The 72,089-nt window shown below is 37.8% G+C and overlaps 2 protein-coding genes across 2 annotated transcripts in view; one reads left to right on the top strand and one right to left on the bottom strand.

Moving 5' to 3' along the window:
* The first annotated feature begins 27,104 nt into the window (after positions 1-27,104).
* On the top strand, positions 27,105-65,779 carry NSMAF (neutral sphingomyelinase activation associated factor). The gene is made up of 31 exons (XM_058020304.1): positions 27,105-27,174; positions 36,795-36,884; positions 36,983-37,061; positions 37,153-37,220; positions 37,306-37,342; positions 40,048-40,098; positions 42,542-42,613; positions 42,973-43,020; positions 43,146-43,198; positions 43,705-43,834; positions 45,623-45,694; positions 46,506-46,614; positions 48,693-48,869; positions 49,832-49,911; positions 51,278-51,368; positions 51,458-51,521; positions 51,639-51,690; positions 52,648-52,768; positions 53,036-53,167; positions 54,935-54,977; positions 55,434-55,597; positions 56,915-57,023; positions 58,383-58,441; positions 58,892-58,959; positions 60,572-60,639; positions 60,874-60,997; positions 61,712-61,795; positions 62,813-62,963; positions 63,349-63,451; positions 64,378-64,487; positions 65,433-65,779. The coding sequence occupies exons 1-31, from the start codon at positions 27,122-27,124 to the stop codon at positions 65,525-65,527; spliced, it is 2,757 nt and encodes a 918-aa protein (XP_057876287.1). The 5' UTR covers positions 27,105-27,121; the 3' UTR covers positions 65,528-65,779.
* Positions 65,780-69,656: 3,877 nt separating this feature from the next.
* The window catches only part of SDCBP (syndecan binding protein), a 15,409-nt gene continuing 12,976 nt past the window's right edge, over positions 69,657-72,089 (bottom strand). The window contains exons 7-9 of the mRNA XM_058032551.1: positions 71,866-72,037; positions 71,219-71,310; positions 69,657-70,369 (exon numbers count right to left, since the gene is read on the bottom strand). Coding sequence (XP_057888534.1) covers positions 70,315-70,369; positions 71,219-71,310; positions 71,866-72,037 — 319 coding nt within the window. The 3' untranslated portion in view covers positions 69,657-70,314. The remainder of the gene's footprint in view (positions 70,370-71,218; positions 71,311-71,865; positions 72,038-72,089) is intronic.

Below are 72,089 nucleotides of genomic sequence, written 5' to 3'. Positions count from 1 at the left end.
AAAAAATACAATGGTAGTATAAAGATAAAAGTGAAAAGATTTAAAAGCAGGAGTTATTTTTTCCCAGAAATGGTTTGCCCACTGACTCTAAATCATGTCCCAAGATATGGTCAGGTTAGGGAAAAGTTATCAGGAAAAATGTTTTTGAGTCACTAAGCCTAGCAAGGGCACCTAAGACCCACTGGTACACTCAGATAAATATGAAGTGTTTTGTTGTGTGTAAGGTTATTTTGCTGTTAGACTGTCCAAATAAGGCTGCCTCTGGTGCTACTGACCCAATGGACCTTAACTCGCTATCCACAGTCCTTCTAAAGAGTTATACTAAAGAAAGCCACACAGTCTCATTTAACTAGACTGAAAGATTATATAAGGAGAAGAGAGCACTATGATCACTTAACCTGCTTTCCTGCCTGTGTGGTACAAGCCTGTTTGATCTACGCTCCAATGCAGGCACAGTGTGCCTGGGTGCTGAGCCATCAGCAGATGGCACAGGAGACAACTCCAGTACTAACTGCTTATCCTGTACAAACATAACAGCTCCTGGCTCTGAGAGGCTCTCTGTGTGCAGGAGAAGGCACTGAAATGGCTGGTGTTCCTCTTCTGCCAAACATGAACTAAATATGCTTGATTGGAAGAGTCTTGGGGTAGGATTTGACTCAGAGATCAGCATTCAGACATTGACCATTGGGCTTCACACAGCTGGTTCCTGCTTGTAGTGAAAAACACTTTAAAGAGCATGTGATCTCAACTTAGATATTTCCAAATTACTTCACCATGGATTTTGGTAAACAACTAAAGTCTCCAACTACCATGGTGTGTTTGTGTCCTCAATTTCTCGAAGCTGGATATTTTCATGCATCTACATCCAAACCAAAGAACCCTCTATTCTAACCTATTTTCCTCCTGCAGTCAGCTGTACACTGTGACCAAAGGCATTCTCCTAACTGCTCCTTGTTGAGCTAAATAGACAGAGCTCTTGCATTCTCTCTCTCTCTCTAAGGTATGTTTACTTGTCCTTCTGGATCTGTCATGACTCTTCCCAGAATGCTCTCCAAATTGCAAACATTTTCCTCAGGCTGCAGAGAAAACATTAGCACAGGATTGCAGTAACAGTCAGATTCATGCCAAATGAAGAGGGAATATATTTTTCCAGCTCTTAATATCACTCTGTTTACAGTCTAAGGATCACATCAGCACTGCAGCCCACTGCCATACAAAAAGCACGTCTATTGAGCTGACCTATTTCTTCACTACTTGGATTTCATTTGCACAAAGAAGGCTAACTTGAGAGACATTATATGTGACTGTCTGAAAAATAAAATTTGTTTACAATGAGCAGCTCACCCCTTTCTCTTCATCACTCACCTTTTCCCACAGCATTCCTTACTTCTGCAAACCCAATCAGCAATGAGAGACACAGGAAAGGTTCCAGATCTGCTCCCATTGGGAAGTACTGCCCAACATGTTTCCCACATTTGCAAGGACTAGTTAGGAAATTTTCTATTCAGTTATATATGCCATGTTACTTTCTATCATTCCAGCTTTCACCCCTAAGGTTGCTCTGAACTCTGTTAAAAACTTCTAAAAGTCAAGCACCACTACACTTATCACCCAGCTTCCCTTAAAAAGCTATCAGGCTGGTCAGACCAGATCTGTTTTCCATGTGTGCCTGTGAATTGCTGTTAACTTCATTAGTATCACATTAAAACTTTAAAGGAACTATAGCAGAGAACTCTATTAGCACTCAAGTTTACTTATTCTGTGGTTATTATTTGAACAGGAAGGGGCTGATAGATCCATAATTGCCTGGAGTGTTACCTCTTGCCTATTAAAATGCAATGGGAACTGTTATAAATGTCTAATGGAATTTTTTTAGTGCTTCAATGCTGACTCAATTTCAGCATTTGTGTTCATTGACTACTTTTGCCAGCTCTTTTAAACTCATGCGTACAGGATGACCAAACTGCTGATTTGAAATCACCTTCTTCCCCCTTCTTCCACAGCTGTTCTCAGACATGTTCTCCAGTTACAATTGGAGAGTTCATATTAGACATTGATACATTCTACACTATGTACTGTACATACATATAAATAGAAATGTTTCCCTTTGTTTACAGTGCTATAGTACTGTCATAACTTGACATTTTTGCATTATTAAGTTTCAGAAGGAAACACGTTGTTCTTTAAATTTTTGATCATTTCAGAAATCAACATTTAAGAGTATTTATTACTAGCAATATCTCCTTTTTCACAAAATATATAGGGATAATTATAATCTTTTCTTTAAGAAAGTTTAACTGATTTAGTCTTTTCTTTTTCAGTTGGAAAATATGGTTTCCAGACTACTGGATACAATATTCATAATCATTTGCAATTAATAATTCACATCAATTACTTATTACCAGCTTTTTTGCAAATATTTGGAAATTACTTAGTTCTGTATGTCTGGCTTCCTCAAACTGTACATTTACACAGCTGCATAATATAATAAAGAGGAAATGTGCAATATAATAAAGTATTTGTATCAGTTTATTATTGATGGCCTAAAAATCAAGAGAATTTGGAGAGTCATGAAGGCAAATACAAGTACCTTATGTTCAACATAATAAACAAAAGTGGAGCCAGTGCAGCTATGTGAGAGATGAGTATATTTGAAATAATATAAATCTGAAAGCAGTTTTTGCATTCTGACTAGATATTTCTTAATCAGAATTAGCTTCTGGGGCATAACTTCTGAATAAAGCTAAATGTTTCTTCAGAACTGAAAATGATCTTCAGCAAAACTCTTTAAAATAACTCACAACTCAACATCAAGATTTTCTCTGGGAAGAGGTCACAGCCAATACATGATCACACCATTAATGTCAAAAATTTGCTTACTGTAGAGAAGGCATTAAGATTATCAGCATTTGCAGTGATCAACCTACAGAATATAGAAATGCAAAAGGAAGTACTTATGAGCGAGACAATATTGACATTGTATCAACAACATGTTTAATAGCTCTTCTCATGCTGTTTATATGATTTTGTTCAGTCCCGTTTTAACCACATAACCTGCATTTTTAGCTTACATACCTCTTCTGCAATCTCCTTGACATCAGGAGAAGGTCATTTTTTTCTTTGTGCTATTCAAAGTACAGCAATGAAATTTATTTCAAAGTTTATCTGGTTCAACATTTGCAGCTTGGGCATATGTTTGCGGTTTTTTCTGTGCTTTTGTGTACAGAGCAACAATTTTAATTTTTTTCTGATGAAAGGGAGAAAGCAGTAAAATTGGGTTTGACAATATTTTTCACATGTACACAAAGCAAATGTCTTTTATATTCATATATACAAATGTGCATGTGGATATGGATATGTGTACACACATATAAACATTATTATATAATATGTTTATTAACACATTCCTTATTCCTCTGCTATAACTTTACATGAAAACAAAGAAAAATAAGCAAATTCTTCTTAAAACAGAAACTTCAAGATCTACAGCTGACATCACGGGTTCCACAACCATTCACAAACATTTTATCATATTAAAAATAACAATAAACCATAATAAATGAAATCTATGCTAACATATTTTTTCTGTTGCATAAATGTTTAGATTTTTGCATCCAGATGCCTCATAGACTATCAGATTCTGAATGGGATCTCTCTTTCTCGAAGATAGGAGAGCAGAGCAGAGAGAAGACATTTAAAACCCATCTGGGCATGGTCTTAGGCAGTTTGTTCTAATCAACACTACTTGAACATGGGAGTTTAGCCTTGACAGTCTTCAGAAGCGCCTTCTGAGAACCCTGCCTCACCGAAGGATGAGATGACAAGGAGTCTGCCTGCTGACATGTACAAATGTAGGAAAGAGGAGGCAAGGTAATTGTACTTATTACGAGTGGAGAGCAGGGATGGCATTCACAGGCTGCAAAAACAATGATCTCAGGCAGCATGCAGACTTCCCTGCTCTCCTTGGTGCAGGTCCCTGTACTGCTAATTTAAAAAAAAAAAAGAGACCCTGCAGTGGGCTTTATGGTAAGGGTCAGATTTCTGAAGTGAAAAAATGTCATGATTTCAATGAATTGTGGGGATGAGCCAGATTTGTGTGGTGACAGCAGTGGTGTCATGGAGCCATGGTGGGGAAGGAAGGGCAACATTGTTATCTGCAAAGGTGCAAGAGGAGGACTGTCCAAAACTGAGACATAAAAATGAAGGAGTGAGTAAAAATTTCCTAACTATCAACTTGTGATTATGATGGTCTGGGTTCTTGGGGTCTGTGGGACCTGGCAGTTTCAGACTATGCAGGACCTCTCTACGATGCCTTTTGCAGAACAAGCTTGTCATACACTCCTAAAGTCTGGACTCATCTCTTCAGTATTCACCTACACACTTCAACTTTGGGCTGACTGCAGGCCTGACATATTTTTGAACGGGAATGCTTGTATGATGATTTAAGGTAGCGGTTGTAACAGAGCTCATAAAGTTTGTTATTTTCTGTTATTGTCATCATCTCATTCACTAGGTTTTTATGTATTCTTTTATGGTTTAACTTATAAAACAAGCACTGAAATGTGGTGTTATTAATATAAAACTATGATAAGCACCCAGTCTTTCTGTATTCCAATTTCTGTATTCCAAAATATGTGAAGATGTTATATGATGTAATTAATGGCAGTTAAATGAGGAACGAATTAAGGGAAATATTATTTCAAGCAAAGCATGGGATTTACAGCCCCAAGAGACTTTTCGAATGAAATAGGGAGTTGAGTGATTGGATTTTAAAAAGATCTAGATAATTATGTGACCATTAGCATTTATAATTATGCTAAGATAATTAAGTGCAATGAAACAGCATGCTTCTTGATATAAACACATTACTTATATAAGTCAGAAAGCAATATGTTTTAGGAAATCAGCATTTCACAACTGACCAGGTGTATTTTGGTTTTGTTGTGCGGACCTTTTATTTACACTTTTAGAATCAGACAATAAACACATGTGTAGGCAGGATGATAGATTGAAAGGAGTACCCATCTATTTTACTCTAGGATAGTCTATCTCCTCACCAGTTGAAGATAATGAAGTTTCACTGTCTATTTGTGAAACTCTTTATAAATGTTCAAAATTGACTATTCAGAATTGCCGTAGAGGAAATCCTATTTGGAGATATGTCAGTAACCTCACCTGCTATATCACCTCCTTGTTGCTTTTTCCCAACCAGGAATTTCATTGATGGACACTGTAGTCTCAGAAGCCAGGTGCTTTTCAAAGGAAATGTCATTGATCTAATAGAGGGCAGGCTTTTGGCAGAAGACAAAAAACTACTGCATGTATAGTTTTAACATTGACAAGATTTAAAAGGGTTTTTTTTTCTTTATAAAAAAGTGCAAATCAGAGGTATGTGACTGCTGCTTTTGAGGTTGAAAATCTGTGATATTTTATTGCCCAGTCTGGTTCTTTTTTATTAATTCATTTTAAATATGACACTTGCTACATTTTGCTGCTGAATATCTTTGCTTTCAAGTTGCATGCCTGATTTATATAACGTTGCACATTGCATAGATATTCAAAGTACACAAGGTAAATGTGGTTTGACTGAAATACCATTCTATTTTGGCTGTGTTTGGAGTTTGCTTTCACATCATATCATCACAAAGAACAAATCTGATATACAGCCTATCTATTTCTTGCCCATTTTGTTCGTTAGGTGATGAGCAGTACTGTTTTGCAGAGGCTGAAGTACAAATCTATAGTGGCTTGTTGCTCTGAAAGAAACTGTATTTAAAAAACTGAGGAGAGGTTTAAAAATTAGCTGGTTGTCAACAGACATGGCATATACACCTGGTTCAAACAAAGACTTTCTGTGGTGGCAAGTTACGCAATACTTCAGTATGCTGCTTTCCCTGGCTGTAATGTGATAACAGCACTTAACCACTCTGAAGCTGCAAAGATTTACAAAGCTCCTTGAGATCCACCTGTCAAATGTTCAAAGTATAATGGCTAGACACTGAGAATTTGAATACTTCTCGAATTTATTTTAGAAAAACAAAAAACCAAAACAGCAACAACAAAAAACCAAACCAAACAAACAAAAAACCAAAGAAACCCCCTCCCACAGCACACCTAGGGCACTTCAGTCACTGACAGGCATTCAGCCTATATGACCAGAATAAAATAAACCCAAAGTAACACCTTCTGAAATGTATATAATTAAAATATCTGCAGATCCACTCCTGGATTCATCTGCACATTTGCTAAGGTAGGCATAGCCAAAGAGCTTTTCAAGTTAAATGACAATCTGTTATTTCAAAAACTAAATGAATGGAAGAACTCTTTTTGCACAAACAAGGTACACAAAATAAACTTAGTAGTTGGAGTTTCTGCTTAGGCTTTTTTGTCAAGCAGAGGCTGACACAGAGCACATTGCTATGTATTGTGTATATGTATATGTGTGCATATAAATATATGGTCCTGTGCAGGGCCAGGAGTTGGACTTGATGGTCCTTGTGGGTACCTTTTAACTCAGCTTGTTCAATGATTCTGTGATTCTGTGATTCTGTGATTCTGCGATTCTGTGTATGAGCATAATGAGCTGAATTGAAAAGTTATACTCCCATGCCAATGGACCACCCTAGCAGTTTATTCCTGTAACCAGAGCTGAGGTACCAGTAACTGGACAAAATTCCCCCCTCAGCTGCAATAGCTATAGAAATACCCAAATTCTGATTTCACCTCCATTGTGTCCTTCAGGAATTGCTCTTATCTAGTGAACAACCTGCAGCTCTGAGAGTCGAGCCTCATCCAAGCAATCCCTTACCCAGACTGCAGCCTGAGGAGAGGTTCACCTGCATATAATTGATGTCATACACAAACTGATGGCATCAACTTTTGAGAACATTTCCACGTTTATCTGCCTGCCTATCGATCTATCAATCTTATACAGTGCATAGCACTGTAATGCCTGTAACTTGTAATACATGAGCAAACATTCAACTCTAATTTCTATGTATTCATGAAGAAAGAGGAATCTGCAGACATTTTAATAGGCCCAATGATTATTCCTGTCAAAGCAGCTGATGAGGCATAATTGATTGAGATGGACATCCCTCGTTTGTAAGGAAAGAAACCTGTCCCTCTGCAGCTATGAAATAACATTTTCTAGTCCTCATAAAGCCCCTTGGAAGTTTCAGAAAAAGTAACATACTACTGAAGTATCAACACACAGGATCTTTAAAGACTCATTTCTTGTTAAGCTGTCTCAGCTTCAGCCTGCCAACCGAGTCAGCCCAGCTTGGGTTATATTTCACTCACTTTTCCAAAATCCACTGCTGCTGAGTCCTGGATTATCCCTGTCTAAAAATTCAGTCCCCCTGTGTCTGAAGGTGAAATTTGGTTTAACAGTAGGAAGGTGTTAACACAACCACACTGTGAAGATTAACGTTGCTGCAAATCCTCAAAAGAACCAGAAATATCCAAGACACTAGAGATATCTATTTTTGATGAAAGCTTCAAGAAAGTAATAAAAGAATAGCATTTTATAGTAGGTCAGTTATTAATTTTCTTGGAACACCAACAAGAGCTTGGCAAGAAGCAACGTCTGCTGTACAATTTTTTGCTTTTTATGCAATAAATAGTTCTGTGTACCATTTAACTTTCTCTATATTTATTGTTTCACCTGCTTTGAACTAGCAACAGTGATCTCACTAATGAAAGGTTAGAAACAGTGTTCAGTTTCATTGCAGTTGCTTTAGTATATACTGCTGCCACTGGTGAGATGTGTGTGTGAAGTCCCACTTTCCTAATGGTAGATCTGGAAATTTTTGAGAAGGAATCTGAAAATCTTTTAAAGAGCCAGTGACTCCATCATTGCTCCAGTCATCTGAAGCAATCCCAGTAATTTAAAACAAAATCACCTGAAGTATATACTGTAATGTATGATGTAATAGATATAATGATGTAATAGATATAATGCTGAGAAATAGATAAAGATGTAATAGATATAATGCTGAGAAAAGCAACTGAATGAAAAGACATGCTTTCTTAGGGGATTGCCATCTATGATGTCTGCTACACTAACCTTTGATCCATATGGTTGAATGAGAACAAAGTGGACTTGCTCACCCAAGGTTTCATGCACATATTTCACAGGTATCTAAACTTCATCAGTCTATGAATACACAGTCATTCGGTCAAAAATTTTCCCATCTGAGTTCAAATGTTTCTAATACTTCTGTTATTGTAAAAAATAAAAAACAGCAAAGGGAAAAAACCCCTCTTCCCTAAAGCCTCTCAGAGAAAGCAGTTTTTTAATGATAGCAGAGCTATCATTACTGCTTTAGACACAGCAACAAAACAAACTAAGATGTGTTTGGAACCACTGACTTAAAATCTGCAGTATGTGCACTCGAGTATGGGTGCTAGTCATGCATGTGCATAATCATGTTAAAACTGCCACCCCATGAGCCTAAGCTCAGGCTCAAATCACAGCTCTCTGAAATGACTTGGACAAAACAGGGAAGAGTTTTTCCTGAGTAGCTTCTAGCTCTTCTACATCATATCCTCATATACTGTGTTGGGTAACGAAGAGAAATATGATTAAGGTATTTCAAGCCTGACATGAATATTTTTCCAGTGGAGAGAGTTTTGATATGTAGCCTTGTGGACTGAATTTGGAATTTGCTTTGCTTCTGTAATTGGACTTCTAATGCCAGCAGAATCAAGGCCTGAGAAGCAAACTAAAAATACATTTCAAGGGAATGACACATCTGTGGTACACTAAAACCATTAGGCTACTGAATGCCTGTTTTGAATTACATCAAATCACCTGAAGACCATATGGCAAATGGAAATTATTTAAGTTAACATTTACTGCCTTATACAGGATTAAGAAAGATTTTTTGTTGTTGTTGTTATTTTAGCTAAACCTATATATGTAAACTTACTTGCTTTCATGCTTTTGTAATCGATAACTGAAGGCCAAATGCAATCTGCTAGGAATGCACAATCTGCTATGAATACTTAATCTGCAAAACAGTGAGCCATCTTGCAGTGGAGAAACATGTCTGCATTTTTAAAAATCCAGTAAATAAAGCACCAGTCACCTAATCCTTAGACAGTATCACTGACTCTACTCAAATTCACTGGGGGGACCAGGACTAAGAATCTTAAAAGCAGACTACTCAGGTGCCTAAATTTAGGAGCTAATATTTTTTTTAATTGACCTATTTATCTATGCCTGAGAGGAAAAAGTGTATCAGGAAGTTTAATTTCCCTATGCACTTTTCTGTGTACATTCCATGCTGTTTGCAGGTTGCAGATGGAGAGAGTAGACAGAAGTCCTAAGAAAGTTTTTGTGCAATGTGGCAGAAGATCTTAAATAAAATGTCAAACAGAATTTCATTATTTTCTAAGCACATTTACACATATACATGCAGCAAGTAGCCAAAATATTGCCCAAACAAGTCATCTAATAGATTCAGTGAGCCTTTGCTTTGGTCCTTACACTGACAAAATGTGAGTTTCACTCTGTATTGATGTCAACACCACCTCAACTAAACTGTCCCATGAGGATCACGCCCATAGTCAGATTGACTCCAAATTCCTAAGAAAATCTGATCCTTTTTGTGAAAGTCCATCACAATGGATACTAATTTAAAGGCCATTCTGAATATAGATTTCTTCAGTGATGAGATGTTTTCTGTCTCTTCGGGTCCAGGATTTGTAATGTTTTTTCAGCGATGCTTGAAGTGAATTTTCTACAGTGGGTCTTGAGCTTTCTGTCTCAAGAATATTTACTCTCAATAACTGAACATGAATATTTAGAAGTTGCAGTGCACAGATCAGCACTAAATACACATTTAAGGCAATAAGAATTGTGTGAGCATAGCTGAGTAATGACTACCTGGACTTAAATGTGCTCCTACATAATGTTTTCAAAAATAGCCATCTCTCAGTTAGAAGATGCTTTTCCTGGTTTGGGTTTTTTTCTGCCTTTCTAACTTATATAAGAAAGAATGAACACTGGTCTCTTACAGATTCCACCTAGTTTATTATTCATATACTTACTTCATCCCAGTGAGAAAAAAGGAACCTCTCTAGATGGAAAAGTTTGCATTATGCATTCTGTCCAATAAAACATTGGGTTTTATTACTGTTGGGTTCTGGTTTGCTAGGCATAATACAGCATACCAACGAGATGTGCTTGTTAAATATTTAGGATTTTATTTTAAAAGGGATATTTTTTTAAGAATTACTATAATGAAAAGTGCATGCCAGATTTATACTTTGATATCATGGATTATTTTTATGTCTTTATGTAGTTGCCTAAACCATGTTTAGGATAAAGGTCTTTCCTATGTTTGTACCTGCTGTGTTCTGCCAGGTGGCATTTCATTTCACAGAAATGTTACTTGGCAACACCAATATCCATTTTCTGTCCCTGATACTGCAGTGGTGACTGTGGCTGAAGTGCCAAACAACTCCTGTTCAGGGACCACTCTCTAGCTCTCAAGTGAGGTGGCCTGGCCTGATCCTGTCTACACCAGGTATCTCCTGTCCTTCAGGTCTCCTTCAGGCCAGTGTGGTACCTCTGAGGCTCTATCATCATATCTTTGAGTGCTCACACCGTTCACTGTAATACAGAAGGAACTGCAACTTACCAAAACAGTGCTTTCACTGCATGAAAATAAAATTAGGGTTACACAATTTGGATTTGATATGCTGATATGTTTGAAGTTTAAAAGCTGCTAGCTGCTAGCACAGTTTGGGAGAGCTGTGGAGGGAGGAGGGTGAGAGTGGAGGGAGCCAAGTTGCATCACTCTGTTAACACTGCCCTTTTGGGAATGGTCTTTAATGACTCCAAACCCCAAATCTGACTCTGATCTTATGACAGAGCACGCCAGTTGGCACAGGAATAAATCATGCCAGCAAGCAAATGAGTAATCATTCAGATTACTGGCTGAGCAGAGTGTGAGTTTCTCCATGACTCCTGCTATGTAGCTGGGTAGGTGGGTGCTACACACTTCCCTGGCTTCCAGTGGTTCAAGAGTGTAGCATTTGGGTGTGTGCATTTATTTGGGTGAGAACATCCTCTGGTCAGTTTTCCAAATGAGGCCATTAATTTTGATTTTTGATTTTGATCTAATTATTCTTGATTTCCACTGGTGACTGAAAGTCAAAACCTCCATTTTGTCAAGTTTAACCCACGATAATTGGAAAGCCACACCTATTTTCAGCTCTGAATTCTGGGGCTCTACTTGGTCACATAAACATGGCCAATCTGTATTCAATGATCTGGGAAGTCAGTCCTTTTTGTCTGCGTAACATTTGTTAGGATATACTTCAGTCTCCTGAATAACCTGGGGTTATTTAAAAGTCTTGTAGGTAGATAGGACACTCAAGGTAGGACTCCCAAGGACATGGTTTAGTGGTGGAGGTCTTGGCACAAGTGGGTTACATGATTCACTCAACGATCTGAAGGGTCTCTTCCAAGCTAAATGATTCTGTGATTCCATAATCTTCAGAGAGGCTTTGTGCCTGTCTGCCCTCTGCCATGGACTCCTCTGGGAGAGGAGGTCCTTGAGGACCCCCCAGCCTCCCAGGCAGCTTGTAGGAGGGGCTGCAGGGTACAGGCAGGCACAGGAGCTGCAAAGGCTTCCTTTGGACAGAGGGTGGCCATCATCAAGGTACTGCACCAGCAATGCACACAATTACAATTGCTGTTCTTTGTTAAAGGCTAAGTCTTTCCAAAATTTCACACATTATTCAGGACTGGAATTGAGAAGATTAAGAGATGCATGAGCAGTTACCAACAAGGAGAAAGAAAATCTTTGCTTCTTTTACCACACTTAAGTGCTAAGGGAAGCCAGATAAATTAAGTCTGATTTCTTGAGCAGATCTTCATGCACACAGCTATTAATTTGTGTTGAAGGAATGTGATTCATTTGAACTCCACAGGCTTCTTTATTTTAATGACTTTTTAAAATTCTATTAATTTTTCTTTTGAATTCACAACATATTTCTCTTTCTTTTAGTGAACAATATTAGCACTTTACAGTGCCCAAAAATAATATGTCTTAATCCCAGTGAATTCTAACCAAGGACTGCACAGAACTGTGGATAAAAAGTCTGCTTTATATTTCAAAGTACTAAGGCCAAATTTAGTAGGTACTTGTATATTTATTTTTATTTTTTAATGGGCCAGATTCTCATTTAGTGTAAATCAGAAGAAGTCCACTGATGCTAAGGGAGCTATGTCAAGTTGCATTAGTTTAGTATCTGGCTTCCCAACATTTTCTTCTCTTTGTATTCAACTCAGCCTTCAGTATTCGTGAACTAATAATTTGTCTGTAGTCCATAACTTGATACTTTAAAAAAAATATAATTTAAAATATAACTTGTGAATTTTTGAAAATTAGTAGGCTCTGTGAAGGGAAGGTTCATCTTTTCATGTGCACATTGTCCAAACAGGATGGCCTATACCTAAAGAGTTAGTCAGGCTATATATCTGTCACATGCATGCATCTTAGTGTATCTGTGTGTACATAATTATAAGATAGAAGACAGAACTGAATGCAGCAGAGCTGTGGGTCTGCCCTGTTAGGTAGCTGATGGCTGATCAGGGCTAAAAGGGATAAGCAATGGAGTTAGTGGACATGGGAAGTCTTCCTAGGAGCTTCCAGCAATGTTTCTGGTTGAGTCACAGTCATTTCTGCATTTTATCCCTTTTTATTCAGGTAGAAATGGTATCCAAATTGTTTGAATAGGTATCAGAAGGTTCCATGAAGACACAGAGAGGCAAGGCAGCAATGCCCATGCCATTCAGGCAGCACACTCATCCCTCCACCAGGCAGAGTTACTCATTTTCCCTGTGTCTGTCCTCCTGAAAGTCCCTCTAGCAGCTCTTCCATTGAATGCTACATTTTTGATTAAAATTTTTACAGACTGATCAAGTTTGCAATGTTTTTAAAACCCTTTAGAAATTTATAGAAGTAGAACCAACTGTATGCTGCATGAACAAAAGATGATTTGAAAACAACATAAGGAGAGGGCAGTTTCTGAGCTGCATACTTACAACTATAATCAAATCTTCACATGCAATTAAAATTATGATGATTTTTTTCCAGGCCTATAAAAAATTTGGATTTGTGCTATGTGATTCCAGCACATGTATATGAAGCACAAGAGACTAAGAAATGCAACAATGAAAAACTTATATGACAGTGTGTGATATTGAAAGGACATTTTCTTGAGCTTTTCCTCATTTCTCTTTGCTTCTCTGGCAGCAAGCTTGCAAATTCAAATTTGAGATCTTATGATTTTATTTATCATGTAAAAATAGACATGCATCTAAAAACTACACTTTCATGTACTATTTTTGGGAAGATTTTAATGTATCTTTCATATGAAGTTCGAATACTATTTGACTGGTACTGCGTAGAACAGGGTGACTTTTTACATGGCTTATATTAGCTTAGCTCACATTTATCCAACTTTGTGAACAGATTCATTTGTTGTAGTTGGATTAAATGTAGTGCAGATAGCCATGAAAACAAGGTATTTTTTAAACCAAGATAGCCAAATTTGTCCTCATTTACCTCCTGTGGAAAGCCATTAACTTTCATGAGTAGGAAGGAGAGCTGAAATTGGTTTTGCATACTGTGGAAATCGCTTCAATGCTTTTCAACTCCTTTCCTTAAGCTTATCATGGTTTAGACCATATGAGATGACAAATGCAACCAAAATTTTGACAATGGATTCATTGGCTAGAAAGTTGAAAATCTTCAATTTAATTGAACTCTTTGTAAGGTCAAAAAACTCCTAGAAAATGCTATATTTATTTAGCTCAGTTGGCTAGAGCAGGGTGCTAATAGCACAAAGGTTGTTGGTTCAGCCCCTTTACAGTTGGACTTGATGCCTGTGGGTCCTCATTCAACTCAGAATATTCTGTGATTTGTGATCTATTTCTCTGTAGTTGCAAAATAATTGAAGATAGGAGCTTATGAGTACAAGAGAAAGTGAAGCCCATCATGGCCTTTATCTCTTCAGCAGTTAAACCGCAACACAGTGAATAAAACCCCACAGATAAATGCTTCACTGCTCCAGAAGTGGTGAAATCATGGATATTTTCCCTTTCAGGATGAGTTCCATCCAAGTTTCCAATACTGAACATGGATGAAAATGTAATAGGTAGCAAGAATGGAAACACCCAGCACAGGTTTTGATTGTCTAGAGCTTAATGATGGTGCTGACAGGGTTGAGTGTTTGTGATAAGAAACAGAGGAAAGACCAACAAGGCAGATATCCTCGTGGGATTGTGTTACAGACAAGCTAATCAGGATGAAGAGGCAGAATAAATATTCTATAAGCAGCTGGGAGAAGTCTCACAATCGCTAGGCCTTGTTCTCATAGGGAAATTCAACTTACCAGATGTCTGCTGGGAATACAACACAACAGAGATGAAACCGTCCAGAATGCCCTGGAGTGTGTGGAAGAAAAGTTCCTGGCAGAACTAAAGAGGGAGCCAACTAGGGAACGTACTCACTGGACCTATGGTTGTGAACACAGAAAGACTGCTGGGTGATGTGATGGTTGGAGGCCATCTGGGGCACAGCTATCACAAAAAGATTAAGTTTTCAGTTCCCACAATAAGGGAAGTGGTCAGCAGAACTGCCACCTTGGACTTCCAGCGGGCAGATTTTGGCCTGGATAAGAGACTGGTTGAAGGGCAGTCCTGAATAAGAAGCTCAGGAAGGCTGGACATTCTTCAAGAAGGAAATCTTCAAGGCTCAGGAGCAGGCTGTCCCTGCAGGACAAAAGACAAGATGGTGGGGAAAAAGATCAGCCTGACTGAACAGAGAGCTTTGGCTGGAACTGAGGGAAAAAATCCGACTTTAAGATATTTGGAAGAAGGTGAGGCAACTCAGGAGGACTACAAGGATATTTTGAGGTTCTACAGGGAGAAAATTGGAAGGGCCAAAGTCCAGGTAGGACTGAAGTTGGATTTTGAAACTCAAGTAACTTTGTGTTGAAAAAGAAGTTAAAAACATCCAGAGAAAAATCATTATGAGGAGGAAGTATGTTCCTTGAGCCAAAAAAAGCATTTCTAGTTGCTGATCTGTGAAGATTGTTGAAAAATGTGGGTTTGTTTCCTTTGTAGAAGAGGAAAATATGTTGAAAGAGCAAAACTTTCAACAATTAAATAAAAATGCTCCCTTGCTACTCTATTAGATCCCCCAAAAGTATCCATTTAACTGAGGATTTCTCAGATTTCAGTACAAATAAATACAATACAGACAGTTTGCTGGACAGTCTGTGAGGACATGCCTTTGTTAGGAGACAGAGTGGTCCTGCAATCCCTTCTTCACATATGTATCACAGCAGAGGCTTTGTATTACATCACTGAGATCGTCCAAGCAAAGTTCTCTCTGCTTCACTTCCAATTCACACAATAACCCAACATTTAGCCTTGAAATATTTGCATTTTCCCCAAAGACACTGAGAGATGAAAAAGTCCAGGGTGTCCACATATTCTGTCTCATGTGGGTGGCCACCTGATGGCCACAGACTTTGGTGTAAATGTAAATGTCACTGTCCAAAGTTTGCAGATACTTCTCTCAGATTTTACATTGGAAGGCTTGGTTTGGTCTTTGGTGTATTATTTTGAAAAACTGACTTTTTTTTTTTTTCCCTTGGAAATGCTACATATTTCATTCCATCATGATATTTGTAGTATGTCATGAACTTTAACAAGACAGACGGAACACAGCCAGCCAGATTTCACTGCTTACTGCTTCTTGGGTTTATGTTTGTTTATTTTAATCTTCATTGTGTCTGAAATCTGCCCTCAACAAAACAAAGCACTTTGATCAGGCCAAGTCTTAAAAAAAGAAAACAAAACACTGGCACAGAAATATTCTTATGCTATTGGTGATTAATATGTATACAGTGTTAGTTTAGTGCCATCAAGTGACCAAAAATATGAAACAGCACTCTTATTTTTCTATGTTTGTTGTTTTGTTTTGTTTTATTTTATTTTTAATCTAAAGAAAGCTAATTTGTTATCCTTTTGATATAAACACAGGCAAATAGCTTCACAAGCAGTTTATCATCTACATTTAGGGCATTTCAAGAATGAAATTTTCAAGTAAAAATTCTAAAGTTAGTTTCAAAATTTCCTCCACACACTGATACTTCAAGGTCTCCTCTGTTTTCCCAGTTTATGAGGTTTGAAGCACTTCACTCACCTCTGGCTGAAATCTTTGCCATGTAGAACTCAATAGGAGATCTCTCCAAGGTGAAAACTCATAACAGTTTTTTATTGTATGGTGGTATCCAAAGGCTTGGATAGAGGGTTTCTTAATGAAGGACATAATAAACTGTATGAATCAATCTTTATTTTGTTTTCTGAAATGGAGTAGCTATCTCTGTCAGAAACAAGAATCTTAAATGGATTGAAATGGATGGACAAAGAAAAATGTTTAGGTTTTAATACGTCCACTTATTGTAGGATCAAACTTTGCACAAACAAGCACAGGTAATGTAAACTTCTAAGAAAATATTTCTGGAAATTATTTCTCCCTATTTTGTCAGTCTAAAATAAATGTACAGAAATTTCAAACACTATCAATGTAGAAGAAGAATACATAGTACATTTCTGATTTATTAGGATGGAAAAAATCTTAGAAGCATCAATTTAAGGTGGAGTGAGTTTGTTTTGTCTTGTCTCTATCACACTGATTTCCCACCAGAAGACAGATGTATATCAGCCACCAGGTAAGCTTAAGGCCTAGAACTGGAAGAAAAGAAATGCAAACACTTTACTAAACACACCAGAGAGTGAAGGGAGAAGTTGGCAGAGTTTCCACAGACACGACAGTAAATAGAAGTGTTTTAAAAGTCCCAGCTCATGCCTTGGTGTGCAATAAACAAGCTTCAAGGTTACTGGCCTGTCAGGGCTTCCTGTGGTTGAGAGCAGAGCAAAATATCAATACAAATCATATTTGTTATTTGTAGTCCCAATAGCAGAAACAGCACCACAGGTGATTTTGTAGAAGTATTTTCTTGATAGTTTGTTGCATCTCCTCCTTTACAAATTAATTCCTGTATCATCTGTAGACAGTTGGCACTTGGGGTTACAGCTTCTGGTGAAATACAAGCAAGAACAAACCTTTGTGGTGTTGCTATTTCACAAGAGCTTGTGGTTTACAGTTAGAAAAGCCCTGCAAAAATTGAAAGCTCTGCACATATATCCTAGTTTTGAGAGTACTTTCATGTGTTGGGTGGCAGTGTCCTAAGTGCAGGAGAGCTGTGTAATCACTATTGATATATTTAGACACTGCAGCATATTTAAATGTATGATAACTTCCTATCTATTCATTGTACTTCCTCATGGTTTGTTTCTGGCTTTCCTGTGAAATTATAAAAATTTATAACTTAAAACCAAGTTATAACTAAACTAATTTATAAGTTAAGACTTTCTAAATATCTTGAGAAAAAGGTGGGGGAGAAAAAAGTTGTCCAGTATCTGGAGACACATGACAGTGACCAGAGCACAAATAACAGCACAGACCAAAGAAACACCTGTTATAAAGATATATGCATTTTCTGGCAGAAAAATTGAAATATATTTTGTTAAAATATAATTCTTTAAACATCACTCCTAAATTATAAGCTTTCAAATTGTGGAAAGGTTTTGGTACCGTGATTGACTGAGAAACACTGGTCAGAGTAGAGGAAAACTTGAATGTCAATCAAATTCTGTCAGTAATTGACTAGTAGAATCTTACCCTGTCCATCATAACATTTCCTTTTAGTAATGGCATTTGCTTATGCTCTCATCACTTAATTTAGACTTCTGGAGTCTTGCTGGTTTCCTTGACTTTCTTATCACTCAGGTGCCATCACCAGTAACTAATGTAGATCTACTGCTATAATTGGTTTAATGTCATGGGCCCCAATATCCTGTCACATATTATACAAATACAACAAAGAGATGGTCCTTGTCCCAAAGAAATAACTTTTTTCTTGCATAAAGAGTTAACAAATCCTTACAGTCAGATAAAGGAAAATAACCAGTCAAAACCATCCAACACACAGGTACAACGGGCTAAAAGAATGCAGCCATGTGTAGGACATAGATATGGTGATCCACACAGTGATAAAAAACCATACTCCTGTCTTTTTCCTTCTGTTCCTGTCTTCCCAAACCACCAAGCTCATTGCTTAAGTTGTCAACCAGAGTGCTGTATCCTTTAATGCCTGACCATTATAGATGCTGAGCACACATGCTTCCTTTGAAGCATGCATTTCAGGTTCAAAATCTCAGAGGAAGAGTAGGTGCCTTTTGCTTTAGATTTCTAAAGATTCTTGGGTACTTGAAGTATGTCTTTGCAGTAGGTGGGCTCTTTAATGTTTACCATCTAAAAGTGACAAGCCAAATACTCCTTCATTGTCTAAACCATCTTTCCAATATCCTTTTAAAAGAAGAGATCAGATAATTTGAACTTCATCCATTAATGGTCTTTTGCTTTAGGAGTTTCAAAAAAATGTAAGTATCAGAAGGCATATAGCATGAGGAGCTGTTCAATTTATTTTCTGCATATTGCTGAGTGATGCAGTCCTAAGTAGTTTCTCACACCCTATTCTGTTCCAATTCTTTGAACAGAAGGCTATTGAAGTCAAGCTATTATAATGAGGCAGCAATATCAAATACTGAATTTTTCTCTTTCATATCATACCAAGTAGGAATTCTAAATGTGATCCTGTAAAAACTACCATATGCTTATGAGTACTGAACAGAAGCTCGAGCTTGGTTTTGGAAATTTTTCAGAACACACAAAACCCCAGAATTTCACCTCTGCTCCTCTTAAAATGCAAAAGACTGCTTTTCCTCTCTCCTTCGAACCAGTCAGCTGATAGCAGATGTGTTTCCACCACAATTAAAAGCACAACTTACAAAACAGCTATATGAGCAGTGTGCTTCATGTCCAGGGAACTTTCCCTCCACAATGCTGCCTGGTGTCCAACCTGTCCAGGCATGTCTGATTGCTATGTGATCCACAGGGTCACAGAGATTTTGAAATGCTGAAAATGTGCTAAAGTTGCTCCTGCATATGTGTGAATATAGCAACGGGTAAGTTTAATCTTCAGGGCAAATTTGGGGTTGCTGTTGACAAATAATGCAGACATGGCTCATTTCATTCAGCTGAAATACCTTAAAACTGAAGGTCTAATCTAAGGCAGTCATCTGTACTCTCCCCAGAGTGAGCAGAGATCCTATAGGAAGCAATCCATCCCCTTAGGTGTGATGTCCAAGGTAAGAACAGTGAATCACTCATCTCTCCCCATGACGCACAGTAAAAGCATGGGAGACTACCTTAGACTAAAGGCTTAACTTGCATTTTGGCTAAATTTAGATGAGAAAAATTCATCCCTAGTGCTTTAAATGCAATTATTTCCCGAAGTTCTGTTCTAAACAACTGCTCTGAAAAGAAGTGTTGTTTGTATTCATTTGTCACTTATCCAGCTGCTATAAAAATATATATAACTCTATTGACTGGTGACAGACGAGAAAGCATTTTCGACTCTAGAAAAAAAACTAGTCTTATATTCATAAATATAGTCATAGAATTTCTCTATTAGACATCATACAAAGCATGCCAAGTTTTCTAGATGGGAAAGAAGAAGGAAAGGCGTTTACATATTTGTTCTATGTTCTCCAATATATGAAAAACAGTCTAATTTGTTTATGCAGGTCTTAGCTGTGCTGATCTTATATCCCCAGTTGATCACAAGTCAGCTTTTAGACAGAATTTATGATAACCTAGGTTTGCTCTTTATCTTTTCAGGTTTAGGGAAAGTGGGATAAAGTCAACCAATACACAAGAATATATGTAAAAAAAATAATTCATTTGTACACATGTCTGAAAATTAAACTAAATTATGCCATTGTTTTACTGATTTAAAATGGAAGCATGAATATTATTCTTTAGTTCTTTGCAGGAAGAATGCTGTTGGACACGGAGTTGAAGTAGCTACTACATAAATGTCCTGACACATCTGGGACTATTACCTACGCAAAAAGTACAGGCATTTAAAATATTCTTAGCTGAAACATTTTTAGAATTTTAAAGGCCAACTACATAAGCAAATTAAACAGTTTAGTTCTGCATCTCAATTCTTCTGCTTTATTTTCCCTCCCTTATACCCAAGAAAAACACTCTCCACCAGAACACTGAACCCGTAGACCAGAAGAAGTGAGACTTGTGGTTTTATTATTTACCAAGTGGGATTTAAACATCCTTTTGAGTTTTATACACATATACTCTTCGACATCTAGTCACATGCCCTTGCTCATGAGCAAAGGAATGAAACAATGTATTCATCAGCTAACTAATGTTCTGCCAACAACTGAACTGTGCCCATTCAAAGTGAGGGGAAACCCAATGACATTACAAGTCACTTATTAAATTTACATTTAAGTGACATGTTGTAGTGGCATATAAAATGGAAACTGCTGTTTAGTCAGTAAGGTTTTTTGAATACTTCTTTTGCAGAGAATATCTGTCCTTAACAGATGCTTCCTCCTTCCCTAAGACTTTTCAGGTTTTCTCTCACCACCACTATCCATGTTTATTTTCATGACTATGATATAAATTACAGCTCCATTGTCCTGTGGACTATATGTAACAAGTTTACTAAAAGGCCTTTCCTTAAAACACCAGCTATACTGAAGTATGACTCAAGGGCTCATCCATTTTTCAACTGAACATTTGTGGCACCACATTTAGCAGCTCTACAGCAGAGCAGAGTGACTCATGCATCTAATGACTTGAAGTATGTATGGGTGCTGGAGGGAAGCCAAGTCATCAGCTCCATAAAGTAGCTGGAACACTGAAGGGGTGTGGGAGTATCTTACTCGATGAACACATTCGGCTGTTTTTTCCATATCGTTCACATGTGTTCCAAATTTGTTTTAATAAATATATTCTTTTCTGTTACAAATTTGTCTCTGATCTTTAAAATTTACATGCCTAAATTAGTATTATTTTCTTTCTTAGCAATGCAGATATATAAAAGTGTACCAGATTATTTCTGGATTACCATGCACTCTGCCTTATTTTATGAGTCCTCTTCAGGATGCTTCCAAAATGAAATGCAGGAATCTGTATACACAATGTGTACCAAACCAGTGGCTGAAAATCCAGCCCTCACATTCTAGAGAGATTAACCTGTGAAAACAAGCTTAGTAATGTTAGCAAAGGAGTACAGAGACCTAAAGGAGATGAAATCCTTCAAGGAGTACTAAAACCAAACCAATTTATAATCAAGTACTGTATTTCAGAATGGATGTGGTTTAGAAGGATTTCACTAGAAACTATTTTACATAAAATCTTCAATTTAACTTGACATGTAAAATAATTGTACAAGTTTCTGTCATCCTTGCCTTTACAATTTGACTTACAGAACCTCTTTAAATGTTGATGCTTTAAATCTGCCTCAAGGATTATTTTTTTTTCTCCATGGAAAATGGTGAATTACACATTTGTTTATTGATAAAAAGTTGTTTAATTGAAATTGATTTTAAGTCAAACACACACGGTGTACACATATAAATTGATTTACAACTTGCTCAAAAAATTTTAGCAGAATTTAGTACAAGAAAGCTGATTACAAACTAGTTTAAATATGTTCAGAATGGAGCTGGCAATTCTATCATGAGGGTAAACTTTACATGATTGTTTTTAATGTAGTGGAGTTTCTGCATGTACTTCCAGGATGTCATTCAGATCAGGGCAAAAATTAAACCATGACCCATCTAATTGTTGTTGATTTTATTATTGTTACTGTGGTAGAAGCAAGATGTACCAGATAAGGATTTATTTATTATTCTAGGCTCTGAGTACACACACAGAGAAAAGACTGTGTGTCACAGAAAACCAGGGCCAGTGATTCTCTTGCAGAATTTATTCTGTCCTAAACTTCTCATGATAGCAAAACTATTCATTCGTATCTTTCAAAAAATGTTTTCTTTATAAAAGTGCAAACTTATATTAAAGAGTTTAAATGTCATTTTAATGAGAGGTAAAAACGTTTTTCCCCATGAAAAAAATGTGTTTCTCTTTTCTGACTAGTTCTACTAACAATAAGCTTAAGTACTCATAACTAGTTTTGCCTTTGGTTAATGTGTCATAGGTTGGCTACTGACATATCTTTCAGAATAAATATATTATTGGATGAATCCTTGAACTACACTCAGGAGTCTTTTGTACTCCCAACAGGAACTTCACCACTGACTTCAACAGCTGAGGTTAAACCTACTCTGAACATGTTTAAAGATGCCCAATAGAATGGAATGGATTGACAAGAAACACTTGAGGATTGTATTTAATGAAGCTTTTTAGATACCTGAAAGACAAAGCTTTAGTGGTTAAATTCCATGGGAAATATCTGCCAGAAACCAAAAATGAAAAAAACAATTAAAAACAACTTGGAAATTTTGAAGTCAAATGCCAGGGATCCAGTGAGACTATGGAAAAAGTACAGGTTTAGTATTACCCCAGAGATATGGCAGCATATCATGAGTGATAGCTGTATATAAGAATGCTAGGGAAAATGGGCACAGTAAATCAGGGGATGATGATTCAATGTGTATTGAATTCAGGAAAAGACAAAAGATACCATTCCTGCTAAAAATTAAAAGGAGGAAGCAAAATTACATTATGATTCAGGTCTATTTTTCATAATAGACTACAGCTGTAATCGAAATGAGGAAGTTGGTGTTTTTTTCTGATGTATTCTGAGCTACTAATGAAGGTATTCAAGAAGCTTGCCCATGAGATAAGAATGGATTTCAATCACTTGAATATCAGTTTGAAGAACAATATGGGCAGGATGCAAAATGTTCATCAAGTTCTCGTAGTATTTTAGGGATGAACTTTTGCCTCCCAGTACAGAGGAAGTTGCAAGAGGCATTACCAACTGGAACTGCATGACAAGTAGAGAGGAGCTCACTTTGATTTTAAAGGCAGAAAGTAAACTGAGTGAAAGTGATCATGACACATTTGACCAAAATAGATTTCCCTGCTCTGTGAAAAAGAGGAAGAAAAAGCTTGTCAGCACTGCCAACTACGGATTGCATTGTTATGTAGAAATAGTTGAGCTAGCTTTAATCAAGCTAGTCTAGGTACTAAAAGCAGGCTCATCATAACAGCATGCCATTCTATATGAGTTAATTAACCTCTTTTCTGTACAGTCTAGGCCTGAGCTCAGTCATTTAAAGCTAACCTAGATTTTCTACAGAGAACAATACACTCATTTTTAATTAAACATAAAATAGCAAGCTATCTTGATGTGAACAAAAGGAAGGAAAGGAAGCTTAAGTAGACTGTATTAACATCACATTAAAAGCTCTTCAAAGATTTGAAGAAAGAAGTCACAATAAGGGGACATAACTGAAGAGTAAAATAAAAGAATATGAATAAAAGAGTAAAATTACAAAGCCTACAGTACAAAATGAGTGACAGGTAAAAAGGAGTATAAAATGCAAAAAGAAAATATTCTGGAAATACATTAGAAGTGCCTAGATACTTAGTTAAATTTATCTTACCACAGAGCTTAAAGAAGGAATGAGTTAAAAACTATATAAATTTTATGTAATCAAGTTAATAGGGCCTAAAGAAATTTACTTAATAATATATCAAAAACAATCTCTGAATTACTAAAAGACTGTATAGGTTTGTAAAAGACAGGAAAAGGATAAAATTCATCTATCTAAGGAAAGCTGGTCTAAAGCAATCCAGATTTATTTTCATGTCAAGGAAAAATATAGAATAAGTTTCACAATTAAGAAGTTACCATAACGTTGTCAGGAACAGATGCTCTCACATTACTCTAATGTCCTTTTTTACAATCAATTTCATTGATTCGGTAGAAAAAGAGAAACAGTAACTATCATAGGTCTTGAAATTAGTATCATTTAGATACTGTCCCATGACAGCTTCATTAAAACAAAAAGCAAAAGAAACATAATTTTCATGAAAGCACCAAGCAATTGGCATATTGTTTACAAAATCAGACTTGGAGAGGACCTGCAATGAGAACCCATAAGGATCTGTTGTCATTTCAGTTCTATTTAGTATTTTCATTTGTGATTTGCAAGATGCAACAGAATATAGATATATTAAAAAACCTCATTCTCACCACTGTGAGAGCTAGAAGACTATCAAATTTCAAAACTATTTTCTTAACAAGGATAAATGTCTAAATTTAGCAGGATTAAATCCTCACAGCAAAATATACCTGCGAAGAACTTATTTATATATGTAGGAGAAAAGGGGGAGAACTAGATGGCATTATGTTCGAATCAGTTCTGAGCAGAAATTGCTGTCACAATAAGACAAAGCATGTTCTCACTGGGATGTATTTATGAATGTTCCTCTCATTTGTAACACATGGGGCATAATTACTGCACTGTAGTTGGTGTTGGTGCCTTATATCCTAAGATAAAGGCAAAAGTCATACTGGAATGTGACTTTTTTGGCAGAATAAAGCTGGAAGAATAAATAATTTCTGAGTGTAGTCTATAAGAAAAGTGAAAAAAAGTGTTTAGTCTATGAGACGATGATATAGATATCCTCACATATAAACAGTTATAAGAATAAGTATATATTTATACAAAAATATTTATTAAAACATATGTGAGGCACATAAATACCTTTCACCTTCAAGCATTGCGTTCAGCTTCCTGTACTCAACACAGGAAGGATATCAGCCTCTGGAGCTAGTCCAGAGGAGACCACCAAGATTATGGTGGGAATTGAGCACCTCTGCTCTGAAGAAAGGCTGAGACAACTGGGATTCTTCGACCTAGGAAAGAGAAGGCTTCAGGGTGACCTGATTGTGTCCTTCCAGTACCTGAATGGAGCCTACAAGAAAGACAGAGACTATTTACAAGAGTATGTAGTGACAAGGACAAGGGGTAATGGCGTCAAACTGAAAGAGAAAAAGTTTAGGTTAGATGTGAGGAAGGAATTCTTTACTGTGAGGGTGGTGAGGCACTGGAACAGGTTTCCCAGAGAAGTGGTGGATCCCTGCTTCCCATCCCTGGAAGTATTCAAGGCCAGACTGGATGGGGCCCTGAGCCATCTGGTCTAGCAGAAGGTGTCCATGTCCATGGCAGGGGGATGGAACTAGATGATTTTTAAGGTCCCTTTCAACCCAAGCCCCTCCATGATTCTGTGATTCCATGATTTCCACTGGAAATATGACAAGGAATGCAGCAAAGAAAAATCAGGTTGGCTATTGCATAAATATATATCCACAGATGCTGCTAGAAGTTTGTACAGGCTACACACAAATGTTGCAGATTTTATTCAAACGGGTGCTTTTAAAATTGATAAGAGAAATAATTTTTAATGCAGATGATAAAAGTGGTTTTCAAACTGTGATCTGTTGCCTCCTTAGATTATGTGAAGTACTCCTGAAGAGAACCCTGAAAGACAATTAGCCAAAGTAAACTTGCCTTCTGTAAATACAAGTTGTCATATTTATGCCCAAAAATTGAAAATATTTGAGTAACACTCAAATCAACATATACCTGAATCCATCTGAGTGCAGAAAGTGCATCAGACAATCTCCTGCAGTCTAGAAGCCAGTAATTCTTTTAATTCCTATATGAAAAAGTATATCCTCTCCGTGAATCCATTTTTCTAACTTATGCAAAAAGCAAGATTTTTCTACTGCACAAGAGGTCGTGTCTGTAAACGCATAATAAGTTGTTCAGATACAGTGGCAGTTTTATCAATTGAAGGGGTTTTACACTAACTAAGAGATTTTACTTAACTGTGAAAAATGCCTATTTTATGATTGACTGTTCACAAATATTGAAATTAATATTATATGTGTTGTGTTAGAAAGTAATGCTGTATTAATTCTCTTAAGTAGTGTGTTAAATATATTTTTAGGTTATAAGAAATGTTAAATTAGAAACTGTGCTATGTACGATACATTTTTTTTAAAAAGGACTTGCAGTGAGATAGCAGCCACAGGACACCTAAATCTTTCAGAGAAAAAGAATTTATTGCCCTCTTATCAGAAGAAACTAACTTCTTCCCATCTCAAAGGCGCTGTTAGGATTCAGAGGAAGAAGCTGACGATGACCAGACAAAATCCTGTATTTGAATGGAATTTATGCATCATGTATGATGAGGTGTATGAATATGCAACAAGCTATTGTTTTTAAGGGTTAATCCTTTGTTAATGTGTGTCTTTTTCGGGCTTGTGCTGCCCAGACAATGGGTACCCGGACGTCCGTAACTCTTTATTTCTATTGTCTCATATTGTCCTAATTGAAATTGTCCAAATTATTATTACTCTAATTGTATTACTATTTTTATAACCATTTTATTACTATTAAATTTTTAAAATTAAAAAAAAAAAGTGATTGGCGTTTTTCACACTCCTCTTTCCATAGTGGTCTTCCTAGGCAGTGATGGGACTTGAACAAACGGCATGAAGCTGAGTCAGGGGAGGTTTCTCAGGTTGAGTATGAGGAAAAGGTTGTTTAGCCGGGGGGTGGTTGGGCACTGGAACAGGCTCCCCAAGCCTGACAGAGCTCCAGAGGCGTTCGGACAATGCTCTCAGCACAGGCTGTGACTCCTGGGAATGCCCTGTGCAGGGCAGGGAGCTGGATCCCTTCCAGCTCCGCACGTTCTGTGATTCCAGGCTTTGAACACACCTCCTGCCTGGACAGCTTCTGTCACACGCGTTACGGGCACAATGATCTCACTGCAGTGGCACTACATTCAAAATTTTTATTTTAGTCCACGTAAGGAAGTTGTTTCACAATGTAATACAGCGTGCGCTTCCCTCCGTGCGCGCCGCGGAGGCCCCGTAGGCCCGCAGAGACTCCGCAGCCCGGGCGAGGGCGCAGAGCCCTCGGTGCCGACTGTCTCCGTTCCCCCGGCCTTCTCCCTGTGCCGCCTCCCCCCGCCTCTCCGGCGGCACGAACGGGGCGGGCCGGGCTCCCCAGCCCGGCTGCGGCCGCGGCCGGCCCGCTCTCCCCGCCTCCCTGAGGCGCGGCCTGGCCCGGCCCGGCCTGCTGTGGCGGCGGCACCGGCGGCTCGGCTCCATGGCTTTCATCCGCAGGCGGCGGCTGGAGCGGGAGCTGTACTCCAAGGAGAGGTGAGCGGCACTGCCCCACCGGCCCCGGCCGCCCCCGCTCGGCCCCGGCCCCTCGGAGGGCCCGGCGGAGCTGCGGGCGGCGGGGCCTCCGGAGAGGCCGCGGCGCCGGGAGCAGAGCCCGGGCGCTGTGCTGCCCTCGCTGTTGTCACTGTGGACGTCAGGTGGCTGATGGGTTCCTGAGTTGAGGCTGAAAAGGGTGTAGAAAGGACCTGGAAAAACAGGAATGCTGCTTGCCTTGCATAAATTGCATGAAAAATAGCGTCTTTATTAGTTTGTTCTCAGTTGCGCTTGTGGCATGGAGCTGTGCTTCACTGTCGTTTGTTGTAGTTTGTTGTGATATTTTTTCCTTTTTTTTTTCCTGAACGCTATAGTCAGTGTACTGTCAGCCCTTGAATTACAGACTCTGTGTTGTTTCTTTAAAGCGTTAAATTCAATTTACGCGCTCCTGTTTGCTGACTGTAATCTTTGTTTTGTTCTGAACGTACAACAAAGGCTTATCACACATGCTTGAATGTATCCTGAATTCACTCTCTTATTTTTAGGTAGTGTCCCACTTCCTTTTGCCTGGCTTTGCTGTATCTGTCTTGTCAAAAACTTTCAAAATCTTTTGCAAGCCTAACATTTCCACGTAGGAGATCTCTGTGAGAGCAGTAGGTCGGCATGGGTCACACAGCAGGACACCACCTTCTCTGGGGGATCAGGGATCCCCAGGTGTCTCCTGCTGCAGGAGCCAGGGAAACTGCAGGCTGATCCCGTGTGAGCCCTGCGCCAATTCCTGCTGCAGCTTTCTGCTGGTTACACAGCACTGCTTATTGTTGATGAGAAAACCACATGATGGAGAGCTGGACTCACTCTGTCCATATAAATTCTGATTCATAGCTGTGCAGCCTATGAAGCTACCACATCCTCTGAAGTGGGGTTTTTTTTTTGGCTTTTTTTTTTTAAGTGCAGATGTGTTCTGGATCACGTTTTGTCTTCTTGTATATCTTTTATATCTTGTTGCTTTGGGGGGGTTGCTGTGGTTTCAGATGTGTGTAAGGGACTGCGGGCAGAAAGGACAAACTTCCGGTATTGAAGGAAAAGATAAATATTTTTAATTGTAAAGAAACCGTCTTAATTGTAGGAAAAGCAAGTAAAATGACTGTGTTAGCTGTGTTACGGATTTAATGTAAACAGCCTTTTTCTTTTTTTGGAACGCTGAAAAAAAAAGGCCAAAAATCAGACTTGTCCCAAAGAACCTGAATAGGGTCCAAATCTCTTCTAAAAAGCCCTGAGAGCAAACTCAGCATATCAATGTCAGTATTACTGATCTACCGTTGTTGATGAGAACTTTTTTCTTTGCTCCTACTTGAAAGCATATCAGGATCTTATTATTTGAGCTTGTAATTTGAGCAGTTTATGAAAGGTCAGTCTTATTCTCATTTGCACTGGCAGCTTTTCCTGTATCTGCAAACCCATTTCTCTGTTTCTTTCCCTTACCTAACAATTGATATTAGTATAAAATCTAAGTAAATGTATAAGTTTTGTACCCTATACCACGTCGCTCCCTGTCCCTCTATTCCTGTGATTTTCTCAATTAGGAAATCTTAAAAGCATTTAAGTGATTTAAAGTATTTTGAGCTTAGAATTATCAGAAGCACTGTATATTTGTTGCAAGTTGTCCTTATAGTTCTATTTTAAAACAGAAAAAATAGTGTGTTATGATTTAATTGAAGGGACAGGTCCTGAGAATTTTTTTCCCTGGGTGCTGGGTAGCTGTTGAGAGACACCAACTTCTGCTTGAAAGCTTTGCTTGATCTTTGTATCCTTGGGGAAGATATTTCCTAGTGAAATGAGCAGGACTTCTTGAAGTTTTTTTGGCAAATGCATTTGATGTGTGTTTTGGTTTGGGATTTGTTGGGGTTTTTTTAGTTTTTTGTTACTTGTGCGTTGCTTTCTACAAAACTTTAAGCTGTAAAAGTTCCAGTTAAGACTAGTGTGAAACTTGGTAAGTAAGAAGTTAATCTTCTTATGCAGTTGCTTTGGAGGGAAGGAAGATCAGATTAGTTCTAAGTGATCTGAAAAAAAATATTTCTTCTTAACTCATTAGTCCACTTTAATATCTAGTTACATAAACCTTCTCTTCTGAGTATATGCCATTTTCTAGAAGAAAACAAGAAAATGCTGAAATGTCCTGTGTCCAGGACAGTTTATTTAATCCCCAAAATATTCGTCCTTCATGAACAGCAATCCTTTTTTACAAACAATTGTAGTTACAAAACATCAAATTAGATGATGCGGTGTTTGGCTCAGGTCGTTGCTTTCTTTATAAATTGATTTCTCACTTCTGCTGGCAGTATGCCCAAGTGCAGACAAGTGCAAACACTTGGTGTGGGGTCTCTCTGTGCAGGGCTGATGGTTTGTCTTGCACCCTGCTTGGCTTCCTATGGGAGGGGTTCATCTCTTTGCTGGAAGAGATGAATGATGAACATCTCTTTGCTGTTCATCATTCACATGAAGCAACCTCCTGGCAGCATGTAGGTGCTACAGATGGATCTTTGGTGTGATGGTTGCTTGGCCATTGGATTTTTATATATATATTTATTTTTATTTTTTTTTAGTCAGTAGCCTTATCTTACTCTCTTGAGACAAAATATGCATAATGAAGGCTTTTATCCAAAGGTCAGCGAATGAGTCCTACAGCTGGTCTACAGATAATTTGTTCTTGTTGGGAGGAGGTTTAATTTTAGAGTTGGTTTTGCATAGCTACTGTGCTACTGCTAGATTGGGCTGCCCTGCTTTTTCATCCCTGACAATTTCCTTCTCTTATCAGGACTGTACTTCTAGTTTCAGGTTGAGTGATTGTGCAAGGTGTGTTGGATCAGCCACTTGAAACCCTTGTGTCCAAGCAGGTTTCCAGCATGTGCTTTTCTGATGAAAGGGCAAAAATAGTAAGGCTTCAATCACAGATTATGAATTTAAAGCAGGATCAATGGGTACCTTTCCTGAGTGGTATAAACAAGATTTTGCCATGGCACTGGTCCCTGCATGGTCATTCTTGTGTCCAGTTTGAGTAAGTCCAGTGCTTCAATTGGTAGGTGAAATTGGTATATGAAATAAACTGTTGACTTGTTTTGTTTTCTTTTTTTCCCCCCAGATGTTGTCAAATGTCTGAGTCTTTTGCAGACTGAAGTATAGAGGGACATGCACATCAAGCAGAGGAACAGTAAAATTCTCAAATAGACGAAGCCTGATGCAGCACACTTTTGTTTGGAGAATATTTTGTAGCATCTTGGCAGGAGTTACAAACCCAGGCTGTAGTTTGTAAAGGGTGATTGGCTTCTTGGCTGCATACTCAGAACAATGCTGGGAATGTGTGGGTGCCTTTGGGTTCCCAAACCTTGTGTATTGGGAATGACATCATACAAGCTGAAGTCTTGCAAGTGTTTTCTTGCTACTTAGTGCCGAGTTTTCTTATGCATCTTGGGTGTGTTCTTGACTCATATTCCTCAGACCTTTTCTGAGTAGCAATTATATGCCAGCTCTTTGAAAAAGGAAGTAGCTTCTGTTTTTCTTGGCAAGATGGTTACCTTTTTCTTTTTTTTACCTGGAGCTGCTTCTCAAAGGAATACTGATTCCCTACATAAGAAAATACCTTCCCTCTGACTGGAGTATGAATTTTTCAGTTATTCTAAATATAATCTTTCTGGGACTATACAAAGACAGAAATTTGAAATAGGTCTTCAAGCTAAATTAAGTTGGCATGCTTTAATTTGCCTCTCCCCTTAAGTATAGGTGCTTACCTTTTAAGCTCAAACAGCTCCTTACAGTCTTAAAAAATTAACTCTTTACTCTACCAGATATTGTGTACTTTTAACACTGTGTGGGGATTGAAGATGTTCCAGCACAAAAGCTCTTAAAGCCTCCATTAAAGTTATCTGGGGGAGGTAGAGATGTGCATGGCTACACTGTACCAATCATCTCTTGCTGTAGCTCCCACTGCCCCAACAAACACCCTTGGACAGACAGACACAACTATGGCTAAAAATCTTTTTCCATTTTGGATCTGGGAGATTCCTTGTGTTATTTAAGTTGATGGTGTTAGTTTTTCCAGCTGTGTGAGTTGTTATGATAAAAGATATTCCCTTATCTAGCATGTTCTTCTTTCTTCCCTCTCCAAGATGCTGCTGCTGTTGATTTTTGGATGCAGAATTTAGACTGTTACACCTCAGGTTTAATGCAAGTGCCTTTCTACCCACTCCAAAACTCAAAGCTTTGCCATAGTGTAGTGGTGGCTACCGATTTATTTTGCACTGGAAAGGGAAACTACCTCATTCCTAGTATCTCTTGATAGCAAGAAAATAGGCTGTGTGGGTTTGCTGCATTCCAAAGGGTAAAGTCTTCTTCCTGACCACCTTGTTCTTGTGCCTGACCCATTCTCATGGTACTGTTTCTGGTGTTTTGTGTACCCTTCCATGTATAAAACTATCCTGGGAAAACTCCACAGCTCTGAAGAGAAGCTTGCATTATGGACTATCTGCTAATGTGATAACTTTTAAGTCAAAATTGGCTGGTCTCCACAACTGGAAGTAGTTTTTAAAGCATTACAAGTGTGGGGAACCAGCAAAGCTACTGAAGCTGCTTTTTTTTTTTTTTTCTTCAATTTCCATTTTTCAAATATTACATATAGTAAGAAAATACAGTCATCTTGGAAGTTCTCTGGAAGTTTGTCTGCTGTTGGTGAGACATTGAGGATAAAGGCTGGACTATTAAGAGGCTATAGTATAAGGCATTGAACATCTTGCAGACTCTCAACTCTTACAGCTACTTCCATGGGCTTTGAACTTTTTTGAAAATCTTGTCTAATTTGTGTCTGTGTCCTTTTCAAAACATGTTGGCTTTTTTTTTTTTTTTTTTTTTGGATAGCCTAGTATGTCAAGTTCATTGTAGAAGAAAAAAAAGGTCAGTGATCCCTGAAGACATGCCTGTGGCTTACTAACTTAATCAGTGTGTTGCAAACCATTGAATACATAGTGGCCACTACATTTGTGGGCATAAACCTGTCTTTATTAGGGCGTAAGCATAAAAACATCCTGTAATAAACTTTAGGGTGTGAGTTTTATGGCTGGATTTCAAAGAATTTTGTGTCAACAGATTATTGAGTTGCTTTCCAAGCTATAGCATTACCTTTCTCTAAGTAGATTTTTAATAAAAAATCATTAATTATTTATACTTGGGAAGTTTTGATTAACAACTGGGCTATTAATTTTGAAAATGAATGAAAATTACCACTTGCTGGTAATAAGAAAAATGTCTCAAACTGGATCCTTTTCTGTGGTATTTGTTTGTTACTGTATTACAGGAATACAAAGTTTTAGAGCACCAGGCAAAGGTGTTTAATAGAAATTTGAAGGGATCTCCTGTGAATATATAAGAATCAGAACTGGACTTTGTTTGTTTATTGATTTATTTGTTGGGGTTTTTTTAGATGCTGCTTCTTGCAGATAATTTAAAAGTGGAAAAAAAAATCAAAACCCTTTTTCATTTGAGATACCAAAGCATTTTTGTACCTTACCAGTTAAAACTTTTGATTTGCCTGACTAACTGCTTAGATTGAGGTTTTTACGTCTTGGGATTGGACTTGAAGGCAAGGAAGGGTAGACTGGGGACAGACTTACTTATTGTTACTTGTGTTGGCATTGATTTTTTTGATCCAGCTTGCTATTCCAGGTCAGTGTGATAAAGTCATAGGCTTACAGTGTGTGCTGTTAATTACACAGCACTGGGAACAGTACAGCTGCTCAGCGGCTGAAAACCAAAATATAGTTTTCAACTCTTACAGGTTTAACCAGTTTCTTATACAGGGTACCTCATGCATTCTCTGCCTACTGTTACCTGTTGATTTTTTTTAAGTCTTCCTGTCATGTGCAGAATTAAGTTACTATTTTAAAAGTATGCTAAATATTAATTTTAAATGTATGCATACAAATTCTTGTTGTAGGACTACACAGCAGTTGATAGTATATAAATTTGGTGTGCCGATCATCTTGATATCACACGTGTCTTTGGAATACTTCCTTTAGCTCTTTGGAAGGCAGTCAGCCCAAAGGCCAGCTGCTTAGTTGAAGATCCCCATTGCTGTAATTTTATAGCTATTATGATTGATCTCCTGGTTTTTTTCAGGCCTTCACAACACTGTTTGCCTACTTATGCAACATGCCAGAGTTGTGATCTGTGCCCTTGCTCTCTGTAGATACTTGTTAAACCTCCTGGCAAGCCTGAAGCATCATTATGTGCAGTGATGGTTCTCCAGAGGGACCCTGTTGATACAATAACTATCAGTGGCTCTGTTTATTTTATGTGAAAGATACTAGTTTTGTGAAGATAAAAAGCTGACTGTACTCTAGTAACGTGATGAAACTTGACTTTTCTTTGACAGCTCTATGGATCATTAACACAGGCAAATTAAATTTAAATACTTGAGCAGTAAAGACTAAGGTGAGAAATTCCAGAGATCACACATCATAATTCTTCAGAGTTCATTGTTAGCAGTAGCTTGAACTGGTCTAGATTTGTTAGCCAGTAGTGAGATGCAAGTCTGAAACTTTTACTTTCACTTATGGTATCATATTAATTTAAAAAGGGACAGTTTTTGTGACATTTGTGGAGATTTGATATCTGGGCTCTGTCTGCCTGCAGAAGTGACTTGTTGCAGCCTGACAATGTAGGAAAATGCAGTTGGAGTAAGTGGACTTGCAAGTAGAGTAGCAGCAAATGTAGAAATGCTGGGAAGAGGCTTCAGAACTACATGAAAGGCTCTGCAGAGAGTGAGAGGGGGAGATAAATATGCAAAATGCACTTAGCCTGTTTGATGGACAGTGTTTGAGGAAAAATGCTTTAACAGCTTCCAGCACAGCCTTACAACCCCTTTTCCAGACAGCAAAGCTGAGGTCAGTGAGCAGATCATTGCACAGGAGGTTGCTGGTCTCCAGCAAGAAGCTCTACAGCAATGCTGTCTCTGTGAGCATGGAGAATGAATACTTGTGGGACAGACACAGAATAGCAGAAAGATAAACTGGATACTGCTAGCAAACATGGTATTTAAAAAGGAGTAAACCTGCAGTTTCCCCACTGTACCTATTTAGCCTACATAAAGAGTTTATCTTGAGTTTTTGTGCACATCTTTACATTTTTTTTTCATTCATGACCATCTAGTTCAGCAGCAGTAAGTGTTATGCTGGGGAAAGCATATCCCAAATCCTTGCCTACAGCTTCTGGTTTTGGGAAGGTGAATTGATTTATAAAGTGACAAGCATACAAAGATACAATAGTTTCATAGAGGTAGTTATAAAGAAAAATTTCAAAGAGAACTCTCTTGTTTTATGTATTTTGGCTTATGTTGAGCATATTATAGTTACTGTGAATAACAGCCAATGCTTTGATATAAAAAACATGGCTTGTCTTGAATACATGAGGGATGCCTGCACTTACCAAAAACTTAAAAATCTTGTAAATAACAGTGCTGTCAACAGGTGAATTTGAAAAGAATATAAAAATGTGAGGAGTTAGTTAAAAGAATAGGTGGAGATAAAAGAAAGAGACCAAGCATGAATAATTTCAGACATTAATTCTTATTAAACAGGCATTATTGTTTTCTTGGGAAAAAAAAAATTGTGGGACCATAAATGCCATTTCTCTGAAGCTCATGTTCTCTATGTCAATAGTGGCTGTTTCCTGATGAAAGAGGATAGATTTTTTCCAAACAAACCTGGATGCTACCTTTGTTCTTGACTTTTGTATTTTTATTACTTAAATAATAATAATAATTATATGTATAGTATACGTAGTGTGCTTATACATACTAGAAAGAAGAGCATTTTACTGGTGAATTGCTCTTTATACATCCTAACATAGCTTTGTTAAAAAACTTTTAAAATGTGATAGAACTTGCAAGATCTGAGTTTGCAAAATCAGAAATTCTTAGTTTGTCCAGGATGATTTCAATGGGATGCTATGTTGAAAATTTGAATATAATAGGATATGAAACATAGTAGCTTCCCCACAGTAACTGAGTATAATTCCATATGGCACAGAATAACCCTTGCTCAGTTGGGGTCAGCTGTCCTGGCTGTGTCCCTTCCCAGCTCCTTGTGCACCTTCACCTTCCTCGCTGGCAGAGTGGGGTGGTGCAGAAAAGGCCTTGACTCTGTTTAAACACACTCAGTGCTTAAATCATTGAATTATTGACAGTTTTCAGCACAAATTCAAAACAAAGCCCCATAGTAGTCACTGCAAAGAAAACCAAGCCAAGACCAGTGAAATGGGATCATAAAAAGACTGTTTTCAAGAAAGGAAAGTTAAGATAAGGCCATTTTAAAAAAGCAGCAGAGCAGTAAGACAGGGTATCTTGGGAACACAGTTTTGAGTCTGTAGAGCCACTGTTACTTGTAGTTGCAGTAAAACCTGTGTTGTTATGTTCTGTTTAAGATAACAACCACAACACAGTCTTTAAGTACACAAGATATATTTTCAATACTGTTATTTTTTCCATTGTGAAATCTGCTTTTTTAATGAACAGGCTGTTCGATTCACTCAGTTCATTTTGTGAACTCCTGACATATTTACTGCTGTTTGAATACTGCTCTGGGGACACTCGGTGTTTATTAGTGTTTTCACAGGCATTTCTAGTGAAGCATATCATGAATGAAGTACAAAAAGCTCAAAATGTGGGTGTAAATAAATACTAAGTACTTGTGCAGATCAGATCAGCACTTCACACAAACAAGTTGTACTTCCAACTGAGGTTGTTTTTGCTCCTCCTGCTGTGCCAGTATCCACAGGCATTCTCTACAGCTAAAACACTCAGTGACTGTGTTCACCCTGTTAGAAAATTGTTGAGTTTTGATCACTTGCAGTGGTTTTACTTAAGTTGGTAGAGAAAGCATTTTCATGTTCCCCCTAATCTGGCCTATTTGCATTTGCTTGGTACCAACACTGGCATTACTATGATCCTGCAATTAAATATTTTCAAAGACTTCAGTTTCCTATTTTTTTGTTGTTGTTGTTGAGGTTTGTTGTTAATCACATTAGTCCATGAAAAGGCTTCCTGGGGACTGAACAGAGGTGTGGAGGAAGTACAAAATGTGGTTGGTAATGCTTCCTCAGAGGGCATCCATTGAGTGACTCACTCATGTTGTAAAATCTGTGCCAGTGTTTTCACTTAACATTTTAGACCAGTTTAATTTAGCTTTGTTTGAAAACAATCTAATTCCATCTGTTCTAAGTGATTAGTTCCTGCCCTACCTTTTTGTGCCATTGCATATTTTACCTGGCATACATTGATCAGAGCTAAAGCAGAAAGCCTGGTTATATTAGAATAGTTTCCATCTAAGACATCAGAATCAAATATCTAACTTTATATGTGTTGGAAGAGAATTTGTTGATCTTCTTCACATGTACACAATTTCCATATAGGTTGTTATTTTAAAAAGTTAAATTATTTCATTATTGGGGTGTGGGATGCAGCAAAGAGATCAGAGAAAACTTTCCGAACACCTGAAATGTTTTATTAAGAGTACTAACTGTTATGGTATTTTCTCTTAGAATAAAAGATTTTTATTTTTTTTATTTTTAATTTGTAGGTTTTCGCTGCTTCTTCTGAACCTGGAAGAATATTACTTTGAACAGCACACAGCTAATCATATTATAAATAAAGATTGCAAAGATGAAAGGTACAAAACTCTTACATACCTTCACTTTTTGGAGTCATTCTAGGCTCATGTGTCTTGAACGTATGCACAACTTTTTTTGTTTTTATTGTTCCTTTTAGAAAATTCAGAGGCTCCCTAAAAATCTGTTCTAAGTCAATTATTTTTGAACCAGATGACAATATCCAGCCTATTATCAAGGTAAGCAGTGCAAACTTAAATTTCTTGGTAACTAAAGATTCTCTTTAAAAAGCTTTTAAGAAACACGATGTATTTTTATGACTTGCTGCAGATACCATTGCGGGATTGCAGTAGTATAAAAGCTCCAGAAGATAATGAAATAAATAACCCTTTCACAAGGTAGGTAAATCTGGAATACTGTATGTATTTAACTTCCTTTAAAGCCCAAATTCCCATAATTTCAAATATCTTATTTACATTTTAGGAATACACCTGGAGGGATTTCTGTTGTATGTAGCCAGGTAAGACATGCATATAATAGATTCTTGATGTATAAATGGGTGAGGTTACATAAATGAGCAAGCTTATGTTCCTTAATGGTATTTTTCCTCAAAGCTATAATCTAAGAGTGGGAAGTTAACTGAAAACCAAACTAATTAGTGTCAAAAACTTAGCATTAATGTGAAACTGTTGATGCTGGAAATTGCAAACTGTTGATGACTTAATTTAGTCATAAATTCAATAAACAGAACATTTTTGCCTTGTGCATTTTATAATGGAGCTTTGGGAAACCTTAGAATTGAATGAAAAAGAAGAATAGACTGTAATAAAACTTTATTGATCATCTTTAGTTTGATTTTTTTTGCACTTCTTTCATCTACTCTCTGCAGCATTTTGGGGTAATGGCAAAGCTATTTTGGTCCATGCAGTTCAGCTTTGTGAAAACTCTTGACTGTGCTGTGTGTCCACCAAATAGTTTTCAGAAGGTGTCCTGAAATATTGTCTTAAAATTTCAGTCAAGAGTTGTGGTTGTGCATGTATTCATTCTTAGAGTTTACCAAGGGGATGCACTTTAAATTTTGGTAAATTTCAGTTGATAAGTATTCCAAAGCTGTAAAAGTTAAAAGAAAAAAAAAAGTTAAAAAAAAAAGTTCATGTGTTCCTTTCAGGATAGAACCAGTTGAGGCAGGGAATACAATTTTAAATATTCTTGTTTATTTCTAAAAGCTGTCCTTACCAATCCCCAAAATTGATAGCCTTGCTAAGTTATGTGCAGTCAAAAACAAACTCAAGCATTTAATACTGTCTACGCCAGAGAAGTTTGTGGTTTGTGTCGTAGTAACCAGTATATTTAATTTCATTTTGAAACTGCTTCTGTGAAAAATACTGTGTAATCTATTTTTTGAGTTGGCAGGTTTTCTATGTACTGAGTGATTTTTAAAAACGCATTTTTAACTCCTCCAGGCAATGCTTCCGCCATACATCATTACTCTTGTAACAAGCCAGAAGAACAAGGGATTGTAAGAAACATCTTATAGGAAAGAGGAATTAAGTTTTAAGATGGCAGGTGTGGTTAGCACATCTCACTCCTCCATTTGTAGCTTGCCAGGCATCTTCCTATCTCTGAGGAAATGTTCTGAAGTACTTGGATGGCATCATAAATGCTGGTATTTTGTATAAAGCGCATATGGACTTCCAAGTATCAAGTAGTCCCTAGTTGTAATTATGACAGATCATGATGTAATTAAAAATATGGTTTTTTAAGTAGAATTTTGGCCTTGTAGGAAACCACACATAGGGAATACTTGGAAAATCTTAAACATCTGGATAAGCAGCTTTTCCTTATGTAACAGACAACTTAGAACTAATGGCTTTAAAATATAGTAAATGGGAGTAATAATTTGGCATTATTTCAGTATTTATTCTTGAGATAAAACTGAGAGAAATCCTCCAAAGATAGGAAATTAATACAGTGCTTAGGTTTTTGCTCAGCTTACAAGTAAAGAAAACCATACCGTTGTGTCTACTTCTTATGTAATGTAGAGTACTCAGTGTAGTTATCCTGCAGAAGAGCAATGAATGTGAAGCAGATTTTTCATTCTGATTCTCCCATGTCCTGATTCAGGTCTGTACATGATGATGTCGGATGAAAGGCACTAATTACCATTGTTTTTTAATGTAGCACTTAGAGAGGCATGCTGAGTTTATGGGCTTCCAAGCCTGCCACTTGCTTTGTTCTAGCTGGATGTTTCTTGGAGCGGTCATGGACTGAAGGTTGGTTCCGTTGTCAGCTGGGGGAAGGCTGTATACAGCAGCCAGAAGGATTCTGAATGAATCTGGCAGTGTAGAACTGCAGGTGTGCTACCTATAGGAAGGGAACTGAGGCACTGGGAAGGGACCTGTGATCATCCAAGTTTCTTGGGCCCGGGGTAGAACACAGTAGGTTATGCAGTTGTCACCCCAGGACAGCAGTACAGTGTATTTTGTTTGGTTCAGAACCAGTCCTGAGCTTAGGCCTGAGGTTTAGCAGATTTGAGCCTTCTCTACAGGCAGCAAAACCATAACTTATTTCTGGCTTGTTGCCCTTTAGATAGTGGATAGTATGGCACAGCGTACAAATTAGTGTGCTACCAGTCAGGTCTTTTTATAGGAGTTGTGAGAATGTTCTGAAGAAGGAGAGTAGTTTTATGTGGGTTTTGGAGAGGAAAGCGGTTCTCAGAGATGAGGCTAGCACCAGAGAAATAAAACTGTTCAAAAGCATGTTATTGGATGAAGGAGGAAATCTGGTGTTCGTTGTGGTTGGAGCTGGAAGTGAAATGTTTAGCAGCAGAAGAAAGGCATTCATTTGAGAAAGTTTGCACAGGGTGTGTTGCGTGTTGCCAGTCTGGAGTAATTCCTGTTTGGGCAGAACCTTGAGCCACTAAAAGAGGGGAAGGATCTGCCCCTCTGAATGTAGCTCCTTGAAGATCATATGATTAGGATAAAAGCCCACTAATCAACTGTATAAGTAAGCCTCTGAACAAAATTGGACTCTTGCCCTCCTTACAGTTAGCTGATGTAAAAGCTCATTGTTTTCCTGCAGTTTATTTGGGGTAGTTAAAGCAGGATATTACAACTCAGTGTTTTGCTTGCTTAAACAGTGTTCTTAGCTTTATATTTACCAGTACTTCTGATTAATTATATTATTTTTTAAGGTGTGAATCTGTAATGTCTGTTATTCTTTCAGGTTTTTCTCATTAAAGAAAGAAATGTTATTGCACCCTATAAAACAGTAAGAGTAAGTATATATTTTTTCACCACTTTTAGCAAACTGGAGTTTTGTAAGGATTTATGTTGTCATTTCTGAAAGAGTTAAAATAATTATCATTTGAGAAATATGACAGTGAAACTTTCAAAAAAAGTATTTTAAAAAAAATATTGAAAAAGCATGTCTGAATTCTTCTGTGATGGCTTTCTGATACTTCTTGGAAGACATGCTGCAGGCTTGACACTTGCTATTTATCCTGATGTGCAGCTCTATGGGTTCAACAGTCAGAGCTGTCAGCTGAGTGCTCATGTACAGTGGACACTGCATCCTGGCTAAGTGGCATCTCCTCAGTTCTGCTCAGACTGAGATTGCTGAGTTTCTGCTCAGATGAGAGACTGTTAGTTGATACTTCCCAGCTGAGTGTTTCTCAGCTCAAAGAAATGGTGGGTAAGGCTGCTCACAGCAGAAATTGGAGCTTGTTCCTCACTGCTGTCTGCTGATAGGGTCAGTCTGCTCCAATTCTGAGCCTGGAGGATTCAAGGCATACAAGGAAGGGTTTTTGCTTAAATTGTGAGGTTAGTTAAGACACAAATGCAAAACTTTTATTTTTCAGAGTTAATTCACTTTTTGCCCAAGGTTGAAAAAGATAGAATTATATTTCTCAATGTTTTTGTTTAAGTAGGAAACTTCAAGAATGATGGAGTCTATAAAATCCGTATTACTGTAGTGGACAGCAGAGAGACAAGAGAGGATCTCTGTTCTCTCAACAAGGGCTTTGGGTTGGTTTTGTGATTAGATCTGCCTCTGAACTAGTACTTAAAAGGTTTTTTTCTTTGGTTTTTTTTTATTCTGATAATTCTTCATGTGCTGAACCTGTTTTGTCTTCTAGTCCTTCTATGATCTGTTTTGCAGACATGTACAAGATTCATTAAGTATCAGACAAATACCTTATCTCATTGCCAACAAAGTGGAAAAGGAAAGAATCAGAAGGGTTGTTTGGAAAGCTCTTCTCTTCATTTTCTTCTACGTTATGATTCATCCACAGCTAAAACATTTCTGACAGTTAACCATCACAATTTACTCCGCTGAAGTGCAGTTTTTTCTCTGCATTTTAAAACAGGAAATCTAATTCACCTTAGTCTTTCCTGATTTTTTTTCTGTTGCTGCTAGATATCTTGTACTTGAATTGTTGCCAGTTCCACATGTCACTGAGTGCTGGAATTGAGTAATACTTTTTATCTTCCATGTCTTTCTTTGATTGTTTCAGATCAATTACAAAATACTGAGCTCTTGTCTTTGAATATGGCTGGAGAGCTACAGAAACTGCTCACATAAACTGTCACATTGTTGGCTGTAAGCAATACTTGTAGACCATTCACTAGGATTTCTGGGAGCTGTGTTTTTTTCGTGTTGAAGGAAAACAATGCTCTGGCTGAAATGTTGCAGGGCTTTTATCTAAATTGCTACTGAATTTAATGTCTCCCTATAATCCAGTTCCATTTGCTTTTTGAAGCATGCTTTCCTCTTGCATTTCTGTCAGTTCAGCTCAGATCACATACATTACCCTGAAGATCACCTAGATTTTCATGTCTTCCTTCCTTCAGTTAAAATTAATCCAGTTTTATCTACTGACCGATGTCTTGCTTTAGTCTTACTGATCACTTTGTTGCTTTTTTTAAAGTCTAGCCTGAGAAATCACAAAATGCTACAGAAACATGTTGATACAGTTTTATACTGCATTCAGGGGTCATGAAAGTATTCAACAACCTTTGCTAAATATGAGTTGTGAGTAAAGCTAGTGCCAGTTGATCCATACACATACTTTTAATATACTTAAGTAAAAGCAGGAATGTCTCCTATAAAATTACTCTTAAGAAAGTTGGGAAAACTTTGTAGAAGAAAAATGAGTGTGCCACATAAGCTGGTTGATGTGTTAGTGAGGCTTTTGTGAATGACTAGTCAAAATAGACTGTGACTGGATTTGGGATCTTTTCAGCTCAAAACTACTTATGTAGATGAGAGTGACTAACTTTTTTAGCCTAGTCTTTAAAGATTTGATGGTCTGGTGTCTTTCATATATAAGAAATACAGTAGCTGTTTAAAATGTAACATGTCATTTGCTAGTTCTGTATTTGCATGTGTTTAAAATAGATGTTAAAATAGGCAGAACAGGTACTACTTTTCATTTATTGATGTTTGCACTACATTAACTTATTCACTTCAGAGCTGTTGTGCTGTATTGTATTAAAAAACGCTGCATAGAGAGCTTTCACCAGGGAAGATATATTTGTAAAGAAAAAAGATCAACATCTGCTTTTGCAATCTTTGACATATAATACAATCTTTAATAGCATAATTTTACTGGATTTTAGAGTTTTATTATTTAGGGTCTTTAGTTTTGTTTACTTTAATTTTTTTTTTCCACTGAGTTCTATTTGAAATTAATTAGTAGTAAATGTACTTTTAATTTTAGGGTAGAACAGAACATTTATTCCAACTGGATGTTGCTTGGAAAGTAGGAGATGTTGTACAAACTCTACATCAGGTATGTGGCTATTTGATATCCCTGCATAGTTCATCACAGCATCTTTTGATTTTTAGTGTAGAATTTTATTTGTACTCAAGGTGAAAACCTTGGATTATCTATTTTTAAAATGTGGACTTCAACACAGCATCTAGTTCTGACAGCTGTTGTGTCTCATATTAGCTCTCAGTGTGCAGGGTGGTGCTAAGCAAAGTAGTAACATGGCAGTAGAAGTGAATAAATATTTCCTACTTTCAAAAGAAATCATAATAGATCTTTTTGTATGCCATCACCAAGAAGGCTAAAGCCCCTCCTGTTTTGTTGACTTCTGAGCTGTGTGGGACATCTCTGTGCAATTTCACTTAATGCTGACTGTTTAGCTTTACAGGGCTTCTTGTCTAGATAAAATGGGAGATCAAGCTGCCATGGTGAGTATCTGATTATTTCTAATATCCCTGCTTAATAATGAAATTGTGATATCACTGTTTAATAATTAACTTCTCATTGCATTTGAATCAGATACCATATTAACTTTTCTTTCCTTCCACATTAGATAACTGCTATATTACAATCACGCTTGGCTAGAACTTCATTTGATAAATACAGGTACTTTTCTAATCACTTTCTACTGGGAATCATTTTCATCTTGTTGGTTGATTAGTCTACTGCACTGATAGTTAGATGGCTGGTTGAGTTAGTCTAAGTTCTCTATTCAGAGAGTTAGCTTCTTAGTATTTTGAAGTACCCGGAATGTAGAGCAGGAAATTCTGTTGAGAAGATGAATGTGTTACTTTGTCTCAAAAATGTTTCATTTCTCTATGAATTTGTTGCAATTGGGCGCCAGTATATGCCAAATAAAACTATAGTTCGAGAGAAGACAACTGGCTTACTGTCCTGAGACTGAAGCAGAATGTAGCAGTGTTCCTTTCTGGAGTGCCTGTTAAAGTGGTGGTCCCAAAAAAGAACTTTATTCCTGTGTAAAATAGGCTTAGTGAAGTCCCCATTCTGATGTCCCAAGGCCATAAACTGACTAAAACCTTTCTAAGTAATTTAAGGGTGCCTCTACCAAAGTAAGAACTGGAGGTAAACTTACTCCTTTTCTTCACTTGTAGATTTCAAAGCATTTCTGAAACGCTGCATATGGAGTGTAAAGCAGAAATGGTGACGCCACTGGTGACTAATCCAGGGCATGTGTGCGTTAGTGATGCTAACTTGTACTTCCAGCCTCTTAATGGATATCCTGTAAGTGCCTCATAGATGGTCTTGCTTACAATGTGAGCACGCTGCCCTGCTAGTGGACAGTTTTAATTCTCTGTACTTTTTCTCTGAAATGCACATAGAGCACATCTCCAAGGCGACTATTTTCAGTTATTTTTAGAAGGTCATTAGTTTTCCTTTGATCTCTGCTGCATTCAGTGTGTCTCTCTCTCTGAGGCTTCATTCTGTGCTAACTTGCTTAAAGTTTACCTCCTACTGACAAAGCACAAAATGTCCTTTGCTCATGCTCTATTAATATGTGAAGATCACTATTTGTTACATTTCATTTAAGATAAATTTCTCCGTCTTAGTCTGATACCTTTCCAACGTAGTGAGAGCTTTATATACATGTAGTTTACTTTGGGAGCTCTTAGCTAGGTTTTCTATTAAACTGACCATTCTTTCTCTGGAGGAAAACTGAATGTATGTTCCAGATGGGTTATTGCTTTGGAACTTTGTCATAGAAACAGAAGTGATCATCTCAGCTGGCCATTGACTTAGCTATGATTCTGTGAAATAACTTTAATATGGACATGGGAGTAGCACAATCACCAGAAAACTTTAACTCTCAGATTAATTTTTTTTTTTTTCCAATTTACTTGTCAGCATGTGAGATTACATCAGCAGCCCTGGTGCTGCTCTAGCTGGGTATGACTGGTCCTGCAGGCTCGTGGAGCACAGTCTGGCCAGGGATGAAGTACCAAGCTAGACCCATCCTCTAATTCCAATGCTGAACTGCCAGTTCCCTTCCCAGGGCTGAGGGCTGGAGCATTACTCTTGTGCTCTCATCCACTGGTACTCTGTGGGAAAAGAAAGGAATCTGCCTGATTTGAGTGTCCTAAGGACAAGGAAAAGACAAGCAGAAGATTCAGGGAGTCTGGGGACTCAGACACGGGGAAAATAAAGGGAAAGCTCTGAGTGCTCTGAAAGGAACACTGAATTAGAGAGATAATGCCTGTGACAAGAGGAAGGAATGTTTGGAGCTAGTACAGAGAAGAGAAAAGGGGATTGGAGAAAACATGTTTGACAAAGGAGTAGGAATTCGGGGGACAGACTTTATAGCAGGGCCTTTTGCTGTAGGCCAACGTTAATAGTTTTGAACTAGAACAGGCTAGATTTTAACTAGGTAGAGGGGGAAAAAGGGTTTTTACAATGGGGGTGGTAAAACATTGGCGCAAGTTGTCCAGAGAGGTGGTGGATGCCCCATCCCTGGAAATATTCAAGGTTAGGTGGGACCACACTCAGAGTAACCTGCTGTAGTTAAAGATGTCCCTGCTCACTGCAGTGGGGTTGGACTCGGCAGCCTTTAAAGGTCCCTTCCTACCTGAATTACTCTGTGATTCGGCTGTGCTGGAAGTCCAAGCAAGGCGGAGGAGTTTCAGGGGGATTACGGTGCCATTCTGGTTCCGGGCGCCAGGTGGCAGCCTCGGCACGGTTTCCCGGCAGCCCAATGGCTCCCTTTGGCAGAGTCCGTCCTGTTGTGCTGCTCTGGTGCATGAGCGCTGCTGCTGGGGACAGACCCGGGATAATGCACTGCTGCTTACCTGTTCCTAAACTGCTCTGCTGCTCGGGCAAAAACCAACAGCAAAGACAAGCTTCCTCTTTCTAACATAACTGCTTAGCATCACTATTCCACTGCTACAATAACGTGGATGGATATTGTTTTCATATTGCTAATATCTGTAGTCAAGAAAAACTTCAGATTTTCTGAGGAGGGTTAGGTAGAAGAACATAAACCTACTAGAATGTCTCCTCTTTTCTTCCCCCCCACAGAAACCAGTTGTACAAATTACACTGCAAAATGTGTGTCGCATCTATAAAAGAAGACATGGGCTAATGCCACTGGTAAGCTCAAGTATTTATTTTATTTTATTGTCTTGCTGTATATATGGTTTCTTAAAGAGACCAGCTGTAACAGTCTGCCTTAGGTAAAAGCCATGTGTTCTTAAACTCTGTATTGAATAATCAACAGTACTCAATGATTCTTTCCGGTGTTTTTAAGTGTTTCCTTTTCCTGTGCTGTCAAAAAGATGAAAACAGAGTGGATTCTGACAAGGATGAGAAACTTCTTTCATAAGCAGTCAGCATAGGAGAAGGGAGTACCGTTAGGGAGCAATTAATTCCATTTATCTCAAGCACCTATCACGGGACAGAATGGATTTCTCTCTCTTGGTGTATTTTCTCTGGATTGATTCATGGAGGAAGTTTTGTCACTGCTTCATATTGAGACTAATGTGGAGTGATGATTCCTGCTATACATGACTGAGGAATGTCAGGAGCTCTGCAGTGAAACCTCAGTTGTGTGCTTTCAGTGGTAGCACTCAAATTTCAATCTTGTAGAATTTTTTTGTCTCAAAACACATTTAAACCAAATATACTTGTTTTTTGCCTAAGTGAGTGGAATAATGCAAACAATTAAATGCCTATTACCTAGGCTTAATCAATCCAGACAGAGACAACCTATTGGCTCAGTGTAAACTGAATGCTCTTGTGATTTGAAATAGAAAATTTAGTATGTTAGATTTTGTGGGCAAAGCTGCTACCCAGTATAGAGTTATGAGACTTATTAGTAACTGGAATATTTTGTTAAAAACTACAAGTACTGCAGCTTGTTAATGATTGCTCTCATTTGTTTTTCCCCCCTTTAACATTTCAGGGACTTGAAGTATTTTGCACAGAAAATGATCTATGTTCTGATATCTACTTGAAATTCTACAGCTGTCAGGATCGAGATGAGGTCTATCGCCTTATTGCAAAATATATAGGTTTGGAGTATTTATTTATTAATGTAGTGTGTAGTATCTTGGGAAGGGAAATTTGCCTGGATTTTGCTCTATTGGTGCATGGGAAGAATGAGAAAAACAAACAGATATATAGGCTGTAACAATTTTTAATAGAAGTGAGCAAAGATCAGAATGAATGTTGTGAAATGGCACCACTTTGGTTGTGTTTGAAGAGCTGAGTGTGAAAGCTGAGGAGGCATTATTGAGGCAAAACTAATTTTTTTTAATTTGCAACTTGATATACACTGTCATTTAACATTCCCCTTTTCCCCCCTTCAGAAAAAAAAAAAAACAAAACAAAGCAAAAATCAAACAAATGAAACAAAAAACCCAACAAAATACTGTCTTCAAAGTAAGGGATAAATAAGATCCACTCAGCTAAATTGTGTTTTGCTGAAAAAATATAGACTAGCTTGTGTGTGGATCCCCCAAGGACTCAGTTAAAACCCTGTTGAGAAACTTCCTGTAATAGGTGGATTTCCAGTCTACACAAAAGTACCTGAAATTTTCTCAGTCTTAGGAGTGGTTAATGAAAATTACAGTTCTGATACAGTTGAGTTCTCATTTCTAATAAATCTTGTATACATTAATCCCTAGAAAGTGATGGTTATTTTTTTGCATATTGTAAACAGAAACTTCCTAAAACGTGTGTGTCCTGGAGAAAAAAGGGAGAAAAAGGCTGAGTTTTTCTGTAATTTGAAACATTGAAATACATATTTACTGCCAATATTGAAAATGTTTATGTAAATTTTGTGCTATTTTATTATTGTACCAGGACTCTGGTTCTGTTTCAATGAATTCACCTAAATATAAGTTGACATTTCCCTCCTGCTTCACAAAGAAAAATGGAAAGGCCACAAAGGAATGATAACTTTATTTTAGAACTGTTTTAGTATTTTATATTTTTCTTTGGAAAGGAAATAGATTCTGATATCATTTTCTCTGTTGTTAAAATACCTGCGTGCTGTTACCCTGCTTCAGACTTTTTCTGGATAATTTTCTAAGGTGAAATTTCAAGATGTAGATGAAAATTATGATGATGTTGGAGGTTAGAAATAAAAAATGGTGAGCCCTTTCCCTAGAAGTGTTTTTAGCACCTCGGTATCTCTCTGGCAGCAGAAGAGCCTCTCTTTGAAAGTGCTAATGTTTTTCACTTTACTAGAATTTAAAGTCCTAAAGTGAAGGAAAGATTGGACTATGTCTTTCCAGTGAAGGAAAGATGAGAAAATGTCTTTCCATCCTATGCTGAAATAGAGGCTAAAATAGAGGCTTGCCATAATCTAATCCAAGTTTCTTTCTTTCCATCATGCCATGGGTGCCGTCCTTCAGTTCTATTTCAGGCACTTGCCCAGGTGCTGTATACAGAATCAATGGAAGAAAGTTTAAAAGTAAATAAATAACCCAGTTTTCCAGCAGCATACCTTGACATTACAGCTAATATGCAGGGTAGTGCAGTTTGAATGTACTGAACTCCTGCCTATACTTCAAAGAGAACTCCAGGTGCATAATTCTTAGTTTTTTGAGTTTGGGCCAATTTTCTTTTCCTCTACTCTGTTTCGGTGGATGTGAAATTAAATCCTGTTCATGTACATACATGACTTCTTTCCACAAGTTACTGATAGTGGGTGTCCTTGGTTACAGTAGGAAAATATATTTAGTTTTTTTCTTGACTCAAGCAGAACTGCTTCTAGAAATTTGAAATCCTAAAGGTTACCAGCTTGCTGAGAGATGTTCATGGTCTGCAAATATTTTTCCATTCCTATGTAAATATTCATCCATTCTTACTGTGTTTTGTTCAGCACTCCTTCTTTATGATTTTTTTTTGGCCAAATGCAATTCAGACCCATGTGAATTGGCAGAGATATGGCAGAGATATTAAAAAATGTGTGGAGTATGGTAGCTATGGCAACACGAAGTTGCCAGTTCATTCTGACTTGTTCTTTTAAGAAACCGTGCCCTTAATTGTTTTACAGTATCTTGCATAATGTTAATTGCAGTATAACTTGGGGGCTAAACTCCAAACCTCCCAACTCTTAATGTTTTATTTTATTTTATTTCAGAAAATCATATTGCAGAGCACACAGCTGAAAGTTACGTGTTGCAGTGGCAGCGAGGACATATATCAAATTACCAGTATCTTCTCCATCTCAACAATCTGGCCGATAGAAGCTGCAACGATCTCTCCCAGTATCCTGTATTCCCTTGGATCATAGCAGACTACTCTAGTTCAGTGTTAGGTATGTGTATATGGAAAAGCACCTTACTGCATCATGACCAACCTGGAATGTGTGGGGGGGCATTTACACTGCATAGACTTGATGTTACATCAAAATGAACCTGGCATTGGTGGTCTTGGGTGTTTTCTTGTGGCCTTACCCCTCCCCTTTAGCTTAGGGGACAAAATACCTCACCTTTTTCTGTTAAGTACTGCACTCCTCAGATACAGAGTATGTACCAAACATCTGCTGGCTTGCTTTGCAGATCAGCAGTACTGAGCATTCAAAGACACTGTGATTCTTATAAATGGAAAAGAGGCAGTAAAATTACTTTTTTTTTTTTTTTTAACAAGTTAGATGCACTGAAATGTGTAGAATCCAGGTGTTCTTTTATGATTCTTAGCATTGCAGATTGAATGCAAGAGGCTGACAAGGCTTGTGCCTGAATAGGCTCCTTGATTAAGGGTCTTAGTGCAGTTTGTGTTGGGATTTTGTCCTTTTGAAGATTGTGTCCCTCTGCAAGAACCAGAATAGGGGAAGCTTGTGGTATTCATCAGCACCTGCTCAAACACTTCAATCCAGTTGTATGGTGGGACTTAACTGTAGCCTGACAGAGTGGTTAATGAGTAGAAGAAGATGATACCAGCTGCTTTTGTTCCTTTGGTAGCAGTACCTTGATTAGGTGATACTACTTGTAATGACTGCCCCATAGATTAACTATTAGTTCTTCAGCAAGAGGTTTGAGATTATTCATACTTGGAAGGAAGATGAATAGCTATTTACAGTAAGACTTTATGGGATTGCAGGTAGTAGGGAGGGAGAAAATTACTGGAGGGGTTCTGTGTTGGCTTTCGTTTGCTTTGTTGCTGCTTGGATAGGCTGGGGGTTTTTGGTTTGTTTTTAAATATTGATTAGAGTACATTAAAGTCTAGTAGAACGCTTGGAGTCTATAACCAAGCCATTGGTTCTGTTTTTTTTTTAAGATCTGACAAAGCCTGAAACATTTCGTGACCTTAGTAAACCAATTGGTGCCCTGAATAAGGAAAGGCTGGATAGACTTGTGGTATGTATATCTTGGTATTCATATGCTGAACATTTTGTGCCTTGTACATATTGGCAATAAAAGGAGCTTTGTCCAGCAAGCTTTGGGAATTATGTCTTAGGAGTTATTCTATCAAAAGTTAACTATAAACTTTATCAAAAGCAAACATACCTGTAACCATTCCACATTTATTTTCCAGCTTAATTTAATCAGAACTGGTTTTGTCAGTACTAATTTAAAATTATTTGAATCCATTTCCTCTCTCTTGCTACCTTTTCATACATATATACTTTTGAAAGTTTGGCCTTACTTTTAAAATAATATTCCAAAATCCAGTTAATGTATATATGGTGGCACTGAGATGCTGTAAACATACATGAATTTATGAAACTTCAAAACCCATGGATTTAAGTATGTAATGTAAAACACATGTTTGAAAGAAATAAGAAAAAGTAGTAGAAATCTTAAGTATTTCCATTTAAGAAAAATACTGAATTTGAAGGAGAGAACTTTAAAGGGAGGAAATTTGGATCCATGGAGGTCAGAGCACTAACTTGAAAATACTATATACCTATATATAGGTGTGCCAAGTTTTTCTATTTCTCAAGGCAGGCAGGCTTTCCTTTCATAAGCTGTCAAACACATACTTAGAGACTTAGAAGGAGGTCCTCAGTTATTTGGCTTTTAATTATTTGTGTAAAATTATTGTCTTCTATGGAAAGTTAATTATTGCAAAATAATTTATGGGACATTAGAAAAAAATGCTGCCAGAATAACTCCATTATATTTATAAAAAAAGATTAAAATATTTCAAAATCATATAGCTTCCTAAGATTCTGGAAGGCAAGAGAATATGAACATTATTGTGTTTACAGTAACAGTAAATAAAGTCTCCCTTCTAAGGTCTGACTTCCCTTAAATTGTTTTTAGCTTCATGCTTACTGCAGTAAAAGTCATTCTGTTTGTATTATGCTACATTTTAGAGTAATGCATGGGAGCTTCAGACAGGAAGGAATCTCCCAGGCTGATGGAAGTCACTATGTTCTTCCATACTCTCATGAACAAAAAGGAAGCACTTCTTTGTTTGCACTTCTTTGAATTTGAGTCACTGCAGTTACATGTTAAAGTGAGAGAGGAAAAAAACACTGAAACCCTGATAGTTTTGGATGATCAATTATGACAACTATTTTGTCCTTGATTTACTGCTCTGATTAAAGCTGCATGGATATTAGAACTTAAATGTTTATTTTATCATTGGAAGAAAAATTGAGGGTGGGTGGTCCTAATCTGTGCCTTTAAAAAGAAACAGTGTGTATGTGTTCAGAATTGAGGCAAAGCAGCAGTGCTGATTTGAAACAGACATTTCTTTCTTCTTCCTATGCTGCAGAAACGTTACCAGGAAATGCCAGAGCCCAAGTTCATGTATGGAAGCCATTATTCTTCGCCGGGTTATGTTTTGTTTTACCTTGTTAGAGTTGGTAAGGCACCTTTTATATGCTCTCTGAGCAGACACCTCCAAAGCAGACAAGGCTTGGAGCAAGCTGATGCTGTTTTTCCTTCTCCTTAGCTCCAGAATACATGCTCTGTCTGCAGAATGGAAAGTTTGATCATGCTGACAGAATGTTCAACAGGTTTGTTTACATTTTGTCTATAACTAGGCTGGTTTGTTTTCAGATATGCATCAATGGGGAGTGCAAAGCCTTAAAATTTTTTCTTTAACAAATGTGTGATTGATCTGTCTTATCTAGCATTGCAGAAACCTGGAAAAACTGTTTGGATGGTGCAACAGATTTCAAAGAGGTAAATAAATGGCTGGAAAATTATTCAAGTCTTCTCATCTGTGCTTAGCTTTCTCATGTACTGTTGATTTGAGAGTGTTTGATTGGAGTGTGTTAGGTTGTTTTTCGTTGTTGTTTCTGCTTTTCAGTTGTATGGGTTTGGTTTTTGGGGTTTTTTTTGGTGTTTTTGTAAGGCTGGTGTCTGCATTTTATGAGTCCTTTATTAACTGTATAATAATCCCATATCAACTCCATGTTTGCTCATCTGTGCCTGATTTCTGGCTTTTAGTTTAACAGAAGTACAATGTGAATGTTAATGGAAATACATAGGAATTACCAGAGTGTGGATTAAGGCTGAAAAGAAAATTTTATGTATTGTCCGCTGGAATCTTGTAAGGATTGGATATATTGCAGTGCTTCATCCAGAGAATGAAGAAGAAACTGTAGAAGTACTGTCTTGGGTTTTTGAGCCCTGAGAAACCCTAACTTGTAGAATGTGTTGAGAAGAATAAACTGTCACATAGTAAATACTGTTAAACTCCTTTATCAAAGAAACATTAATACAGTGATGCTTTTTTAAAAAATAGTCTAGAGTTAATGGTTAGATATGGTGGTATTTAAATAATTGGTTTAACCTCTGAAATTTGTCATAATTTAGTTTTATTCTAGATTTTAGTCTTGACTCTTACTTGATGTCTTAAAAATGAGAACATAGCTATGCAATAATTCTAAAGATACTCATAGATGTTATGGATTCATATGTCACACATTACTTGTTAAAATGTGTGCCACTCTGAATTTAGCAGTTTGGCTCAGAGAACTGTCTTGTAGGGAAAACCTGGAAAGTCTGCCCAACTTCAGGGCTTGACATATGAACTTTATTAACTTTCTTTCCACTGAATGATATGTTTAAGTGATGAAAGCTAAACTAATATCAAAACTTGGTTGGTTTTTTTTTGTTTGTTTTTTAAAATTCCAGTTGATTCCAGAATTTTATGAAAATGATTCTAGTTTTCTAGTAAATAGTTTGAAGTTGGACTTGGGAAAAAGGCAAGGTGGAAAGATGGTTGAAGATGTAGAGCTTCCACCTTGGGCATCAGGTAATAATAGTCAAACTTCTTCTATTATTAATTAAATTCAAGATTGTTGGAATCATTGTTCTTCCTCAAAAATGTTCATTCTGGTTTCTTCTAAATGAACTCTTTCTATAAAGCACTAACATAATAAATAGGTGCTTTTAATTTTTATAAGAAAATTGACATTTAGTGTGGGGTGTTTTGTTGGCTTTTTAAGAATGAGGAGGAAGAGAAATGGATGCCAATACTGAAAGGGATATTTTCTCCTTTAATTAACCTGTATCTTTTCAGGTCCTGATGACTTTCTTCAGAAGTGCCAAGAGGCTTTAGAAAGTGCATATGTATCAGAACATCTTCATGAATGGATTGACATCATATTTGGCTACAAGCAGAAAGGAAGTGAAGCAGTTGCAGCTCACAATGGTAAATACACATTTATAGAACTAGCAAAAATAGGGGATGCCTCAGTTAGGCAGGAATGGTAAATCACAACATATCTGTAATGCTTATTTTGTTTTGAGTGTTCAGAACTGTGCTTTGAATGCTTGATCCTTACTGGAAATAGTGACTTATCTGGCAGTATTGCCTTCATGGTGATTTGTATCTTTGAAGATGTGCTTCAGAGGGTGGACAAGATGATTCTGTAGCATTGCTGGGAATTGCTTGCACATCATGGTGTGGCAATATTGTATGGAATTAGTGTTTCCCAATTAAAAATGGAAGCCTGCAGAGTCTCCAGATAAACATGGATTTAGCCTTCCTCCAGTGTAATTTCAGTGGGAGAATTTCAATACAATTTCCCCCTCCTCCTGAGAGAATTGTTAAGGGAAAGAATGGGATAATGGGCTCCAGGTCTTTGGAGCAAGAATGAAGGAAAGAGTATGTGTTGGTTCTGAAATGTCTAACTGCATGTGAGACATTTCAGTGTTTGCAACCTTACTCTGAACATGTATCTAGCCACTATGGGGATCCCCTTTACAAAGGGGGATGTTGTTATGTTACTGCTGTGTAATTGTGTTTATTTACACCTAGTAGTATTACCAATGATTAACTTATTCATTCAGTCTGGTATTTTAGCTGTGTATGTTACTACCCAGTAAGAAAGTGCCCTCTTTTAAAAAAAAAAAGTAGCAGATCCGATTTTTAGGGTGTTTATTCCAAAAACCCTGGTCCTTTTGATGGATTTCTAGTAACATAAAATGTTGAGATAGTTTGCACTTAAAGATGTAATAAGTTCAGAAAGAAAACCTTCCTACAACAGTGGTGAGGGTAGGAATAAGCAACATTTTGATACTTGGCACTAATTCCAGGGAAAGATAGTATCTAATTTCTCGTTCCAGGGAAAGATAGTTGAGATAGCAAGGATTGTTTTGCTGGGGCTTGTTTGGTTTGGGGGTTTTTTTGCTGTTTGGCTGGGGGCGGGTTGGGTTGTTTCCCTGCTGTTCATTTCTTTCCAGTGCACTTTCTCTACATGTCCTTAACATATGATTGGCTATATTTTAGAGCTGTAGGGTTTGGCATTCAGTTACACTGTGAGGATAAGGTGTCAATTACAATGTACCACAGACTTTAAATACAGTAAATCAGCATGTAAATTATGGCATCTATATTTTTACCTCTCAAAAGAGACCACTTTTTATGCATAATGCTGCTTCTGATGCAGTATGGATTTTTATTAGCATAATGAATTGCAGACATTTAAGTAGATAAGAGAGTCAGAAGGGATCTGTGTATGAATGAACTTTGGTCAAAGTAAATGTTCTTAAGCTGCAGCCTCAAAGTCATTTGCGTCACAGCAATTCACCTGGAAAGGTGAATACACAGATCTTTCTGATCATTCTTTATTACTTTCTGTTCCCTGTCTGAAAATTAACCAAGGATCCAGTTATGCAACTGTGTTTGCTTTCTTATTTATCTGTTTATATATTTATTTATTGGGGGTAGGTATTGAAGCTTTAGGAATCAATCCTTCCTCTATGAAAGTACTAATTCCTTCTGAAACTTTCTGCAAATCTCTTGGAAGTCCTAAGATTTTTCAGGTAAAAAAAACCAGGATTAAAATCTAAGACCTCAAACTCTAATGCCTGCTGAAATAGCTTATTTGTGAGTAAAAATGCAGCTCTGTTTGTAGGAGGACAAACAAAATGAGCCTTGTATATCCACATTGTACAAATAAACTTTTTTTTCCAGTGTTTCACCCATTAACTTATGAAGGAGGAGTGGATTTAAACAGGTAATTAACAAGAATCTGAATGTTTGTTAAAGCAGTTAGCTAAGTTTCTCAGTATCTCTCTAGGTTCTCTGCCAGCTGTAAAAGGGCTCTGTACATGAATGGTGTTGCTCTTCCATTTTATACTCCCAAATATGCAGAGAACCAGCACCATATTCTCAGTTTTAGCTTTCATTGAAAGACTGTTTCTTAAGCATTTTTTCAGTCTGGCTTTTCTGGAAGTGTTTCATTTTTCCAGTCATTGAGAATATTGTTATTTTACAAAAACAAAGTTATATTTTACATAAACAAAGTTATGAAGCTGTTATGATTGTAAATCTTCAGTAAATCAGTTCTGTAAGAACATGAGATGATCTGTAGTGCTGTAGTAACTGCACACACAGTTCCATGCTTTTGGGGAAGGGGAGGGGGAAAAAGTACTTGCCTCCATGGCTTAATTATATGTCTTGTTTTGTAAAGTATTATGGACCCCAATGAAAAAGTAGCTCTGCTGACACAAATCCTGGAGTTTGGACAGACGCCAAAACAGTTGTTTACAACCCCTCATCCTCAAAGGAAAATTCAGAAATTGAAAAGCTTGTCTCGAACATCTAGTCACAGCACTTCCATAGCTGAGTCTCCAGGTAAATGTTTAATAGATAAACTAACGATGTGAAGGATTTGTAATTTTGAGTAGTTTCTTTCTCCCACAGGATCTCATTATACAACTCTCTTGGCTACTTTCCCTGTAAGGCAACTCAAGATAAATCCATGAACTAAATATTAAAGAAAAACAAAACCAGACCAGTTTCAAATTTCAATATACAGGTGTTGCCCTGTATTTTGCCTTCTCTTCCAGTGGTCTCCTCTGGGACTGTTGCACCTCTGCTTCTGAAGCTGTGGGAGGGCGATCATCCCTGGCCTTTCCTGACACTTTAAATTCAAGCTGATGTGATGGCAGTTTCAATGGCCATATCTGCAGGCATTCTAAATGATGCAAAGATTTGTTTGGGTTTTTAACAGCAATGTCTAAGGGGGGTAATTAATTAATGAGCTTGATCAAAGTAAACCTTAAGAACTTAAATTAAGCATCTGAATTTTTCCTCCTTTTCCATGACTTGAATGAAAATCTGAAAGGACATATTTTTCCCCCTATACTGTAGGGACAGAGTTGATTAAGTAACTTTCTTCTAGAAAAGGATTGTAATGCCCTCACAGGCATTACAGTTGCCATTCAAAGCAGGACTTAAACCACTTCACCAAAACTAAGATGCTATTGTCTTCATAAATTATATAGCGATTTAACTATAAATTGGGCTGAAGATTCAGCCCAGGTATCACTTGGAAAGATCTTTCTCATTTGATTGTCTTCAATTCACTTACCATTTGATAGCCTTGACTTTGAAGCAGAGGAGTGACAATGAGGGCTACTTAGCATGGCAACCTGTAGCATCCAATGGCAAGAGGAGCTTTGAGAGTTGCATGGGGTGATAGTAATGGTCATGTATTAAATAGATTCGCTGTCTAAGTCATTATTTCATTCATCAGTGTTTTCTCTTGAGTTTGACCATTTTATAATTGACATCTAATTATCTCAGTTTTGTTGCATTTTTAATCCCTTAACTTTTGCAACAGTGAAATGAAGTTGTGACACTCTTAACACAATGCAATAGAATAATAAAAGCATATGCTTCATTGTAGCAGTAAATGGCTTCTCTAGTTCTTTTTCATCTGGAAAGGCCTTGACGTTTCAAAGGACATCAAAACATTGCTGCACAGTTTTTAGGTTTCCATTTTTTGTTTGTTTGTTTTCCATTTCCTTTGGATTAGTCTAACAATCTTATTCCTGAAGCTCTGCATGATTTCTGTAATTTCATATTTATGTCAGCTACCTAGGTATTTGAAATATGTCTTTTTATTTTCTATTTGTGATGGAACTTTATTGTGGCATTTTATTGCAGTTTCTCCAAATGAAGAATCATTTGAAGATTTGACAGAAGAAAGTATAACACTTGCCTGGAACAATATTGCCAAACTAAAATTAGATACACAGTGTAAAATTCACAAAGAGTAGGTACTATTCTTTCCAGTCAAAATTCTTCCACTGAACTGGGGCGGGGGGGGGGGGGGGAATCTCTGTGTCAATCTGAATGATGGGTTAGGGTTTAAGGTAAATACTTTTTTTTTGGAGATGACTCAGTGATTTGATTATGCAAGATGAATTTGAGTATAGGATGGGTTACGAATCCAGAGAAGGTATTTGTCAGCTTGATTTTTGCTATTGTTTTTCCTTAGCTCTAGATCTGTATAGGTTCATTATCATTTTAGTACCTGAAGCAGATATTGATTATTCTTCTCTGAAACTGATAACAGCAGCCAGATAAAGACTCCAATTTATTTTTTTTTTATAACGTCAGGAGCACAAACTTCATCCCATCAGATTTGAAAGATTAGACACTTAAATTGTTCCACTGTACACCTCAAGCTGTTGCTGCATGAGCAGTTTGCCAAGTCTCCAGCTGTAGGTTTTTAGTTTATCTGGGTACCAAACTACTGTTCTGGTGGATTCCTAGGGATTCAAGGGTCAGTAGGGGCTCTTTTCAGGTGAACTTTGAAAATATCTAATAATGAACAACATCAGCTATGTGTTAAACAACAGGTTTTCCTTTGCCCCCATCTCTTGTCCTAGTGACTGGGCTGGTTAGGAGGATTTCTTACTACTGTGAGTCCAGCTACTTTCTTGGTGACTGTAATCAAATCTAGGAAAACATTATCATATCCCTAAAACAAGGTAATATTTGTAGTGAGAAATCTGTTACCAGATTGTTAGCATTAAAAAAATCTTGATCCTGAAAAGAGACTCAAATTTCAGCTTCAGATTATTTTTATTACTTTTTTTTCCTGAAGACTGCTGAGAAATAATGAGCCACAGAGCTGTGTAACAGAACTTTGGCTGTGCAGTGTGCTCTGTGTTTCCTAATTCCCTGACATTAGCTTTGTCTAAAGTTCTTCCTATAGTGACTTTGCCAGTGTCAAATTAAAAGAGGAAAAAATGTGCAAGTTCCAATTCCCTACACTTGAGGTTTTCAGTATCTGCTTGTAGGCAGCTTCCTGATTATTTGTAGCTAATCCAGAACTGGAAAAGCTAAATGTGAAACCATTTATCTTCTCACATGGGCAAGTCCCTTCTGATGCAGATGGAGTTCTTACGGAACACTATAGGGATCCTGTCCTGGTGTTTCACATTTTATGCCAAGGTATATTTTTGTCTCTAGGCAGGTAACACACCACTGTAGTGTTTTTAATCTCCTTGAATGTCTTAGCTCTTACAGAGCTCAAGTAACAAATTTCAGCTGTAGTCTATTTACAGTATGGTGGTTCAGTTTCAAAATCTATGAAGTCACCCACAAGCTTACTTGTATTAAACAGGGCAATTACTGGAATAGCAGTCACTTGCAATGGGTCTTCTGTTTTCACTACATCCCAGGGTAAGTCTTGCACAGGTATTTACCACAGCCTGCAGGGTAAATGCAGGTTAATGTTGTTTTTTTAACAAAATGGCATGAAACTGAAATATATATCTGATGTAATTGAATAGCTTAACTATATGAATTTGCTTAGTTTTAGATGATTTTGACTCAAGCATTTCAATATTATCTAGGCTCGGAAGATAATTTCAGTGATAATAATAATGGAAGTTTGTCCAGTTACATACCAGAGTTCTCTTAGAGTTTGATGAGCATGTGGTAGTCCATCTGTAACTGGTACAAAACTGGGCAGTTCCAGGCCCAAGTCACAAGCCTTATAAAGAGTTTCTCAAGAGACTATGAGAAACCTGTGTCTGTTTTTCATACTAAGATATTCAAGTAGGAGCAAAATTATTAGCTTCCAGAATATAAAATAGTCTTTTTATTTTCTATTTTGTCCCTTATCCCCAGATTCAACTTTGAAGATGTTTTCCAGAGACTCGAAAACCATCCAGAGAAGTGTGTCCTTTTCAAACATGGTAGGCTGCTGTCAAAATAAGAATGAGATGATTGGGAATCCTCTGAAAGCTGCTCATTTAGATGGCTCTTAGCATCCATCAATGCATCTTTTCTTTCCCCTGCCTACTCAGTTGTATTGTGTGTGAATAATTTAGCAGAGTGAATTGAGACTCTCTCAGGCCACCAGAGAGACAGAGAACATTCTGCAAATATGGGGAAGAAGCATTAAATGGTTACACTGTCTCTGTTCTGAGTTGCCCTGCTATCCAGGGAAGAGCTTGTGGTAGACAGTCTGGCATGAGCAGGGATATCTTCCTGAGCAACCTTGAACTGCCATTGGGACCAGAATTTCAAAGTTTAAATTCCACCACATGCTCACACCAGCATTGCCTTACTGCGCCCAAGTGTTTGAAGCCTGTGAGTCAGCCAGCAGAGAAAAACCAAGCACAGGGAGTGGAATCTGTGCTGGGTGAAAATGAGCCATCCTTCTTCCATGAGCAATGATCTCAGCAACTTGTGAACAACACTTCCCTCTGCTCCTAAGAGTTGGGAAAGGGATTCTGAATTTGATTTTCTGTGCTTGAACACTGTGGCCAACCTGGGTTACAAAGATACACTCCCAGTTGCCATATTCAGTCTTTCGTTGGTGCAAGACACCAAGATACATCAGTTTTCTGTCTATCACCATCTCCAGGGGGAACAAGAATGGCAAATGTGTTGCCCAGACAGAAGCCATAACATGCTCTGACTGGTCCCCAAGTAAGTTGCAGGATCAAGACCCTATGGTCTGCCATGGGGCACACTAGCAGGTGAATCTAGACACATCAATTCCTAATCTTCAGCAAAGGGAAATTTGGGAACATTGCTTCTTGGCACTGTGAAAAGGGAGCTCTTTGACTCCTAAGCCAAAAGTCTGTTTTTCATGAGGAGGCTTTGTGTACTCTTATTCTTTTCCCCTATAGTTTTAGTGCTGATCTAAACACTTCAAGCAATGTTAAAAGGAGTAGTGTTTACAGTCCAGCAGGTTATTGTTTTTCAAACAGACCTAAAACATGACCAGTAATGACAGCAGGTAGAAGCACTGGGCTGATTGTTGGTTTTTTCCTTGCCATTCCTAGTGACAGTAATGTAACTGAGCAGGTACCTGTAAATAATGTTTCTTGTTCAAAGTAGTAGGAATCAGACAGTTGTATTTCTTCCTTGAAAGACCTGAGCTTTAGGTACTGAGATAAGTACCTGTGATGGAGAACAAACATCAAAAGAATCTGCATTTTTAGTTTCTGTTAGCTATTTGTGTCTAGAATTTAGAGCAGCTTACAAGATGAAGAGCTGACCCACTTACTTCTGAGTGAGGAATTACATACCATGTGCTTGAAATATGACATTCTTTAGAAAGATTTATCAGTTCTGCATGTATTTCTGAATGTTTCTGCTGCCTTTATTTAATATAGATATTAAGTATTCTTGATGTTCAGTGTCTAGCCTCTAAGGTTTTTCTTGATCAGTGTTCATATGACATCTGCATGTTATTTTTATAGAAGATTAAAATGCTTCTTGTTCTCCAAAAGCATGTTAATGTACTTGAACTGGATTTGGGGTAAGAAATTGAGTATTTTTTTTTCTTTCCTGCAGGCTTTATCATCTTGTCTAATCTTACCAGGAGATACCACTGTCATAAGTTCTTCATGGGACAATCATATGTGTGTATTTACTTTCTGTTGACTTTATTTAATTTCATGGAGTGCCTTGGCTGCTATGTTTATGGTTTTAGATAATGATACAGAAAACCATCACATTTTTAAAACACAGTGTCTATATTTCTGTTTTTTCCCACTAGATTTCTGTTAGAAACCACAGAAACAAAGTTACTTTATTTAAAAGAAAAACCTTTAAGTTTTACAAAATGTAATGCTTTTATAACCTTTCTCTGTTAGATATTTTTATTCAATTGCATTTGGAAGACAGCAAGATGTCCTGTTGGGCCATGATGATGCAGTCAGCAAGATCTTTTGGCAAGATGGGCGCTTATTTTCTGCATCTTGGGATTCCACTGTGAAGGTTTGTAGATGTGACTGTTACAGTTACATGACTATTTATAGCCAGCACTTTGTAATATTTAGCCTGTCAAATGCTTTGAGGTGTTTGTACCTTTGTACTAGAGTAATAACCTGGCTAGTATCACAGTAAGTTTATTTCCAGAGCTTATTCTTCATTTAGCTTCAGCTCAACTGTTTCAAAGCTAAAGTGTTTTTTTTCAGGAAATTTCATTAATTATAACTTACTGTAAAAAATGAGGACTCGAGAAACTGGAATGTTTTGTGACTTTGGCGATTCTGTTTTTTGGGTGGAATAGATTTCTAAAATGTTTAATAATTTTTTAGTTTACATTCTTCAGCTAAGAGAAGCAGAAACTTGCTAATCTAAAGAGCATGCCTACAGTTAGGTGGAAAGATAATTTGGAAGCTAGAGACGGGAAAAACTTTCCCGAAGCCTGCTGTGTATGATTTTTTTGGTAAGTACACATTTAGTGCAGTGATATACCCATGCTTAGGTAGGCTCTGTAGGGGATCTGGAATGAGCAGAGTTGTGTTCACCATGTGGCTGTGCTTAGGGTAGAGGAGTTCAGGTGCCATTGCTGTACTCTGCCACGCAGGCAAGGCCCACAGTGAACACAAGCAGCCCCGCCTTGTAATGTGAGAGTTCAGCACTGAAGGAACCCATCTGGGGTTATATTACTGCTTCCTTGAACAAACACAACTATCTGTGTTGTAGGTGTGGCACTGTGTTCCTGGAGAGACCTTGAGCAATAAAAAACACCACTTTGAACTGCTTGCACACTTAGAACATGATGTCAGTGTAAGTATGTTGATGCAGTGTCTGAGAACAAGAAAATTAATTGATGATTTAAATCATGATCTAGTGGTAAAGCACAAAGATTGGGTTAGGGGCTGAGGGGTGTATTTTGGGAAATGTGTGTAGGGGCTTTTTGTTTTTTTCTGGGATTTTCACTGTCTGATGGTTCTGCACCAGTGTTCCAGGCTTCCTGGGTTGAAAGGTCCATTTCTGGGGACTGAAGCACCAGTATAAACAGAGGTTTCTTCATTTGTCTTGCTCAGCTTGAATGCACAGAATTCCTATGGGGGGCAGGAAGGATTGGGTGGTTTTGTTTGCCTCGTGGCTTTTGAAAACAGATTAATCTTTTTTCAAGTGTTTTGATTGTTAGTTTCCTCTTAATGTAAGGAAAGCAAATGAAAAAGAAATCCTGAATTGTTTACAATGCTGTCATGGTAAATATCTTAATGAATTTCACTGTAAATATACAAACACATTGTGTGCAATGCATCAGAAATGTGTAACTGCATACTTTTGTTTATGGCCTCTAACATCAGTCTGTGAAGATATTTAAAATGACTATGTTCTAAACCTTCCTAAGAGTTAGTTTTTTAATAGATCACAACATTGGCAAGTACTGAAATGGTTCTGATAGCATTTAAGAACTGTACCCAAGAGAACTGGAAACAGCTGATGGGTAGGAAGTTTTTTAAAAGTTAAAAATTTTACCCTTAAGGGTAGAGTCTAGCAGTTAGATGGAGAGTATTGGTACTAAAAGCAATCTGAAATGTCACTTAGCATTTCTGATTCTGCAAAGCAAAAGCTTTTTAAAAGGTCTTTAAAGTGACCTATTTTTTCCTCTTATAGTTTGGATTTTTCATACTTGTACCTAATTAAGGGTGTTGAGAATTAAATTCAAGGCTTTTCATAAATAAAATGTCCTCTTAGGGATAATGGGCTTGTTTTGTGTATGTTTAAAACCTGTCTCAAGATGGCTCACATGAAAGAAGAGGAGGAGTCATGGGATGTTTAACTTCCTAGGTAAATACAATGGACCTTAATGCTGCAAATACCATCCTGGCATCTGGAACCAAAGAGGGTACCATTAGTGTTTGGGATGTTACTACAGCAACAGTGTTGCACCAGTTGCCACATCATTCTGGGACTGTATTTCATGCTGCTTTTAGTCCTGGTATGTTGGATTTCAGTTTTTAATGTGCACTCTTGGGAGTTTCAGAGGGAATCTTATTATTAATACCATATAATATATCTTTCTTATTGGAATTACTGCTTTAAGGGGGATGGTGAGATGTTTTGGATTGTCACACACCTCCTCTGTAAAGAATTTAATTGTACACAAGGCCATGCTAGGCTGCAGACCAGCCATCTAGACTCTAAACCAATCTTGTTTATCTTTACTTGCTTAAGAGACTTAATTTCCAGTAAATTATTTATAGATACGTAGGTGAGGTAATGTCACATCCAACATGCTGATCACAGAGTGCTTTGACAACTGGAACGGAATGTCTGAACATGATTTTTCTTGTTTCTTTTATTTGCTTCCTTCTTTTGTACAGACAGCAGACATCTACTGAGCACAGGGGAGGACTGTTGTTTTAAAGTAATAGATGTACAAACTGGAATGCTTGTATCTTCTGTGAGCACTGAAGAGCCACAGAGGTAATGCTGAGAACATGCAGGTTATGGAGCTGGCTGGAGATGGCTGGTGACAGCAGAGTGGGAAGGGCCGTAATACTGGGAACTGTGTTTTATTGAATCACTTTTTAGAGTGAAAAGACTGACATTCTAGCATTCTAGCATTATGATCAAGCTTTCCAAACTGGGGCAAAATCAAACAGCTCTCTAAGTAAACAACTTTTCAACAACTGTCATGTCCCTTAAAGATGATGACAGCTGTAGCTAACCAGCTCTTCCAGCAGCTGAGCTACTGAAATGTCTAACAAGTTGAGTTTTCTTATTTAAATATTTTAATGTTTTCTTTTTTTGATAGTCTTAAAAAAGATTGGCTTTTAAAATCAAAGACCAATCACCTTTTTCCACCAATTGAAAAGTATACAGTTATTTATGGTTTATCAGATAAACAGATGGAATGCTTACTCAGTTACTGGAGTAAAAATATAGCAGCTATACATGGAATACACTTCATTTTTTTTTTTTTGTGGGTATACATAATTATATATGCTTGTTCACATATATGGTCACTAGTTATTTACCTGAAAGTCATCTTTGCTTTTTTTTTAAGTGATGGTTTCAGGAATATAAAGTGTCAGAAGTGAAAGTGGTGGTTCATGAGAGCACTGGGATATCACACATGTGCATAGCTGACTGGGCCCTCTTCTGTTATGGAATGGTTTCAAACTCTGCCAGGGGAAGGCCTGGCTTGGGTCTAGGGCAGTCACAGAACCAAGACTGGGTCATGGATCTTTAAAATAATTTGGGAATAATCTTTCCAGAAAGACTGTGTTAAAAGGTAGTTTCCTTTGGTTTCATATCTCTATTTCCAGTTCTTTTTTGAGCTAGTTTGGAAATGTCTGGCTGTCATCATGCAAAAGCTTGACGTGAACTAATCTCAGATTTACTTGCAGGTGCTTCAAATGGGATGGAAATACCATCTTATCAGGATCTCAATCTGGTGAATTACTGGTTTGGGACCTTCTTGGAGGAAAAGTTACTGAAAGAATCAAAGGACATACAGGTATGCCTGAACTATTCCCATTCTCAAACAATGTGAGATTCCTATTTTCCAGCTCTTTTAGTACTGAAAAGTTTAAGAGTTATCTGCTCAGCCAGCTTGCTGTTCCTGATGTCAGCTTTACCTGAAACACCAGAATTAGAAGTAGGTCCATGTAAGCCTCCTAGGAAATCAAGTAAGAATGGAGGAATATTGCTTTGTAGAAGACTGGCCAAAGGGAAATTACTTTCAATTTTTCTAATTACCACAACATTGCAAAAGTCAACATTTTTCTACCTGTTGGCCCTCAAATATAGTATAGACTGTACTGTATTCTTTGCCACAGTCTGTCCAGGCTGAGTCTAACAACGTTAGGTAAAGTTCTCTAGTAAATTCGTTTTGGATGGGGATTTATAGGCAGATTAAATGTATCTATATAGTCTCAGTATATCAGCAACCAGGATGTGTGGGGAAAACTACCTAAGTTTTACTAAGTCAAGTTTTAAAGGCTATTTAACTAAGAACAGTTGTTTCAAACTTCCCTGCTGTAAGTTTTACACTGGAACTTGACCTGTGGAGAGATCATTCTGTAGGTGGGGATTTTTCAGAAGTGGCCTTCTGAGGCATATGCTACAAGATGTGAATACACTTTTACCATGAAAATTCCAAACGTCAGTGAAAAAGCTCATTCTCCATGAATGCTTTCCATAGTTGCCATCTGCATTCTACGTAGCAATGATGTCCCTCTAGTACCAAAGTCAGCTGAGGCAATGGAGCATGAGATCCTTACTATGAATAAGAGCAGCTACCTAGGACCCTACCAAAATTCCTCTTAGCAAATATGGTGTCAGAGTAATCCAATGCTCAGACTATGCTAAACTCTCTCAAAGAAAGATCTGTTCTGTCATCTCGAGTACCACACTTACTTGCATTCGGATTTATTTACTTGTTTGTGATTTTGTTTCCCAGGTGCTGTAATGTCCATGTGGATGAATGAACAGTGCAACAGTGTTATTACAGGAGGGGAAGACAAACAAATCATGTTCTGGAAACTGCAATATTAAGTGCCTTTCCCTCCAGTCATTTAAATGAACTCTAATTTTAAACCAAACCTTTTAAAGGAACTTAACTCTGTGCAATGATGGCTGCTGAAGTTCAACCAGATAGGAAGATTTGTTCAACCACAACTTTCTATGTTATGTTGACTTCACTGAGAGCTCTTAACTTCCATAGAGTATGCATTTGTTTTTCATGGACTATCATATTGAAATTGCTTGTGTAAAATGATATGAAATAAAAGACTTATTTTTCTGTAATTAAAGAGCTCATATTTTGCAGTCATTGTTGGATTTACATGGAATGTATCATAGCTTGCTGTTTGAACTGCTTTGAAAGAAGAAGCAGCATTTGCATTCTTAATTTAAGCCTTTTAGGGTGTGTGGAGCTTAATGCTCTCTGTCATGTGCAGTCAACATTTCTTCTTAGTGGAGATGCATGTGATTGTAAATCCTGCTTTGAACACTGCAGCAGCTGTCCCCAGTCTGGGCTCCTGACAGTCCTTAGCTGTGGCTATTTGCAAAGGCATACAGCACAGTAAGAACAAATTCTCTCTGGCTTTTTCTTACTTAAAACCAGCACTAATGTATTGGTCTGAAAAGAAAACAAGCATAAATTTGATCTTCTAACAGACCAGATACACATATATGTGTTGGGATAAATATTCCCCTAATCCTGTGCCTGAAGTTGGAGCATAAAAAACTATCACTCCTTCTTTTCCTCATTTTTATTACTATCCTTTTCTCTTAGTAATCTTCAGTATTTTCATGTTTTGTTTAGTGTTCCCAACCTTCTTTAACTCAAATCTCCTTTGAGATGGAATTTCAGTATGGCATTTAAACAGAGCTCCAGTTCCTGGGTTTATCCAAGCCCCCAGCTGTCTTAACCCAGGAACAAAGCAGTGTTGCACAAGGATTACTTTCTCTGTAGGACTTCAGGGTATCTTTTCCTGGGAGGAGCTGTTCTGAAGTGAAAGACTTGAAATATTTAAATTGTTTAAGTGAAGTATTTAATGGTTTATTTATAGCAATAAGCATTTGCATTTGTAATGCTGCCTGAGTATGACTGAGGATCTATTTATTTCTCTGCTGGTCTTCCCTACTGCTGGTGTTGAGGTGTCCTGGCACTGTGTCCAGGGGAAGTGTTCTACTGAACTGTGTTCAGTCAGATACCCTGCCTTGGGTTTGACACCCAATGCCTATCCAAGACACAGCTGTTTCTTGGTATTGTGAAACAATCAGCTTGTGGTTAGGTGCTGTTCTGTCATTCCCCCAGTCTTCTATTCTATTATGCCAGAGTGTGAGCTTATTCTTCAGTAAGGTAAGGCTATTAAACCAAAGTGGTATTTATTTCAGCTGCACTACTCTCTTGGCTTAGCAGATAACTATTTTTACGTCATCAACGAGTGTGTGTGGTGAAGCCACACATGGTGGAAGGCTAAGCCATACCATGCATGCCTGCTGTACCAGTCTTAATCTTGCAGGAGAATGTTTGGTGTCTGCCCTGTTTCTTCACCTTTAAATTTATTTCCCAAACATATCTGTGTGTATGCAAACATGTGATACTTGTACACTTGCCTGGAAATGGCTTGGGTGAATTCAGGATTGTCCTTTGTCACTAGGGGGCCTCCTGCTGAGCTAAACCAGATGAAAATAACTCAAACCTGAGGAAGAAGCAGAAGCTTCAGGGTCAAACTCACCGAGAGATCATATTCTTTTGATTAAATATGGATGCATGGTATGCACAGCTCTTGAGTGCAGCTGAGGTTACCTTGTGCTGTAAAGCATGCTCACAAAACAGAGCCCTCACCCTGCTCCATTGCCTAAAGCAACCATAGCTTTTTAAAGGGGAAAAATCAAGTTAACCCTGTTGACTGGATACTTCCTTCCAGTTTCTCTGAATTTATGTATATGCATATGTATATTTAATCATAAGTTACTCTCCAGTGCTAGCTAATTTCTGCCTTAAAACAGGAGCTTTTTGATTATCCTTTTACTTCTGGTTGCTATCTGCTATAGCTGGAAGTTCTTGTACTGAGTCTACCACTGTTTTTTCCAGTGGATTGCCCCAGTAGTTCCAGCAATCTGGCTGATAACAAAAAATATAAGTATTGTCATCTTACATTCCCTTAACATATTGTTTTCTTGGTTTACTCTTTTTTTTCAGTTTTAGTTTTAGTGTGATTTGCTTATTACGGAGTCACAAGATTTAAGTAACCAAATGCCACTTGTTAAGCTGTAAACAGAGTTTTAAAGCCCAATTACATCTATAATCAGCCCTTGCTGACTCATCTGCTCTTAAGTTAAAACTGGTTAGAAGCAGAGATCAGTGTCTGGGCTCCAGGGATTTCACAGCTAAGCAAAGGAGCTTGGCAAAGCCCTCAGAGATAACTGCAGGCACAGGGCTAGGCCCATGAGGCTGAATTATACCAATGCTACATGAAGCCACCAATTACTGCCAGTGTAGGCTTGCCACAGTGGTTCCAGAGACCATCATTTAGTAACCAAACAGTCCCATTAAATTGGCTTGCAGGATGAATTTGGTCACCTCTCCAGCCTGAAGTGCTGTAATGGTTTTCTCTGGGTTACCATAACAAAGAAATTCATTTGAGAAACAGCAAGCTACATATCAAGACACTTCTTCACTGCTGAACTTCAGTCCTTCCTGGAAGAGCAGGTCTCCCAACCCAGGAAAAGCTACAATTAGCTACACATGCTAATGAGGAAGTGGTAGATGAGACTTTGTTTATTGCAGACTGCCAAGCTCTGAAGTGTTTGCTTTTTTTTTTTTTTGGTGTGGTCTCTTAGAATCTTTTGCATATGTCCCTTAAATGGACAAACAAAGAAATAATCGAGATGCCACCACCACCCCCACACCAATTCTTGATGCAAGTAAATTCTGAAGGAATAGCTAAAGTGATTCCCCAAATACATCTTTACAAAATAATACCTCTACTGAACTCAAGTTCTTTGCTTTGACTTCATGCTGCTGCCAAATATGAGGGAAACTGAAGTTCAGTAATCCTAGATTTCATAGCTGTAACCTGGAACAGAGCAGAGGGGGAAAAATAGTAAAAAGGCAATCACTAAACTTCAAGTCTCAGTTGAACATGCCCCATGTTGAACTTGAACTGTTGTGGTGGGCTGATCCCAGTGATCAGCTTTTCACTCACCCTACCCCATAGCAAGAGGGAAAAGAGACTCAAAAGTGCAAAAGCTACAAGAATTTATGGATTGCAATGGATAGGAGAACTAAGCAAAGGGAAAATAGAAAGTGGGGAAGAAAAAAGAAGTGATGCAAAGGTAATCATACCCCTATTCCCAGAGCAGACTGATGACCAGACCAACAACTTCCTTGGAAAATTCTCCCCTAATTATTGCTGAGCATAATGTCAAATGGTGTTGAATTTTCCTTTGGTCAGTTTGGATCAGTGGCCTCAGCTGTGCTCCCTCTCTCCCTCTGGTAACAGGGGACAGACTGAGGAGCAGGAGAAGCCTTGACACTGTGCACATTCAACTCAGGAAACACCCTGCTGTGTTATCAGCCCTGCTTTGGTCACAGGCCTCTAACACAGCCCCACACCTGCTCCTACAAGAAAATTAAATTCAACTCCTACTTCATTACCTTCATTAACCCAGCCAGACCTAGCACACCCAGCAAGCTGTAGGCCATTTTACACTGAAATTGCAACTCTACAATTAGTACAACAGCTGGCTACTATTCCATATGTTAAGCTTAAGGTAGAAAGAGAGTTAGAATCATAAAAGGGCTTGGGTTGGAAGGGATTTAAAGATCACCTAGTTCCCAGCTCCCAGCCATGGGCAGGGACACCTTCCACTTGACCAAGCTGGTGGGGGTCACATCCAGCCGGGCCTTAAACACTTTGAGGGATGGGGCATCCACAGCTTCTCTGGGTAACCTGTTCGAGTGCCCCACCACCCTCACAGTGAAAATTTTTTTCCATTCAACACATCTTACTTAAAGTAGTCCAGAGCTACCCCTTCTGAAACATTTCAATGTTAAAACCAGTAAGATTTTTAAAGTATTTTACACTGAATTTCCTATCTTAGTTGTTGGCTGAAACTGACCTCAATAAAATAAGCCTGTTTTACCTGAAGTAGGTACACACACAGGATGTAAAGTTTTGGTCATTTATTTGGTTATGTCTAAATCCTTAAAATAACATGGTTAAGGCGAGAGAGAAGCATATTTGTTACAATTCATATAACAAGTAATAAAAAGATTTGAGTATCTGTACACTACTTTAATTAATGCTTACTGATGCCTTGAGCTATATTCAGCTAAGTGGCATTTTTGTGTAAACAGTATTTACTAGAACAAAAAATTAACTAGTACTAGCCTTACTTCTAATATGCTATTTCAAATCTACTCTTGCAGACAAAAAGCAGTAAAAATACTCATTCTTTTTAGACATACAAAGCACAGCATTGTCCTGGGTAACAACATGTAGCTTTGCAAGTGATACCTGGTTCCTTTAGTTGCAATGGCTTATAGTAGTAGTAAGCTAAATAAAAGACCTACAAAAAGAAGTCATAACACAATTGGAATTTCACATTGTCAAGCATGTAAGGCTGCAAGTTTTACAGTGTGTGAATACACGAGATATGTTGAACGGTGACATTCCCAGCCATTATAGATGCAAATGCTTGATGCAGCATATCTTCTCTCAGCCTCCAGAAAGGCTCATGTGCAGAAGAAAGAGATCACTGAGTATAATAGCCCAAGTTTAGTGGAATCATCATTATTTATATACACACACATCCATGGTGCAAGTTTAGACTTCAGGAACAGAGTGATCCATCAGGCTCTTCATGATGCTAGTTGCCATCCTAAGGAAAAGGAAAAGGCATTCAGGTTTGTAAGATAACTATAGAAGACCACTCAAGCCTCTGCTCACAGTAGCTTTGTCATGGCCAGTCCTTCAATACAAACCAGAAGCTGGACTTTCACTACACTATTTTTGACAAGTTGCTACAGACAGCTCATGAAACTGCACCCTGAGATTGAATAGAAGCCCCCAGTGCTCAACACTTCTTCTAGCACCTGAGCTGTGTTGTTGGTATCTTTTTGGGTGTGGACATGTGGCAAGCAGAGTACAAGCACAAGGGAAGGAGAGCAGAGGGAAAAGGTGGCTGTTAGACTGAAAACTGCTCTGTAGAAAGTAGGCCAAGGGCATATCCTTTTCCTTTACCTGAAAAAAAAGACTCAATTACACCTGAAGCATTATTAATGTCTACTAACTTCAAAAAGTATTTATGCAGGACAGATTTACTTGTAGAAAGCCATTGTTTCCAAAGGATTAGGAAGAAACCCAGAACCATCCTGCCCAGAATCACTTTTAAGCCACAGGAATTACTTGCAGTACAAACAACATTTTAGTTAAAAGGTAACAAATACCTTAGTATTCATTTCTCAGAAATTCAGGCATAGTCAAAAGAAGTTTAGAAAAGGCTTTTTCCAGAGAGGAAAAGGCAAAGGATCATCACAAACACAGAATAGGTTAAAAATAGTACCAACACACACCAATTTAACCAAAACATCAGATTAAACAAATTTTCAGACATCTCCACCCACCCTTTACAGTCTTCAAGTTTGTAGTGACATCTTATCACAAGTACACTTTCTAGTCACTGTCCACTGGGTTATAAATAACACCACAGCTGCTCTGTACTACCTACCTCTTTATTATATAGTCATAAATACTGGAAGGCATGACAGTGATGGTCACTACGTTTCCAGCTGTTGCCAAGATGTCTGCAACCTGCGAGTCCTGTCAGAAACAAGAAGTCACGTGAGCAACACGACTCAAGCTGACTGTGAAAGCAGCGGTTCAAGAGCTTCTTCTAGACATATTTCATGTGGCTTTGAGACCCCTCCCAACTCCTTGTTTGGAGCATTCAACCTTCAGGACAAATCACTGAAACTGCAATGCCACTTCACAGATGTTTGGTTAAAAGTATCTTGCATGAACTGACTAGAGAAGGGACACAGATGTCATAGACAATTCCTGCTAAAATTTGATGCAGGTTGGAAGGAGGAAGCTGACCCTTTGTTTTGCCAGGAAGGTTGGACTACAGATAAAAACAGAGGGCCAGCCTTGCCAGGTAGAGGCAGAGAGGATGAGAATGAGCTGCCCTGACAACCAATACAAAACTGCACAGAGGCCTAAAACATCTGTCTCTCCGGTCAAGTTACATCATGACTGAAGTTTATATTTTATGAACACTGAACAATATATTACAACCTTTTCTGTCTCTCCAAAATACACTACAGAAACATAAAAAGCTCACAGCATTCCACACCCCGCACATAGTGGCTATTTTACCTTCAACCCAATTACATTCTGGCCATTAATTTCACAGATGTTGTGCTCTGTCAGAAGTCCATTTCTTGCAGCAGAACTGTCTTTCACTATTGAGGTTATTTTTCCATTCTTGAATATGAAACCAACATGTCCTGTGCTGTCCTTATGCATGGTAATAATCCGTTCAAAAGGTCTAAAAAGACATTTAAAATTAAAATCTTCAGTCTACTAAACCACAGAAAAAA

The sequence above is a fragment of the Melospiza georgiana genome, chromosome 1, assembly GCF_028018845.1.
Source record: "Melospiza georgiana isolate bMelGeo1 chromosome 1, bMelGeo1.pri, whole genome shotgun sequence".
Taxonomy (NCBI): Eukaryota; Metazoa; Chordata; class Aves; order Passeriformes; family Passerellidae; genus Melospiza; species Melospiza georgiana.
This window is presented reverse-complemented; position numbering and strand designations above follow the sequence as displayed.

Coding starts and splice junctions, on each gene's coding strand:
- NSMAF (XM_058020304.1), top strand. CDS start 27,122: ATGGCTTTCATCCGCAGGCGGCGGCTGGAGCGGGAGCTGTACTCCAAG. Junction 42,614..42,972: donor TTGTACAAACTCTACATCAG/GTATGTGGCTAT, acceptor CTGACTGTTTAG/CTTTACAGGGCTTCTTGTCT. Junction 48,870..49,831: donor CTACTCTAGTTCAGTGTTAG/GTATGTGTATAT, acceptor TTTTTTTTTAAG/ATCTGACAAAGCCTGAAACA.